A 56031-nucleotide genomic window follows, 5' to 3' on the forward strand; every position below is an offset into this window, starting at 1 on the left:
CAGGTGACTGTAACCGAATGCCACTTTATTTATGCATCAAAGGGGATTTGTCAGGGGAGGAATACCACCTTCTGAATTGCCACTGGAGAAATTGGTGCTGACAACTGTGCTCAGGTTTTTAGTACCTAATTATCAGCATGCTGGAACCCTACCTCCTCTCATTACTCCTGGTTACAGCCTCATGCCTGTTTTGTAAAGAATTAGGGCAATGTTTATAGAACCCTTCCTGCAGATTTTGTTTCTGAGGGAGTTTTTGTGTTGCTGCCAAGCTGTTCACTTCCCCAGGGGTCGAAAAGAGTTGATATTTTGACAAGTAAAAGGGAAGTGGGAGGTGCTGGAAAGCCATCCCAAGGTCTTGAGAGCAACCTCTGCTCAGCAAGCAACTGGAAAAACTCCATCATTCTTCATCAAAGGCCAATGCATTAAACTGGAGCAATATTTGGATGGATGGTCACATCTCACTCTCCATCAGAAGCACGAAAGCACAGCTTTTCAGGGGTCTGTCCTGTATCCTCTCATCACTTGTCAACAGAAACCCAGAAACTCTCAGCGCTGGTCACGCACTCCTCATTAGGCAGAAAGCACTCCTCTAGCAAGCTTGCTTTGTTACCTCAGGAAAGGTGGTACAGCCCTGCTGCTAAACCCAGCAGCAATGAGACAGCTGTACACAGAAAAGCTGTTGGAACACATCATTTGTTTTATGGCAGCTTTCCCTCCTTTCCTTCCTCAGCCAGCATCTGCTGAGCTTGGCTGGTGAATACTGTTTGAACAAGCCATCCTGTCCTGAAGCCCCGGGTCATGGCTGCCTCCCCAGGACACCCCATGCCTCTGGCATTGCTTAGTTACAGCAGCAGGAACCCTCGATGTGCCCACTGTGCAGGACAGAACATTTAAAATGGCAGTGCATGACACAGAGTCAAGAATGAGGAATCCCACAGCAGATGAAAATCCTCACCACTGCCAGAGGAGTGATAAAACAGAACCATTAGAAATAATACTGAGCTAATTTAATCACAAGATAAAAAAAAATGTGTTTTCCTTCACTGACACAGGGAATACAAGTAGAAATCTGAACTCATCCACTAGGTAGTGAATGCCTCCTATTTGAGTGTTTACTATCCTCCACAGATAATGATCGCTATGATTGACCTCCCACAGCATATAGGGCCTGAGCCCCACTGGACTCATGCTGTATAAACAGGTGGCAATAACCTGGCGCCTCCTGCAATTTCAGGACAGCACAGTGACTCACTGGGAGACATCAATGGATGTGAGCAGTGCAAATTTAAAATCAGAGAATGAGGAAAATGATGATATTATTAGCACCAGGCACAGTACATCAGATGACTTTGCAGGTGAGTTTCAAGGGTAATTTTGCTTTCGAAAGAGATGATGAAGTCATCTTGCCAATGCTTTTGGATTACAAACAACTAAGTTTTAAGCAGAGCGTTCATGTTATGCGTAAATGGAGATGAAGGCAAAGGTATTGTGACTTTGTCTGGAGAATAAAACTGACATGGTTGTCCAAGCCAGAGTGTAGACAGAGATGAGGAGACCTCTGACAGGAAGTCTTGGAACCAAAGCATAGGACTTTTGTATAGTACAACAAAAACATTATAGAATCATAGAATCGTTTCAGCTGAAAGAGACCTTTAAGACCATCGAGTCCAGCCTTTATCCTAGCCCTATCAACCACTAGACCATATCCCTAAGTATAACATCTACCTGAACACATTGCACAAGGGAGACTGTTTCCAGGCTGAAAACAAAGCAGTGGTCAAGTCACCTCTGGCAGACAGTGCTGCTCGGGCTCTGGTGAAGGGTAACCTCATGTTACGGGGACTGCCCTGAGCCTGCAAATCTGCAGATTTCAAAGGTGGAACTTGGGGATTAGATTTGAATCTGCAGCAGAAGCATCCTGAGAGGCTGAGCACTTCTTGTCTGAATGCGAAGAGAACCAGTCTCAGATGGAGAGCAAAATCACATTGGGGCAGGCCTCGCAGGTAGAGTTTGGAAGAGGGGAACAGGTCATGGAAAATGACATTCACACAGAGAAACTGGGACCCGCCTGAGTCAGGGAGAGCGAGGTGAAGGCCAGCACACAGAGCAGACACTACTCAGATGGGAGGAGAGGAAATTGATGGCTTGGACTAACCCTATATGAGGGAACATGGGAAGTGTGAAGGCAGTAGGAGAGCAGGGTACTGAGTTCCTGGAAGGAGTTGGAAAGGCCAGTAAGAGACACCTTAAATGAAGAGTCATGTATCACTTAGAGGTGTCCCACAGGAGCAGCTGGATGGAATTTATAGCTCTGTGATACACAAGAGGTCATATAAAGTAATAATGGTTCTTTGGTTTTCAACCACGGAAAACACAAGCCAGGCTACTCTCTGTGGTACACAGTGGGAGGATGAGAGATAATTGTCATAAATTGAAGAGAGAGAAGTTCAGACATACAAGGGAGAACTTCCACGGCAAGGGCACTCACACAGCGGCACTCTTTGCCCAGAGAGGTTGTACAGAGTCTCTGCCTTGAGTGTTTTCAAGACTCAAATGGAAAAAGTCCTGAGCAATCTGGCCTACTATACTGTCTGAAACAGCTCTGGGAATGGAATAGTTCCTGCTTTTACACTAACCAGCTGTTTAAATCCCTAGAGTTAAAAGCAAACAAGAGGTGTCATGAAAAAACAACTAAAAAAACTTGCCATGGGCAGGCATGAGACAACAAAGGGTTAAACGGGGAACAATCTTCTCCAGTCTGGGGAAGTCAGCAGCTCTCTCCAAGGTCACCTATTACCTTCAAAAATTCTCTGTGAAGCCCACTTGCTACCTCATATGATTCTTTTTGTGCCAAGCTGTTCAGAAGATGACCATCCTATCTCTTGTTCTGTTAGCTCAAGTACCGGTATTCCTGGGCAAATCCAAAATCTCCAGTCCTAGATACCAATAAATTACCAGCACAAACACACATCTCTGCTTCACCTTGTTGCGTTTCATCAAAATCCAGAAAGCTACAGACAAACCTCAGCAAATATTAGTAAGTTTGTAAAGCTGACCATGCAAAGGGTAGAAATGAGGAGGCAATGTTAACCCAGTCTCCTAGTGCATATACAGTAACACCCAGATGTTAAGCCACTCTAGCTTGTGGAGACCCTAAACAATCACAGCAGCCTCAAGATACTTAAGTTGTCTTAAACTCTCACGACTACTCCTTAGCCTGGTGGGCTACGGGCTCCACCAGACAGGATCTCCTACCATTGGAGAGTCCACATAGCAAAGTTAAGCTCAAGTTCTAAAACCTGGGCTCCTTCTAAACCTGGCTGATGAGCTGGCAGGCAAGCAAATGGATTAGTCTTTGCTGTGCATCTGTTTCAACACAAACTGGTGAATAATATAGAATCATAGAATCACAGAACAGTAGGGGTTGGAAGGGACCTTTAGAGATCAGCTAGTCCAACCCCCCTGCAGAAGCAGAGTCACCTACATCAGGTCGCATAGGAACGTGTCCAGGTGGGTCTTGAAGACCTCCAAGGAAGGAGACTCCACAACTCCTCTGGGCAGCCTGTGCCAGGGCTCCCTCACCTGAACAGTGAAATAGTTTTTTCTTATGTTCCCACAAAACACCCAGAGTTTTCACAAATCATCGATTTCTAACCAAATCACCTTTGGTCTACCCAGTTGTAGCTCTGAAGACACAAATACACAAGTACAATAGGAGCTGACACTCCAGAAAGTGCTGTACCCCCCCCGGTGGGTTTTACCCCAGCCCTCAATGGTTTGGTGATCCCCATTCTATCAAATCTAATCAGAGAAAAGGCAGGACTTGAGAAAGCTGAGGTGCATTTCACTGGTGCTCTGACAACCATGAGTAGCATAATGGATCTGAGCCAGTATCTTACTGGAAGCTAGCAGAGGGCTCCGGGCACTGGGGTGTTATGTTTACTGTGATGAGTGCTGCTTGGTAGGTGGCCCAGTGCAAGCTCAACAAGCTGGATCTCCTTCAAAGCTCTCTCCTGCAACCCCATTGTTTGCCCAAGCAAATTGCTGGATTTCATTTTTGACATGGAAAGAGAAACATGTTTCAACAGAACTCGATTCCCTTTTCTCACAAAGCTGCTCTTGCAGGCCTGCTTTTAAAAGTGTGTATCTCTGACATGAATGCAATTACTTTTCCTCACAACAGCACTCTAAACCAGAAATTCCCCAATATACCATTAGTCATCAGTGAAATCCCCGATGACAATCAAACACTTAGCACACACCGCATGTGGCCTTGCCTTGGGAGGACTGCTCTAATGAGAGTGTTTGAATTCTGTGATGAGTGTCATGTTTGTCCTCCCACAAGACAGCCAGAGCTGGAGCTGAAGCCCAGGGGACAGGGCATCCCAGCGGGACCACCTCCTCTCTCCAGTCAGTATCGCTTGGGAGCCACTCAACGTTGGTCCCAGGGTGAACCTTCAGTTGCCTTTGCATGCAATCACAAATGTGGATAAATCTGTTCTGTAATCACAGTGGTTTGCCTCTGAGTAATTCGAAGCAACACTGAGCACAGTTTGCATGAAACTGGGTATGCAAGTTGCGTGCAGTGGCTAGGATTCCTCTTTGCTTACCAGTTCTAATCCAGCATCAGGAACACCAGACTTGGCTTTGATTCTCAGGGCTCTTCGAAAAGAGCGCAAGAGAGGCGTGAGGGGAAGGCCAATATTTACATCCATCAACCAAAGCATGATTTGCAAAACAAAACATCCAAACCCTCCTGTCAGCCAGCCATTCTGTAGCTCAGCATTGCACTTTATTAATCAACATAATCAATGCTTGTCTCAGTATTTTATGAAAGATATACACAGTTTCACAGAATGACGTATATGTATTTATATAACTTGGCAATTTAGTTTATTAAATGTCACAGAGGGGGCTTTTCTTCTCAAACAGGATGTGTGTTCATCAAAACAACAACAACAACAAAATACCCAAGTTAAGGTCAAGGGGGTAAGAAAACAGAGTAAGCGCAGTTCCCCAGGTATTATTAATTCCATTTTGAAGACTTCAAACTCTGTATGTAATAAGATAGCTATTAGTGAACTGTGAATGAACTAATTAAAACTGTATTTGGCTGCATTCCTCAACTCATTTTCAGTTTGAAACTCACTCATTTAAATGTCTAAAGGCACCCAAATTTATTGTGTTTTCTGCAATCCCCAAACGGTATCTGAAGGCGACCAGATTAAACTGTGGTGAAAGGTTTGTGCGATTAGCTGAGCGCAGTGAAGCTATGAGCAAAGACTGTTTTCAAAAGACTATTTAAGGAAGATAGAACTTCTCTCCCACACTCGGTATGTGAAAGCTCTTGCTGTTGATGTTAGTATTTTTGTATGAATAGCATTAATCATCCATAAACACAAATCTGTAGGTTTGAATATGCTATTATGCCACACTTAGAACACTCTTACAGCTTTGACCATTGCTATTACCAGCTCTAGTGATTTGAAGAAAATTAGGATTTAATAATGCAACAATTTCTTTTCAGTTATGTGGAACCACAGATTTTCATCACCATCCATGAGATTGATTCTTTACCTTATATGAAGCTACTGAAAACTTCTATTTAGGTCAGGCCATAATGGTCAACTCTGTGAAAAAAGATAGGCTTCCAACTCTGTATTAGGCATCTACATTATCATAGAATCATAGAATGGTAGGGGTTGGAAGGGACCTTTAGAGATTATCTGGTCCAACTCCCTTGCAGAAGCAGGTTCACCTAGATCAGGTCGCATAGGAACATGTCCAGGCAGGTCTTGAAGACCTCCAAGGAAGGAGACTCCACAACCCCTCTGGGCAGCCTGTGCCAGGGCTCCCTCACCTGAACAGTGAAATAGTTTTTTCTTATATTTAAGTGGAACTTTTTGTGTTCCAGCCTCATCCCATTACCCCTTGTCCTGTTGCTAGCTACTATAGAAAAAAGGGATGTCCCAACCTCCCGACACCCACCTTTTAGATATTTGTAAATATTAATAAGATCTCCCCTTAGTCTCCTCTTCTCCAGACTAAACAGCCCCAGTTCCTGCAGCCTTTTCTCGTGTGAAAGATGTTCCAGTCCCCTGATCATCTTGGTGGCTCTGCGCTGGACTCTCTCCAGCAGTTCCCTGTCCCTCTTGAGCTGAGGAGCCCAGAACTGGACACAGGACTCCAGATGAGGCCTCACCAGGGCAGAGTAGAGGGGGAGCAGAACCTCCTTTGACCTGCTGGCCACACTCTTCTTGATGCATCCCAGGATACCATTGGCCTTCTTGGCCACGAGGGCCATTATACTGACCTTTCTAAAGACATTGAGACTACTTAGCTCCTTTTCATTTCAGGGGACTTTTACTGTTAATATAGAAATATATTGAGAAGACAAGTAGAATTTTAAATCCCGTTGAGACGATTAGCTGCAGGCACTTGCATTGCAAAAGGTTTTGGTTTTTATACAAAAAGCCTGTTTCCCAGTATGAAAGTAGCAGTCTGAAAACATCCATATTGAGCGAGTGCAGCTCCAGCATTTGCATGTCTACATTCAGCTTACATTTGCACAAGTATGTCAAAATGTTTTTTAATTCCTGCTCATGCCCTAGGAGAAACATTCAAGAACTGACAGATTTGTGGAAAAACCCCCTCAAGCTGGCCATTAGCAAGAGTCAGTGATTTACATCTCATTATCTAGACATCCACAACAGACCAATCTGCCAAAGAAATGGAATGCTAATGTGACAGCTGACTTCTAGTCTCCACAACTTCTTTACTACAATTAAAACAGTATCAGCAACAAGGGGAAACCAGCATTGATACAAGGAGACTTTAATTCACCAAATATCATCTTTAGCAAGTGTTTTGGTAAATGATTAATCACAAACCATCAAACTAGTTTTCAATGAAAACCACCTCCAGTCTCACAATTCAATATTATGGAACCGGAAAAATGTCTCCTTACTTTTCATTTCACCAGAAAAGGGGTGTGATTTGTGTTGAATATGCAATCCCAAGACAGTGCTCAGGGAGAAATGCTGCTTTTGGAAGGTCCCTATGACCACTGGAAAAGTTTGATCTCTCAGATATTCAAGACCAGAAGCTTTCAGCACTCCTTGCTTCTGCAGGAATTTGCACTACACTATCTGTGGTCCTTACTGGCATAGGTATTTAAAACACATAACTCCTATCAAATTTCATGATTAATTGGATTTTTGCAGTCTCCCTGAATGCTGACCCCTACAATCTTAGCTAGCCCTCCAAGGAGCTAAAAAGAAAACACAGCTCTGCTCCTAGTACTTAGGTAAATAGCCACATAACATCAGGAAACGCCTTCCATCCATGCCATGCCCACACTGGAAACTAGAGGTCGACCAGGGTTTATTGAGACACTCTTCATGAGCAGATGCTAAGTGTCCCTCCATTAGAAACCACCAAACACAGCAAGTCAGAACAAGGATGACTTGAATGTAAAAACCACCAAGGATACACATAAATAAGTTCTAGAAGCTGTTGTACCTGTTGCACACAAGTACAGCAGAAGAGCAGGCAACCAGCTTCTGTAGCCTTCTACCAAGTCTTACCTCTAGCTTTGCACAGAATGTTTTAGAAGAGAAATTTTACGTGCATTACATGTAGGTGGCTGCAATGTTAAGACTACAGCTGAGTAAGTGGCAGACAGGCCAGAGTCCTCTAAAGGAGATTTGTGGCAGCTCTTTGAAAAACACACATTTTCTTGAAGGGAAATACCAGAGTTGGACAGGATTGTTCAGGACTCTGTAGAATGACACACAGCATCCCCCAAACCCAAGATCTTTTAATTTGGGGGACACACGGCAACTGTGTTTTCACAGTATTTTCTCAATTTCTGAAACTGAAGTTGGTACTTGTGCACTTAAAGACAAACATTCCTGCACTGTAAAGTCTGCTGAACAAACAGCAGTGTCTTCTGATGTATGTGGATGTGTCTGGCATGCAGCATAACCATCAGAAAGGGGCTCAGAACGTGTACAATACCAACTGCCCCATCAGCCTGCACAAACAGCTTTTTCTTTCTTTATTTTCTTCCAGTCTGGTCACTGTTTTTAGAAGATTTCAAAGCTCTGGGAATTTTTTTCATCTTGCTCCAATCCCTATCAATAAGCTTTCAGGAAGTCATTATTTTTATAAATGACCAAATTTGGCCAAAAGCAGACTTTCACCACTTTATATTCTTTAGCTATTACTATCACTCACTGAAGCACAAAATTATGATGCCTTGTATTTTTCTTTTTTAAATCATAGAATCATAGGATGATAGGGGTTGGAAGGGACCTTTAGAGATCATCTAGTCCAACCCCCCTGCAGAAGCAGGTTCACCTAGATCAGGTCGCATAGGAACGTGTCCAGGCGGGTCTTGAAGACCTCCAAGGAAGGAGACTCCACAACCCCTCTGGGCAGCCTGTGCCAGGGCTCCCTCACCTGAACAGTGAAATAGTTTTTTTTTATGTTTAAGTGGAACTTTTTGTGTTCCAGCTTCATCCCATTACCCCTTGTCCTGTTGCTAGATACAATAGAAAACAGGGATGTCCCAACCTCCTGACACCCACCTTTTAGATATTTATAAATGTTAACGAGATACCCCCTCCATCTCCTCTTCTCCAGACTAAACAGCCCCAGTTCCTGCAGCCTTTCCTCGTATGAAAGATGTTCCATTCCCCTGATCATCTTGGTGGCCCTGCGCTGGACTCTCTCCAGCACTTCCCTGTCCCTCTTGAGCTGAGGAGCCCAGAACTGGACACAGGACTCCAGATGAGGCCTCACCAGGGCAGAGTAGAAGGGGGAGAAGAACCTCCCTTGATCTGCTGGCCACACTCTTCTTGATGCATCCCAGGATGCCATTGGCCTGCTTGGCCACCTTTCTTTCTTCGAGTATATATTACCTTGCACACAATGCCACCATGAAGAAAGAGAGAAGTCAGCTTAGGAACTATAGTCACTTTTGTCTCATTTCTCTTCTGATGAGTTATGAATTTTCTATATGCAATGTGTGGAAAATGGAGGCTAACTGGTGTTGCAACATAGGTGTGGAACACAATTCTGGATTTCAACCTGCAGCTCCTCTCTGCCGTAATACTCCGGAGTTCAGAAAACATTACTGGAATTTCATTGCAAAAAACAGTGAACACAGAGCCTGTGCATATCAAAACTCTGTCTTCAAAATAGTCTCACTTTCATCTAAGCAAAGGTGAAAAGGAGCAGTGGCCAGCCTCAGAGCCTTGCATCTGATTAGGATGTACAGTTCTCCTGAATGCAGTCTTTCTCTAGATATTCACTGAAGGTTCATGGTGGCTCCTCTGTAAAATCTAGGTCCTGCTAGAGCACATTTGGATTAGCAAATACAGTGCTGCCTCCTTGGTATCTAGCTCCTAAGGGGTCTTAACAGAATCTGCTGCTCATTCTGATAGATCTCTCTGTAATATCACTGTGCCTCCACACTGAGCTCAAAGCAAATTCAAGAATCGTCCTGCAGGGGCTTGAATTCTATAAAACAAATGTTTTCTCTTTTACTAATGTACTTCTGGTTCTGTAACAATCTCAGGGAGAAACGTTGTCTTTCAGATTCTCTTTTAAAAGAGGAAGAGAGGGGTATACAAATGCTGTCTTTATTCAATCTCATAACTCCAACAAACATTCTTGATATTCAACAGTACTTTCAGCAGAGAGGCACGAGGATTAGAAGACAAAGAGTTCCAGATATTTTCAGCACTAAAACCTTAAAACATCGACCTCATCTCTGAAATAAAGCTCAGAAATTCAGTAAACGCTGCCTGTAGCATCAGCCATCTTCCTTGACACGAAAAATGCAGGGAAGACTGACATGACATAACATCAGGATAATCAGCTTCCAGAAACACAAATGTACACACACGAACGCATGTAACTCGAGCTGAACGTCGTTAGCACATCTCATGAGAGCTGATGAAAGCAGTCATTACAATAAAGCAACACTTAGTGAAACAGAGTTGAAATAACGCAAGCATCACAGCTCAAAGCAGTTCACGTACATCAACTTGTGTTACGATGTGATGACAGCAGTTGATGCTCAAGCCAGATGCAGAGATTTTGAGGCATTCTTTAATAATACAGTATGTCAATAAAGTATTTGGAGATCTTCAATTTATTTTTGTTTCTAACTTAAAATCAGTAACAGAAAATGCAACAATGACTCTTAGTGAATAGCTGAAGATGCTTTGTAGATCAGGCCATTAAAAGATTGCATTTGTTTCATATGTATGTTTCTGGAGGAGCACTCATTAATACAATCATATCAACCTAAAAAACATCAGTGTACAGGCGGGAATTTCAAATATAGGCTCAAATAGCAAACTGAACACAGACAAAGGCAGGGCTCTTAAATAAACAACAAAAGCCTAGATTGGCAGAACGTGTTGAGCACTCCTTAAATTCTCCAAACACCAGAAAACTGCATTAAGTTTCATATTTTGTCTTTGGAGGAAACACTGCTTTTGTCTCTAGCGTGTCAGCAAATAATTGTAAAGCTCCTTCTCCCTATTCTGTGTCAGATCCTGCTGTTTTCTCTCCTGGATTGCATAACCTGCGGAACGCAGCTCAAGGACACAACTGATGATCCTTCTGTAATTAAAGCTCCCTAACGCTGTACAAAGAGCGAGCTAGAAAGTATCTTGCCCTTTTGTGAGCCCTTACCATCTCTTACGCAGGCAGCAATCACAAGCCATTAGAGAGAAAGAAAGAATATAATTTATTTGCAGTTTTGGGAAGAAGCTGGAAGATATTACTCAGCTCATTTCAAAACTGGTGATGTCTGCAAAGAATTCTCCTTATGTATCCAACATGTTCTTACACAAGCTCCCCCAAAGGGATTCATCAACTCTAACAGTAGATTCTTAGGCTTAGCCTAAAAATTGACTCACTTAAAGCTAAAATGGTAAGAGGCAGACAGTTTTGCAGACATTTTTAATATAGACCAAAGAAAGTTTATTTCTGCCTCACTACACTCTGGTTAAAACTGGAAGTAACAGCTTTCAGAGATCTCTGTATTTAAAAGACAAAGCTTGTGCTCATTTGCATGGTAGTTGACTTGCATAGTTCATTTATAACAATCAATCAGCAGCAAAGCTGCTGCAAACCGAGCAACCCTTGAATACAGATTATGTAGAATATTAATTTCAGTAATAACTGAGTACTGGAAGAGTGCATGTGAAGAGACTAATGTATTCTACACTCACACTGTGCTGTGAGAGGTTAGAGGACTTGGAAGCCTTGAAGACAGGAACGATAACATGTGCATATTGCATTATCAAGGGAGAAAAATAAAGACTGAGTTTCTAAGACACACAAACTTAAGATCAATCCATCTCTTCACTGGAAGAGGGAAAGTGGACAACTTACACTACAAAACCATGCTTTGAAAGCAAACAAACTCCAAGTGAAGAATGACTTGATACCAAACCATATGTGGGTACTGTAACCAGATGGATCTTTTTCTTCTAATGCTGGACTCTTGTTCTTTGGTCAGTCTCTCTCATGTGTCAGTGCTGTAAATACTCCCATTTTTCCTTCTGCGTTCCCTCCCACAAACCACCAATGCAAGAAATCCCCTTGGGAACTTGGATGTGTATTTTACAACAAGCTACATGGTATTTTTTTGAGTAAATGCAAGTCAAGAAAGAAATAATTCAAAACATTCCCTTCTTCTATACCTCAGAAACCAACTACTTACATGAAAACTAATTCTAGAGAAGTACACCACCAAAAACATGTCTGTGCCCGACCTATTTTCATAACAACACATCTAGAAAGACACTCAATGCAGCCTGGTTAAACACCCTTCTCCCTCCACGGCTCAGGGCACTTCCCTCAATACAGGAAATTCCAGATAGTTTTATGTTTGGAAACTCTGGAAAGCACAAAAGGCAGGTGGCTGACCATTCAGGTTCCACAAAGGATACAGTACTTACCTTTAGAGAACATACTTTATTTAATAGAAGGTTTTGTTTTTGCTCCAATATACAAAATAAGGGACTGTAGTCCCAATTAACATTTACATAGTTACACAGCAAATAATTTCCACCATTTACAACAACAGACGACTTCCCCACACTCCCCACTGTATCACAGCCAAGCAAAAAATCCTATAATGTTTTACATACCAGTCACTTATACTTTGTACTTCCCTGCCTCTTTTTGTTTTTTAAGTTGCAGTTTCTGATATCAGTTTAATTAAGAACTACAATTACCTCAGCCGCACTAAAAGAAAAAATAAATAGATAATTTGGAATACTATCTCCAAAACCCTATACAAAATAAAAGTCACTATCTTATAAAAATACAGAGCAGGAATAAAATCAGTGAGACAACCAAAATGTTTTAAGTTTTGTTAGGCTATAAAATATTTAGCAACTAGCCCCAGCTTTTAACTACATCAGAAGGAAAAAAACCAAACCACCAGAAAAAAAAAGAGTCCAAATATTTTCAATTAGCAAAAAGTAATGTGACAGCTCTTTTACAATACTGTACCTTTAGTATGCAAAGGACTTCATCCTTCTAACATGCACCATTATCCCAACTGATTCGCCCCCCAGTCCTTTTCCGACTGAAAGCTGAGAAAAGGTTTTCAAATGATTTGAATCCCTTAAGAAAAATCCAATCCGATTTTCTGCATCCCCAACAATATTTAAGCTTTACTTTACAATGCTGGTAGTTTCATCATGATGCATAATTTTCTATAAAAGAATTCTAGCCAAACCAAGGCTTTAGAAACTCTGCATTTTACAAAAGCAATTTGTTACAGTATGACAGTTGCTAAATAGCCCAATTAATTTAGTGACCCTGGTAAAGGTTTGTTTAACTGAGTGAATAGGTGAAGTCATTTCCTGAGCTAAAAGATACAGGTAAGTTAATAGTCAGTTATAGCAGCAGACAGGACACATTCTTTTTTAAAGTTGTAACAGTATCAATAAAATAACCTAAGAAAATTACAATAATGTAAAAATCACTAGCTGAAGAGGGACTGACAAAGACATCCAAGACCTGATTGCCATCATCTGGAACACACATCCCCTGACTTTCCAGAAATTACATTCAGCTACTGTCAGACAACGTACAGGTAAGTGGAAGAATGTCAAATCACAATTGTTCACATTTCTTACATACCAGGTGTTTTGTCAAGATTTAATTCCTTATGCTGTTTCATAAACCCAAAGCAAAGGTTTGCTTAGTTTCAGGCATTTTCACCCTATAGGACCTAAGTATTGTTACTTTCAAACCAATGTGGTATCTTCAGTCTCACGAAATTCCAAGCTTTTTTCCCTCTTATTACTCAAACTTTAATTTACATTTGAGACCTTCAGCGTTTTTTGAGATAGTCACCCACGCCATTCAGAACAGAAGTGGATCCATTTACAGGAGAGGGAATAATATTCTTACAATGGTTTGCTTTGATCCTAATCATTCTGATTTACTTAGAGTTTGAAATATTAACAAATTATTAAGGAACTGTAAAGATCACCACTGCACCATCGCTTTCTTAAAATAATGTATTCTTCAAGGCTTCTGTGTAATAGTTGGATCACTTTTTTCACCCAAAGAAAGAGAGGCTATTCTAATTTAATGAAATATAGTACCTCATTTAGATACCAGTTCCTCCAGGAGGAAATCTCTCCTCTGTGTTATCCATTTTTTCACAGATACTGTAGGCATTGTTTTTAGAATCTATGTTGGCTCCTCTTTACCATTTAAATGTTAAAAAAGAAAGGTTTTAGTTCAAATCAATATATAAAATCTCCAATACTTGTTAGAATAAAGGACAATACACAAGATCCTAAGTCACAATAAGTTATAAATAAAAATATACTATTACAAACCAAATCTTTCCCCATAAGGGGATTAAAAGCCATAATCTTGACTGATTGTTCCCGAGCATACTTTATAAATAACGTAAGCTTCTTCAGAGAAGCAAAACATACTTGCCTCCCCGACACCAGTTTACACCTTCAGTTAAACTACTACCATCAAGAAGGCAATTGTGTTGGGCCCAGATATATCTTCTTGCTTACACGTTAACCCTCCCAACCTCATTCTTTTAAACTTTAGCACAGGAAACTAAGTCCACAAAGAGTCATTTACCTTTCATACACAAAGTCTGTATAAGATACAGATTTCTAACGCTCCTATTGCACGAGTCTGGCAGTGCAGTTAGAACCTCATTCAAATTCCACTGAAGTCCATGAAAAGCTCTTCAGTGACCTTAACAGGCTTTGAATTAGGACCACAGAGATGGTACTACCTAACAAAAGCTCCTGCAAGAGTGGCTGGTATCTCTCTTTTTGCTTATGGGATGCAGTGGAGATGTGTAGTCAGCATGATACCTGAGCAAATAAAACGAAAATGATACAAAGGTTCTAAGAATCCCAAACTCTTTGCTTAGTTGTGTGCAAACTGTGCTCCTACCCCGGGAGATCCTTGCTTTCCTTTTTTTGTTCAGTGCTTGCTCCATTCCAAGATAGAGAAGGCGCGAGATGCAAGAATCTCCCTTCGCTACCGTTCCCCCTCAATCCCGGGACTGATAGAAGAGGATGTAACCAGACTCAGAGTTCTTTGAGATGTCTGATGTCAACCCGTAGAATTCTTCAATAGCTTGTGCATCGATTTTCTGTATGTGAAAACCAAAATATCTAAAGTCAGAATATGTTGCATAACAAGTACTTGACGTCAAGTTTCACCCCAAAAAAATCGATAAACAATGAAAACTACTTTCACATAACTACATAAAGTAATAAAATCCAAATAATTCTTAAACTTGGTATGTTTTGGTTTCCAGTCAGCACAGAGGGTTAGTGGTTATATGTATTTGGTAAGTAAATTTGTAAGTGCTAAAGAAACCCACTGTGAGTGAAATCTTTTGTGCACTGCTTGCATAAACTTCACACAGAAAAGCTTTTAAGATGACGATACCCCATTGAGACTTCGTATCAATAAAAAGAATCTAAGCACTAACTGTAATTTCTAACTGTAAGCAATGTATGCCAGTCAAGTACAGAGGAGAATAAGGAGAAGGCAGGGAATGAAGGCTAACTTTTTCTACGTTTTCCACACAGAATGTTTGCCTGTGATCCTGTTAGCCCCCATTAACCATGATTTTGGGGGGAAGATGCAAAACTTCTGTTGAGAGTTGTCTGGTCTTGTCCGGTTTTGCTTGCTATTCCTTGTCATCATTTTTAGCTACAAAAGAAATGGAAAGCAAGCTCTCTTGCCACATTTTAAATCAAAGGCAATTAGGCTAACAAACAACATAAAGGTGGAAGGATAAAATTTCCTTCACTTAGGCAGATTTTATTTAATCTCACTCATGATTTGGAATAAAATGTCTCTGAGGAAGGAGTGAGCCAGTCCAACTTGATGAACCATGAACCTAAATGTTAATGAGACACTTTAGACTTAAGAACAAAAAGATTCTTTCCTTCCTTTTTCCAAGGACTAAAAGGAAAAAAAGCCATTACTCCCAGGTGTTACTGCTTTGGAACTGGAAAGATTGTCCCTGACATTTGTGATGTGAGCTCTACCACAACACTCTGTTTTCCCTGAAGGAAAGTGAACTTTTGACCTGATCGAGACATTTCAGTTAACTGTGGATCTTGATAAGACACAGAGACAAGCCTTTCACTTTCCCAGCAGCTCTGTGTATTTCCATGTTTGTAATTTCCTGGGTGAAAAATGGTTCACAATGTGACTTGGAGAGAAGAACTCTTCGATTCCTTTGACTCATCCTGATAATTAATAAGCCTAACACCTGTCTCACTCATTTTTCTTCTTTTTAGTTATGCAGGTCTTGTGTATTGCAAGGAAAAATGTAACCTATTCATTTTATAGATTTAATCAATTCAAATAAACTTGGGAAAATGATTTGGATGGCACAATCCTAATCCTGTTCATGCATAAGCATAGACAAGGAGGTGGGAAAAGTAACACAATAAAGCAAAAAAACCAAGATGATATAACATAGGGAACACCAGCAGCTTCTGCTCTTTCGCTCAAGAAAGACTAAAACAGAAAAATGACAAAGTAAAAACTGGTGAAGGGAATTCTGCTGTTCCAAGAAATTTGTTAGAAACCAGAAAAAAATGCAGTAAAACCAATTTTTATGTATCTTTATTAGCCATGTCATCTGGCCACAGGAATAGCTTGTTAAACAAAGGTGAATGTGGCCAGAAACAAAGCTTCTTTAAAGAAGTACAAAAACCAAAATGCAAATCAAAGCATTGTACAGTCAAATTGTAAGTCACAGCTCTGCACCCGCTGTTACTGCTCATTCAGACTGGGGTTGAACCCCCTTTTGATTAGCGTACCAATCCCTTCCCTTGAAGCAATCATATACACAAGGTGGGGTTCATGCGCTCTGGTTGGTAGGAGAAAAAATTTCAGGGCTACACAAAGCTTACCTCAACAATATCATCATCAAAAAGCAACCAAAAATCATGACTCTTCACTATTGCAATATAATGTCCTCTGTTAGGGCCACTGTAAAATAAAATTAGGGAAAAAACACAAGACAATAACACACATGTATGTAGAAATGTATCTCATTAATTTTTGGAGGTTTTGTGGAAAAGCAATACTTAGCAGTAATTAAAATGGCTACCACTACAATTTCTGTTTGGATGGGTTTATTTTTTTTTCTTCTTTCCCCTTCACTTATCTTCATAATAAGGTCTGAGTTATTTCTACACTTAATATTGTGCTAAGAAAAAGGATTTCAATTTTAAATGAGGAATAAGCATCACAGGCATTGACAGTATAAATGATTTTTTTTAAAGTGATAGAAAAGTGAAATCAAGAAAACACTGATGTTTCATAGGAACAGAACAGATCCCAAATTGTTTCTGATCTTCAAGAGAAAAAGCTGTAGAGCTGCTGTTCATCTACAGTCTCAATTAGGCATCTCTTTGTATGGCCCACTGAATTAAACTGACAGTTTAGAAGCCTCAAGAATCCTCATGGCAATGAGAAGGGCTTCCAGTTAGATAAACACTGTTAAAATGCACAGCTCTTCAGCTTATGGCAGACAAAAAATTTCTCCCCAACTGTGACAGAACCACCCTCACCCAGACCCAACTTTAAAAGTGTCCTATTTCTAAACAGATTCCAAGTAAGGAAATAATACACTTTCTGAAACAGCTGAACCTTGCAATTGGAAGTTGACAACTAGTTAAAGCAGCTCGGGAACTGCCTTAATTGGCTAACAGCAGTCCTACTAATCTTATGTCTGGATCAGGGAGGGGAGGTTGTCATCTGGGAGAGCCATGTCTGGCTACCAAACCATAAAACTTGATGAAAACAGGATCTACCTCCTGCCACAGCTCTCTGCAGCTTGAATGAGACAGAAATGGTCAGAACTGGACAGAATGTATTTTCAGTTTGTTTCCCCAAACTGTCCTGGACATAGATCTAGGATTACTCTACCGTAATCCTAGGTTTACATGGGGAGGAATGGGGACCTGGGTGGAACAAAGGGCAGTAACTGGCAACTAGAGGGCAGATCTGCCATTTAGAGAGACACTGAGAAGCTGGAAGAACAGGCTGATAAGAACCTCATGAAATTTAACAAGTATGAACGTAAAGTGTTGTGCCAAACTAACTCCATCCAACTACCAGCTGCAAGCCAGCTGGCTAGGTGGGTCCAGAGGGCAACAAGATGAGCTGTTAGCCAGTGGCACATCATTTTGGTGGCAAGGCTGAGAGTACGTGGAGCTGTAGTGTAAAAGTAGAGCCAGCAGTGAAGTGATAATCCCTGCCACACTGTATTCTGGGACCCAGAACAGGACATGGGATTCCAGACATGACCTTGTCAGTTTAAGGGGGGGACTGATAAACTGGAGGAAGTCCAATAGCAGGCCACAACATTTCTCTGAGGTCTACAGCACCAAATGGATGAAGAGAAGCTGGGAGAGCTGATTTCATTCAGCCTGGAGAACACTAAATGAGGAACACAACTGCTACCTTCCACTACTCAAACTGCCAGAGTTGCAAAGAAATCAGAGCCAGGTTCTTCTCAGAGATGCACGAAGGACGGACAACAGACAGTGGCTGCAAAATGCAGCAAGAGAAATTCTTACCAGATATAAAAGAAAACAACAAAATCACTGTGAGAACAACAATGGACTGAAACAAACTGCCCAAAGAGGCAGTGAAATTGGCATTCCTAGCCATGAAACTGAGCCCAGTGCAACCTAATCTAATGTCAAAGCTTGTTCTGCTTGGAGCTCTAAGTAGTTGACCTCAGAATGTAAATGATTTTGTGATTCTAGATGTCTAATCATCACTTACAACTTTCAAGGCTTTTATCTACTCAATAAGCAGTTTGTAGAGCAAGCCCTGATTTTAAGACTTGAGGCCATGACAATATTCGTTGAACACACAGCAAATTCAAGTACAAATCTAACAGTCATACTTTGATTACTTTGTTAGCTTGCTTTCAACAAAACTCATAATGTGGATTTATCTCAGAAAATGTTGCTCAAGCCCTAAAAAACCCCCACCCTAAAGCAAATGAAAGGAATCTGTTCTGTCATACTTTCCTGCCTAAGAAACTTGCTTTTAAAAAAAAATCTTTAAATGTTATATGATATTGTGTGCTTTGATGTTTGGGCTGTTTTTTAAATACAGTGCAGTTCACACAGAAATCCATGATGTGTAATATACTGTTACCACTTTTCACAATGAATTACCACAGTCACAAATACACATGTTCTGTCAGGACTGGTGGCATCTCCCCACAATGCTTTCTCTCCTAAGAGACTTTGCTTTAAGAAGTCTTTAAATGCTATTAGGTTATGTGTTACTGGACACTTCGTTCTTTTAAACACACAAAAATCCCTTGTGTAAAATAGACTTATTACCTTCCACAATGAACTACCACAGCAACAAGGTCATACATTCTGTCAGGATTGGTGGCATCTCCTGAGGTGTTAAATAGACGAAGCTCTAAAGGAAAAACTACTCTATAAGAGAGTTTTGTATATCGATGCAGCTGATCCATGTATTTAAATCTCTTCAAATGGAGAGCTAGAATCATAGGCAGCTTTTTTACTTTCATCCTGGAAAAAAAAAACAAACCAAACAAAACAAAGTCAATAGTATTTCCAATATCCATCCAAAACATTCAGTTGATATCAACAAACAGGAAACTTGACTTACTGAAGTCTTTAAAACATTTTTCAAGCATTAAAAGAAGCTCAAATAATCAATTGTTTAACAAATGTGTCCTGTGTTGCTAAAGGTACGTTTTAACAATTGAGAGAATTGCAAATATATTTAAAATCATAAACTATAATATATAATAAGAACAGCCACGATGAACCCACATAATAATTCAGACATAACGATTGCAGAGGACAGAAACTGACACCTACCCCTGGCTTTCCTGAGTTTCCAAAAGCAAACCCCAGATACCACTTAGTATACAGTGAAGGTATTGAAACAAAGTTGTTCCAGGCATCCTGTTCCAGGGGAATTTCTCAGTAAATCAGCCAAAACAAACAAGCTTTCAAAAATAAGCTTTGTTACAGCACTTCATTACATATGTATTACTTCAAGTTCTCACATCAAACCACTCATTAACATTGCTAAGGGATACAAATAGCCCACTGTTACTCACCTCATGCAACCCAAACAAGATAATGCAGTGCTCTAGCACAACAATTTTGTACAAATGTTGCAACATTCTTTTATGGCAGTCAAAACCAGAAAGTGATAATCTCGTTTTACTGAGGGCTCACTGGCCCCTTTCCGTAGTTTAAGGTAATGAGATCTTGCATCAGTGCCCACAAATCCTGATCAGCCAACCACAGCCAGCCTGGCAGCAAACACAGACTTCCAATCTCGGGGCAATAAACTTGCCTATATTAACAGAGAACCAAGCTAAAGTGCTCTGTTTCTTAGCACAGCTAAGTGCCTTGCACCAGCACTACACAGAGCTTTTCAAACTGCCTTAAGCCCCAAAAACAAGCTCAGAAGTCTCAATGATACAGCCCAGGATTCAGACAGGTCTACTAAGACCATATTTTCAGAATGTCAGGAAAAGTGTTTGCATGAGACAAAATTCTGGAAAACTCCCCTTCCTTCCCTTTTTCTCATTAAGCCTAGACAGACAGTAATCTGTAAGAAATCCTGCTAGACCCAAAGTTTCTCCATGGCCCACAAGGGAACTAGGAAATAAAAGAAGCTAGAAAAGGGCAGAAAGGTGAGACACACAACTGTTTTTCAGGAGAGATACCTTTTTATTATATTACTAAGGTATGGGTAGAATTCTGCTCTATTATTTTTTCCAAATGAAAGTCATCTTCTTGTAATGCACTCGTGTTTGATAATAGGAGCTCTTTCACTGGAGGAGAAATTCAGTACACCACCTGTGCTAGCTGAGTAGACACTATCATAGATTACAGAGATGGAAGTAAATTATGACTGTAGTAAACCTGAACTTAAGCTCTGCATGAAAAGCAAAATATAAACAATAAAAGCTGTGTTTTGCCAACATGGCAGCACCTACAGTACAGGTTTATGTCAACACAGCTTATATTGGCCAGGAATCAGGTTACATCCCACACAGAAAAAGAGCTAAGGCAACAGCAAACAACAGGACAGACCTGGCTTTCCAATCCTCTGATACACACCAATTAGCAAGCTTTGGCAACTGAATCTATGGTAAACCAAACAACCACAGTCAGTGGTATAACCAGTAGAGCATGTCAGTGCTCCCATCCCTTCGGCTCATCTGTAAGCAGCCAAATGCTTTTTCAGGTAATAAATATTACAGTACACAAAAGCATAGTATTTTCAAAGGTGTAAACAAGATGAGAAGAATTATTAGGCAGATAAGAATTGGTTTTAAGCATAATGACTTTCAGGCTCCCACGGAGCTTTTGATGCTTTTCAGGAGCACTGCTGAGCAGAAACTCAGTTAACAAAAACCATTACAAGCTTCATTCTGACTGCACCAGGGAAGGGCTACCAAACTGATTCTTGCAGAAACTGGAAAAGGAATTTCATTATCAAGACAAAACAAAGTTTTAAAAGTCACATAAAAATCACCGACGTTTCCTCATTATCCATATTCTTTGATTAGTCGGGAGCAGTTTGTTTTAACTTGTGTTTGTAACTTATTTTTGGTCTTAAGACCATTCCTTTTTTCATTCATAAAATAAACAAGGATCAAGAGACTCCCAAAATGACTTACAAGGATTCTCATCACTCATGGAAATGGGCTCACCGATTTTAAGCAAGAGGAATGCAGCAAGCTTACTGTTATGCAGAAGAAAAGTAAGCAAAATTAAGGGATAAAAGGTTCTCTCCCTGCTTCCTACACACACACCCCCACATAAGGAAATACAGGAGTAATTTCACAAAGTGCATGGGCTATTTCTCCCACCCTGCGCCTGATGTACCTTTTATGTGCTTCTTGCTTACTGCGACATTCTTCACAGTAATATTTGTATTCACTGCACAGAGTTTCTGTATTGCTGAAACCCCTGAATAAAAAAGAAGAGGGAAAAAAAAGCTATAGGTATTAGTTTCTTATCTGAAATTTAGTATAAACATAATTTTATACTCCTAAGCCCACATAACCTGAAATTTGCTGACCTCGTGAGCTTTTAGTTTTGCTTCCTGCTTTCTACATAACCAGTACAAGACAAATTACGAAAATTCAGATTTTTGCACCTACCTTAAACAATGAGTGATTGAAGTATTCTGCTCCACATCAACTGAAAGGTCTAAGAAGTCTTCATCTTTGCTGCTTATCTGAAAAAAAAGACAAGAAACAACAGGTTATAGTTAAAAGCAGTTGCACTAATTTCCTTCTCATTTTCAGAACCATTTTCAATTGGCAATGCATATTTTGCCTTACAACAGCCTTTTAAGAATCATCATTACAAGGCTTCTTTCTATTTCAGAGATTTGCTAGATCTCTTTTTTTGATTTTGTTCAGAAAGAAGAAGAGGGAAGTGTGTACGTGTCTGTGGGGATATGTGCCAGTTGTCACTATGGCATGATTTCAGCTCAACAATATTAATGCCAAGTTCTTTTAACACCTCACTCTTCAAAAGAATACAGCCACTGGGATTCGTCTATTTAGTCCTCTCACTTCTGTCCTTCCTCTACGATTCCCTCTGACTGACAGTTACATATCTGCATATCAAGGAGCACAAATATTTTGAGTCCTCTCTCTGGCTAGATTATCACTCTTCAGTTAGCTGCAGATGGTAAATTTGTTAGTGAATGAGAGCTTGGGATTTGGTCTGATAGAGGCAGAAAAGTGCACAGCCATTTTCTTAGAAAAATGCAAGAATAACGATTAAAGTAAAAAAAGAGAATCCTAGAAGCAGAGAATAAATGCCATCACAAATCCTGAAACGTGGGGATGGACAAAATCCACTGCTGCCCTGAAAATCATCCATGTTATTAAAAGGTTTAGGAAATAGCAATCTGCAACCTTAACTTTTGTCTGCTAATGTTTCCTGTCTGTTGAGATACTCAATGCCACTGATGAGAATGTTCCTGTGCCTTGGATGACTCCCAGGTAAATGCTTTTAGGAAAGATGCCTGTCTTCAGTTTCTTGACTGAGAGCAGGATAAATTAAACAGGTACAGGAGAACTAACCTAACTTGATATTTAAAACATATGAGATTTATGTTCCCTTTTCAACTCAGAATAAAAACAAGTTTGGAAAGTTTTTCTCTGATTATCAAGAGACGACAAAACCACAGTTCCTAAGAGCAGCATGCATGGAGAATAGAAAGAAAAATATAGGTGGTCAAGACAACTATTTCTGAGCATTAATATCTGCGGTGGTTTAATCCTGGCAAATCCAAAAACTTAGGAAATAAAGAGTGCTGCACATTTCCTGTCTTCAGGCATCTACTATGGCTTATTCTTATGGATAATTCTTCATCTTCTGGGTAATAATATCCTATTGCAAACCACTTTTGGAATCACCAAACTTGAGTTACCATGCTGAGAACCCTGGTGGAAATCATTTCAGATTAGGGATTATAAACAGCTCAGATTAAAAAAAAAAATCAAGTTCTAGAAATCCACTATTGCACTCTTCAGCTAGGACAGCTGGAATTAAGGAGACATGTGAGCCCTGTTATTTAGACACGCAGTTAGGTAATTCTTCCTCTCCTGGTCTAATCAAAGAAAATCCTACGAAAGATTTCACACGCAGCTTTATCCCACGTGGGAGCCGTAAGGGTGGGGAGAAGATGGAGCAGATGAAAGGGATGTGTTGTACTTGGTTAAAAAGGAGACTGGTACTGAACCCAGAAGTCTGCAAAAGGAATGATTCTGTTCTTAGAGATAATACTGATAATACTGCTCTAAAGAGCTTCTCTCAGGTTAGCAGTTAGGATCATGAAGAATCACTCAAGGCTTCACTGAAACAACAGCCAAGTAGATTTTTTTGCCATTTATGTTGACAATTTGGAAATTGCTAAATTAGAATTGTTAAAGATTTGAACATGAGTTTTTGAACAGTACCTTTTTTCCCCAACTCACACATTTTCAATTAAAAATAAAAGAAAAATTACTAAAAAGTCACCCTCCACTGTAACCAGGCTTCTCGTCTTCTCTACAGGTTCTGTTCCAAATAACCAGCCCTAAGCTCCTTAGACTGAAGTCACCAATGCTATACATCTCAATTATCTACAGAATCAAAAGACTGACACAGTCAGAAAACCTCATCACCTGCAGAATCAAGCCCTGATGTGTTCAAAAAACCATCTGAGTGTTCCTAATACAAGTATCTGAATACTTGTGAAGAATCTGGGTGTTGCAGTATCCTGGCTAAGGAGGATGGCATGCTGCTCTCACCTCAAGGTTGGAATCCACACACAGACAGCACAGCTGTACCCTGATGACCAGTGCCACACAGAACAGAAAACTCAGAAGGTTAACACTCATGGAATCTGTATTTCCTTCAGTTTGGAATTTCACTAGCAATGTGAACTGGCTCACTGACAAAAGAGCTTTTGCAGCTGTAGGCTCCCATGTGTGTTAAGACAGAAACTATTTTTAAATGAAATTGAAACAAAGGCTGTGATTTAACTTGGTTTTAAAACAACACTGGGGAAAAAATAAAACAAAAGAAGTAGGGCATCATTAAGGCTTCTATAGTACTTCTGTTAGACCACTGAGATTTTCCTTATTGTCTTCTCTCAGTCTAAAGCAGAATTGAGCCAAAGAATTGTATATCTGTTAGTCATTTGAATACAAGAGCAAGACTATCAGCTAGAGAAAAACTTTACGGATATGTTTGGTGCTTTTGACCCAAGATAATTTCCCAGTAGGTTTGTCCAGTTTGATCATTCTCAGTTAGAGCAAAGTTATATTATCCTTTATATCTAAGTATGCATTGAATCACAAATGTATTATCATTAGGAGGCATTGTTTCATCCTCTATTGCTGTATAATCTTCCACATGAGCTATATCCAAGTACTCCTGACATTTTACGTTATATTTCTAAACACAGAAAGACTCTAAATGCCAACAACCTCCAATAAACATTAAAACAATCATATATGCTCACTGTATTTTAAAATAAGACACCATTCACATTAATATTACTTATTTAATATGTCTAAAGGAGTTTTCTAAGTGCTTTATTTTCAGGACCCTGTGTTTTAATTAGACACAAGCTGACATATTGAACAGACAGAAGCAGATACATTAGTTTCCATATTATTAAGGTTTGGAAAACAAAAGCCCTGATATATTAAAAGGAAGCACAGTGACAAACAGAGATGGCGCATCCTGTTCAGCAACAGCTAACAGAAAACCAGAACTGAGCAGTATTATTAGAACTCTCAAAATTGTGATAGGCCTGAAAATTAATAAAATATGCTGGGAAAGAGCATGTTGGCATTTTAGAATTCTATTAAGGACTGTATCCACATTAAAATCCTGACAGTGGTAACCCACTGTGCTGTGGTGAGGAAAGGTAATGATGTCAGTCACGTTAAAGAGACTAATCTAAACTCGTGTTTCAAGAAGAAGAAGAAAAAAAGAATCAGATACAGAATTAAAAGAGAAGCAATTGACAGTTGCTATGAAATAATTATTAGGGAGGGATGATCTACCAGGAAAAAAGTATGGTAGCTAGAAATCTGCACCTAAATTACTCAGAAAGTACTATGATCTACTGAAGTCTGCAGTTAGGTTGCATACGACATTAGCAAGCTATTTTCTTTGAAATGAGAGAGGTGGGTATTTCCAGAAGACGGAGAAAATCGCATGTAAAATATATAGATTTAATCTGAGTAATTCATCCTTGTCATGCTGAAATATGTGTGTTACCTAATTAAGGAAAATACCTATGAATACTCATTAAAAACACAGTCATTTCATTTTTTTACAATAACTAAGACACGCATCATGACAGAATTACTGTAATTTTCAAAATGTGCTGCTTTCTCTCTTTTCCAAGCAGGTAAAAATGAGTAAGTTTTTCTGAAAAACATGCTTTCTCTTATTATAGAACGATAGATGGGTTGGTCCATTCCAACCCCTACCATTCTATGATTCTATGGTTCTCAAAGAAAACTAATAGAGTTTACTCAAAAAAGAGTCTTACTTCTCAGGGTCTGGCATTAGAAGAATTCCTGCAGACAGATATTTAGGGAAGGATTACTTCTCCTGCACATTAAGTTCTGTTCTTTGAGAATCACAGTCTACTGTCTCAATGCCAAAAACCAGACATAGTATCTCAATTTAAATTTAAAAACTAGAAACTGGTGGAAAATGATTCAGAATACTTATTTATGGAGTGTATCACTAAGCATGACATTAGGTTATGAAAGCATTACATTTGAGAGGAACTCCACATCCCCAAGCAGCAGACTTCATTGCTCTTACGAATACACCAATCTGGAATTTTCCAATCTAAATTCTGATGTTGATTGGGATCTCACTGACAAACATTCAACTGGGCATTTTCTTAATATTGATCAAGAGCCTTCTCCTACAATTCATGCATCAGCTGCTGAAATTTTTTTTCACCAACAAAGAAAACAATGCAAAAGTTCATATAAATGTAAGATTTCTAAAGAAAGAAACTAATTGTCTGTTGAATCGAATGAATTATGAGACATGAAATTCTGCAACTTGGAAGGAATTCATTTTATGAAGTATATTCAAGACTTACAGTTTCACATGTAAGACATCTGGTTTCATTAGTTAATGTTCCCTGAAAGATTTCATGAACCCAGGTTGGGTCTGGCGGGCTGTTGTTTTCATTGTCGATGTTGCCATTAGGGAGGCGACCATTTTGCTTCTCTTGTTTTCTTTCTTCTTGCAAGATATCCGCAATTGTATTTAATAGATAGTTTAAGAACTCATGTGCATCCTGTTGCATGTAGTTATCGAAAAGCTCTACAAGATAAAATGACAAACTTTTTTACAAAATCAGGAGTTTTTACAAGTGGAGCTTCACAACCAGCCTTTATTTCACCTCTTGAATCTTTCATGACAATACACCACCAACACAAAATGCATACTTCATAAGCTAAGCCAAAAATCTAGGGACTGGGAAGAGAGGAGGACAAGTCAGCTTACATCCACAGAAATCTCTCAGCTGATCGCATTTAACATGAGTGAAAAATTCTGCAAGAAAACCAGGGCATGATTCAACCACCTAAACACAGGTGCACATACAGAGACACCTGAAATGTTACAGCTCATTTTGTCCACCCTCCAGATGCCAGCCCATGATGACTTGAAACTCCTGCCAGGAGTGTGCTGTCTCTGCCAAGCTTAGGTCAATGTCTTGGATAACACAGGACATCTCAAATGGCATTACATTTTGACATTTTCCAGAAATGAACTGAGAACTTACGACAAGAAATGTTTCACTGTCTGTATGTTCTATCACAAGAAGAACATGAACAATAAATGCACAAAACATTGCTTTATTTATTTTCACTTTCAGGGTTTCAAGTCCACTGCTGCTCTGCCATAAATACTAAGTCATCAATACTAGTCATGAAATTAAGACTAAAAACTTCAAAATACTGATATTTTTAGACAACTGTTTTCTTTCTCAAAGCTTTTTCAGTAAGGTCCTGTTTGCAGAGGCCACGTCAAATTAGCCTGAAGTTCTAGCCACAACAAGAGCAAACATTTCAAATTAAGACTTCAAATAATCAATAAATCTGTCTTTCAAGATCTGAATTGCTTCTGGACATTGGTGTATGTGGCACCCTTACTATCAGTGGACTTGTTTGATAGATAATAATAGATTCGCTATGCTTTCTGCATCAGGTCCTCAGTTTGTCAACAGTTCTGAGCAAAAGTCTTACAATTGATTCTGTGGAAAGGAGTAGCTTCAATGCCACAATACTTGCGATGACACAGATTAAAGCGTAAAACTGAACTCTCTTACAAATCTACTCCCTTGTTTATGTTCAAACAGTATTACCCTGAAAACATCGTTTATTGCAGTCGCCTGGGATGACAACTTGAGAAATCCTCTGCTGATATAAATCCTCGTATTAAGGATGGGACTAGGAAAACCATAGAGGCATTTAATCAGACTTAACACTAGCTACTTTTCTCTCACGTGTAACAAATTGCAAGGTGTTCTGCTACGTTGACATCAAAATCAAACCATAATTGCTATGATTATCACATGGAAAAAAAAAAAGTTACCATTTTCTTTTCGTAATCTTGTTATAAATTTCTTGGGAGGTATTACTCCAACTTTTTTCTTCTGGGTGGCTATACTGTGGAAGAGATCAGCTAAGCATGTAAGGAGATTCTCTTTTTTTCTTGGTTGACTCTTGTACGCTAAGACTTTGTCTCGAAATGGTCGACAAAAATAAAGTGCCTGAAGAACAGAATTGCAGTAGCATGTATTCCCGAACTACAAAATAAGAGAGAGATCTATTAGATTGCACCATATTACTGTAGAGAGGTACAATTAAATCCAAAGTATAAGAGAATGCATAAGCAGCTTCAGATTTTCTGCAAGTGACTCCTTGACTTTAAGATGGTAAAGCTTATTTCTGTTTTGCAAAGGATTAACAAGCACACTGTATGCAAATGCAAGAATGACCTAGGTGAGTTTGAACAATACTATATTGTTTTTTTCTCACTTGTAAATTTAATTTATTACTAATATTTTGCATTTGCTTGGGTCAAAATGTTCAACAAACACCACTAATTTCACAGCTCCCAAAATACGTGCTGGTAAAAATATCTATCCACCTACCACAAGTCAACTACAACAGTAAAGAACAGCAATAGCATGACCTTGCACTGTAAAGAGATTCAGCTGTAAATTGAGAGCTTCTCAGATGCTTCAGAAATTGGATTCCCCGAATCTTATTAGTTGTGATCAAAGTCACAAATAACAGCTTTAACCTGTTTCTACATTATCAGGTCTCATTTTAGAGTGACAGGATTGGCATTTGGGAGTTTTCTTAGAACAACGTAACCTGGCTTGTTTAGGATTCAAAGCTCTGGCACAGTTGGTAGTTTCAAATTGAGACTGAAAGGAAAAGAATGCACAATTTGGACAACCATGCTTTGAAGGAGGTAAGTCGCTGAATTGAAAGGGGGTGAGCAGAGTCTGCAAGAAAAGCATCTGTAACTTGCCTTTTACCAGAACACTCTGGACGTCTCTCTCTCCCAGACTCCCAGCTTTTAGGCACTGGAGTCATAGAATCACAGAATGGTAGGAGTTGGAAGGGACCTTTAGATCATCTAGTCCAACTCCCCTGCAGAAGCAGGTCCACCTAGATCAGATCACGCAGGAATGCATCCAAGCAGGTCTTGAAGACCTCCAAGGAAGGAGACTCCACACTCTCCCTGATCAGCCTGTGCCAGGGCTCCCTCACCTGAACAGTGAAATAGTTTTTCATATGTTTAAATGTAACATTTTGTGTTCCAGCTTCATCCCATTACCCCTTGTCCTTTTGCTATCTACTACAGAAAAGAGGGATGTCCCAGTCTCCTGACACCCACCCTTTGGATATTTCTAAATATTAATAAGATCTCCCCTCAGTCTCCTCCAGACTAAACAGCCCCAGTTCCTGCAGCCTTTCCTCATAAGGAAGATGTTCCAGTCCCCTGATCATCTTGATGGTCCTGCACTGGACTCCCTCCAGCACTTCCCTGTCCCTCTTGAGCTGGGGAGCCCAGAACTGGATACAGGACTCCACATGAGGCCTCATGAGGGCAGAGTAGAAGGGGGAGAAGAACCTCCCTTGACCTGCTGGCCACACTCTTCTTGATGCATCCCAGGATGCCACTGGCCTTCTTGGCCACAAGGGCACATTGCTGGCTCATGTTCAGTTTATTATCAACCAGCACTCCCAGGTGTCTCTCTGCAGAGCTGCTCTTCAGCAGGTCAATCCCCAGCCTGTACTGATGCATGGGGTTGTTCCTTCCCAGATGCAGGACTTTGCAGTTGTCCTTGTTGAACCTCATGAGGTTCCTCTCTGCCCAACTCTCAAGCCAGTCGAGATCCTGCTGAATGGCAGCACGGCCTTCTGGGGAATCAGCCAGTCCTCCCAGTTTGGTGTCATCAGCAAACTTGCTGAGGGTTACAGTCTGTCCCCTCATTCAGAGTCCTGTGATCACTGACATAGTCTCCAGCTCACCGCAACAGCACAACCCTCCTCATCCCCTCTGTGAAGGCATTACCAGCTGTCAGTGAATAGAGCCACTCTCATTTTATCCTGCCCTCTTCCAGTGAAACCTATTATCAAGCACTGAAAATGTGAGAAAAATCTTCATAGGGCCCTCAGCAAGTAATCTAACCTCTCAGCTGCAGTCACTCAACCTGCAAATTGAAGCACATACCTACTACACACATTCTGTAAAATGTGAAAATAATGTTCGTATTTATGTTTTCTATAAGGGTAGTAGCATATACAGGTAGCAAATTCTAAGACTATATTGTGATGGAAAGACTGTTACAAAGCAAAACAAGCACATTTAGAGATATTTTAAGAGCAGGTTCTTTCAATGAAGAAAAAGAACTAAAAGCTTTTACACCTTAGGAATAACAGGGAAGTGACTGGCTTTAGGTCTCTTCTGATTGAGACAACAACAAACAAGAGCACTGTGCAATTTAGTCACAAAACCGGAAAGCAATTTGTTTTCCTTTATTTTAAATTAATGAAATTTGAAGAACTACTTTCTAAATACCCAAGACACACTCAAACATTAAGAAGTGTATTTTAAATAAAAGATATTAAGAAGTCTTAAGATCTCAATATTAAAAACTGAGGAAATTAACATCCATTGTTTTTATTTATTTAAAACATTTATTTATTTAAAACATTTAAAAAATTATTTATTTATTTATTTATTTATTTATTTTTATTTTATTTATTTATTTATTTATTTAAGCTAGAGAAAACACATATATTAGCTTCTTATAGTCCAAATCTGCATTCAAGTAGGTCAATGAACTTCAGAGGAAAACCAGGCTTTTTCTCCTTAAAGGAAGCAGATGAAATCACTCTGTAGTTTATGTCAAAGCATTTAATATTGTAAGTTATTTCTGAGTTTATAACTACAAATAGCCATAAAAAGAGAACTACATTAAAATGTTAAGGAAGTTCTTAAAAAGAAATGAAACGGGAAAAGTGTTAAAATTTCTACAGCAAGTGTCAAAAGATGAAAAGGCAGCAAATTAGAAAGTTCGTAACATTCCAATTTTAAAAAGGAATGGTCTGATGATAAATTAATTAGAGTGGCAAGTATGCAGTGAGAGGTGACCAAAATACAAAGCAACAGAGAACACTGAACAAAATTCAGGAGATTAATTTCATAGGAATGTACCTACAGGACAGGGAAAAAAAAGGCAAAGAAATTAAGTTCATAAAAGGTTTTCTTCAATCAAATTCAGAGAGTAGTCACTAGAAGAGTTTGAAAACAAACTCCCAAAGAAAATTGAATTAGTTCAATGTTTGGTTTAGATCTAAATCATCAGTCTCCATCATTTCAAAATCTAAAATCTTTTGAAAATTAAAGTTTCTCATAATAAAAAAAATTATAACTGCACCTGTACTCAAGGACAAGAGGGAAAAGGTGGGGAGGTTTCTTGGCTAAGCAAACAGTGAATTTGTTACACGAATAAATGCTGGTCTTACCACCGTTATTACTTTATTTCCCATCTTTGACTCCAATACAAAAGTACAACTCTCATTTAGAAAACACCTGAGGCCTTGCTCCAATCTCCTCATTCTCCTATGAACCTACTGAATACCTTCACTTCGCTTTCTAATTCTGCTTCCTCAACACTCAGCTCTGCTGCTGACCTGGCCAACAGAACCTTTTCTTCTCCCCTCTCTTGGCAGTTGGCACTGCCTCAGAAGCCTAACACTTGTAAGATGTGTTGTATTGTTCTTCTGATCCAAATTCCTAGAAAGCAGATTATTTCCTTTCACAAAAATACTGCACTCTTGGTGTTTCCCATATAAACCTCTTAAAAAAACCATTACAACACAGACTTGTGTGGAAATAAAAAAGAGACAACCACAAAAGTTGCAACAAACCCACCACACACTAAGGCTTATTATAGCCTTGCAGTTTACTCCACCAATGCAATGTGCAAAGGCAGAAACCTGGTTGTTGAACCCCACAGATCCATAAAAGCAAACAAGAGATTTACAACATCTTAGATCGCCTTAGAACACTGTCTTTGTGCAGCATGAGTATTCCCCCACACTCTGATGCACTGTTAGCTCTACAACTTCTATTTGTTGCAATGGGCAATGTCAGTAAATAGGATTTCTCCAAAACACACAGATCCACTGCAAGAGACTGAATAACCAAACTTTCTGCTATAGAAAACTGTTAAACTGCTGAAGAGCTACCAGTGTAATTCTTACTAGATTAGAAATTGTCATTATTTCATACTTTTTGGATACAATCATTGATTTAGTTTGTGAAGCACATAGATTTAAATAGTATGCATTACTACTCTGTAAAGAAGAACACTATTCAGACTTGATGTTTCTGATTGTCCGTGTGCAAGGGACATACTAACATTTTCATCTTACCACTTATCTTAAATGTTTTCTACTGATTTAATCAATGGTATTGTCCTTTCAAGCCTAAGCTGGATTTTCCATTTAGAGCTTTCATTGACAGAATCAAACACCCCATCAACCATCTGGCTTTCCATATGCTTCTCATAATTGCCCTTTCTTAATTCCTCTTTTACCTCTCAAATTGTTCTTTCAGCACATCCTCCAAATAATCCCCAGATTCTGCTACAAAGCTGAAGAGGAGATAAGATAGTGATCCTAACTTCTCTTCTTTTACTCTGCCTCTAGAGAAATGCTACATTTACCTCTAACAGATCCCTACTTCAGCATTGTCATCTTTATTTAAAATCCTGTCCTGCATTCCAGACATCTTCTATGGCTTGCTATCACACTGTTAGAAGACAGCTATTGATTTCCACATTATCTCAATGTTTTCCATTACCCTGGACAAAGTTAAGACAAATAAAATCGATAAGCAAATTAGAAAAAATTACCACTAAATATTAATGAACCTCCAAGAGCTTCACTTCTTGTAACTGCTATAGAACGATTAGATAAATCAATAAAGGCAAAAATTGTGATTACTATTGCTTCTCAGTCTAATCAATTTATTATCTAATTACCCAATATTACTTTCAATTATCATTAGCTCTGTCATTCTTTCCAAATGGTCATTGAATATAGCTTGCTAATGAAGAGCTAATTCACCTTTTCTTGGTGAATTTAAATTCTTCAAGCCTACTACACATTTAGGGCATATATATACTGTGTTGGTAAACCCAATCTGTAGGACAGATCTGAAAACCACCCAAGTAACAGTATGTCAGAATTTCCTTAGCCAACCACCATACCTGAAAAACAGCACCAATATGCCATAGGTGTACTGGAATCCCATTTTGTTATCTGTTACAATTCACAGAATTTTGGGCCATAGAATTTTACTGTTTGAAGCTAAATTAAGCAAAATTATTGTACTATGCAAAAAGTTAAGAGCACTTTGAGGTATCTCAGCTGTTGAGGTATCCTCATGTGTATGGTTGAAAGCAATGACTTAAACACAGATCTCCTCTCAAACCTACTCCATCTGGACTACAGAAAGGCAGAATTTGTTGATATTCATTATATATTAGGAAGCTTGTCCTTTATGAGAACTTTTAAGGGTATAAAATGTGTAAAAATTGAAGATTAGGCATACAATACACATTTACTATTGGGAAGGAACAACCCCACACACCAGTACAGGCTGGTGGTCGGACTGCTGAAGAGCAGCTCTGCAGAGAGACCTGGGAGTCCTGATTGACAATAAGCTAAATATGAGCCAGCAATGTGCCCTCGTGGCCAAGAAGGCCAATGGCATCTTGAGATGCATCAAGAAAAGTGTGGCCAGCAGGTCAAGGAAGATCAGCTTCCCCTCTATTCTGCCCTGGTGAGGCCTCATGTGGAGTCCTGTGTCCAGTTCTGGGCTCCCCAGCTCAAGAGGGACAGGGAAGCGCTGGAGGGAGTCCAGTGCAGGGCCATCAAGATGATCAGGAGACTGGAGCATCTTTCATACGAGGAAAGGCTGTGGAAACTGGGGCTGTTTAGTCTGGAGAAGAGGAGATTGAGGGGTCATATTATTAATATTTAGAAATATCTAAATGGTGGGTATCAGGAGGTTGGGACATCCCTTTTTTCTATAGTAGATAGTAACAGGAAAAGGGGTAATGGGATGAAGCTGGAACATAAAAAGTTCCACTAAACATATGAAAAACTATTTCACTGTTCAGGTGAGGGAGCCCTGGCACAGGCTGCCCAGAGGGGCTGTGGAGTCTCCTTCCTTGGAGGTCTTAAGACCCACCTGGACATGTTCCTATGCGACCTGATCTAGGTGACCCTGCTTCTGCAGGGAGGTTGGACTAGATGATCTCTAAAGGTCCCTTCCAACCCCTACCATTCTATGCTATTCTATGCTATTCTATGCTATTTCTATTCTACTATTAAGTCTTAAATCCTCTCTCGACTTGGACAAGAAGTTACGGAAACAGATTATTTGTCAACAAAATAACACACCCAAGAAAAGAAAAGAAGAGCTTTGATGGAAAGCCTGAGCTCTGTTACAGAACTCACAACAAGCATTAACAGTTAAACTACTGTATTTCCCCTTTACAGAGAAACAACACATCATTTTGGAGGGGTTTCAGCTTTCATGAGAAAGGAAAAAACCCACTAATTTAAGTCACGGTGTTTGAGATGCGCTCAAGTCAGATTATCAGCAAGAGTGCTTACTGACTGCACAATCTATGCCCAGACTGCAGACTCTTGAACCATACCAGTGCTAAGAACCTAGAGCTAGAGACATATGTTATAGTAGCAGAACAGCATTAGAAAGAATTAGTTTCATTAAGAAAAGCAAGATGATTGGTCTTGTTAAATCAACTTGGTTTAAATATGTACTTCCTGAAGCCCCAATAGAGAAAATAATTTAATCTTTTGTTTCAGAACAATGCCATTTCTAACAAGACACACTTTTAATGGGTAATACCAGAGATTAAAATTCAAATTATTCCTTAAAACTAATGATGAATTGAGTAATTTAGTATGTTTTTTCCACCATTGCTTTCCCCTTTGGGCTCAGTACTCTTTTTTCCAAAATAATTTAATACCAATAGCAGATGTGAACATATCATCAACAGTCTTCCACAGATTTTTTTCTTTAACTGTATTTATTCATATTATGAACTACAAGCTACATATTTTAAACAGTTCTTAAGACTTATACATTTTAATAGCAAGAAAGCAATTATAAAAATACCCTCTAATTAGTAAAATGATATAAAAAGTTGTTAAATACACAGTCCAATTTTAACAATTATTTCAGTAGCATATTTCAACAAACACACTGAATTCTGAAACATGTTCCAATAAGTATGTGTATTCAAAAACTATATCTTTTTTTTCTTGTTTTAATTATTTCCTCAGTTGCAGTCTTGTAATTTAACAAATCCACTGGTGGCATTTCAAAGCAATCAAGTTATGGACTGAAACTTACATTAACCAAACCAAAATAGTGCTCATTGACTGGAAATTGTTCCGGACCAATCTCTTTCTCCAAAGCTGAGGCATTGGCGCCCTAGAAAAAACACAAAACCAGTAAAATATTAGTGTTGTAACTATATACGCAGTGAATTTAACTAGTTAAGAAAAGAAAGGTAAAGTTTTTTGGTAAATGACCAAAACTAACCAACCAAAGTACAGCCCCCTCACTGACAACTCTCTCACCGAAAAAAATTCTTCCTCATCTCCAATCTAACCCTCCTCTGGTGCAACTTGAGGCCATTTCCTCTTGTCCTATGAGTCACTACTTGGGAGAAGAGACTGACCCCCATCTTGCTACAATGTCCTTTCAACTAGTTGCAGAGAGTGGCCACCTCTCCTCTCAGCCTCCTCTTCTCCAGACTAAACAACCCCAACTCCCTCAGCCACTCCCCATCAGACGTGTGCTCCAGACCCTCTACCAGCTTCACTGCCCATCTCTGTACACACTCTGTACACACTCCAGCATCTCCAGATTATCTTCAGAATCTCTTTCTTCTAGTGAGGAGCCCAAAACTGACCACAGCATTCAAGGTGTGGCCTCACCAGAACAGAGTACAAGGAAATAATCACTCCCCTGATCCTGCTGACCACATTGTTTCTAATACAAGCCAGGATGCCATTGGCCTTCTTTGGCCACCTGGGCACACTGCTGGCTCATGTTCAGCCACCTCTCAACCAACACCCTCAGGACTAAGGAGGCTCAGTTCTGTTCCCTGCCGGTCTTCCAGCTCAGTAAGACGGTTACCCAGAGAAAAACTGGGTTTATCGTTGAAGATTGAGATGAAGAAAGCATTGAAGTACCTCAGCCTTTTCCTCATCCTCAGTTGCTATGCTTTCCGCTGCATCCACGAAAGGGTAAGGATTCCCTTTCGTCCTCATTCTGTTACTAATATATTTATAGAAACTTTTCCTGTTGTCTTACAGCAGTGGCCAGCTAAGTTATAATTGTGCCTTGAGTCTTCTAATTTTCTCCCTGTATAACCTCAGAACGCCCTTGTAGTCTTCCTGAGCCACCTGACCCTTCATAAACTCTCTTTTTCCTCCTGAGCTCCAGCAGAAACTCCATGTTGAGCCAGGATGGTTTTCTGTCTGCCAGTTCACCTTCTAGCACATGGCAACAGCCTGATCCTGTGCCTTTAAGATTTCCTTCCTGAAGAATGTCCAGCCTTCCTGGATTTACTTGCTCTTCAGAACTGTCTCCCAAAGGACTCTGACAACCAGCTTCATAAACAGGTCAAAGTGTGCCCTTCAGAAATCAAAGGCAGCAGTTCTGTTGGCCCTCCTCCTTGCTTCTCTGAGGATCAGGAACTCCACTATTTCATTACTGCTCTGCTGAAGACAGCCTCCAACCATCACATTCCTCACAAGACCTCTCTGTTCACAAACACCAGGTCCAGAAAGGCACCTTCCCTTGCTGGCTTTCTCACTAGCTGTATGAGGAACTTGTCTTCCATACACTCCAGGAACTTTCTGGACTGTTTCCTCTCCGCTGTGTTGTATTTCCAGCAGACATCCAAAAAGACATTAAACGGCAATGCAATACATGTGGTGTTGGAGTGCGTTCCAAAAACTGTGGCCTTTGCCCAACAAATCTGTTTAGTCTGATCCTCAAAAAGCAGGCAGAGACTTAAACTTTGGTTACCCTGGGGTTCCAACCAATGACTGATGACTGAACTAGTGCAATAAGCACTGGATTTCTAAGGAAAGAGAGTGGTTTTATTTAGAGGCTGAAAAAAACCTACTCTGGAAAATTCAGAGAACAAAAAAGCCTAGCTTTCTATGAGCTCTTACACCGATTACTTTTGAGGAAAGCAAATACATTCAACTCTTAATCCCTTTTGTTGCACACAATAATACTTGAGATATACAGAGATAGATAGAGGTATGTATATCTCCTCTATCAAACAAATACATGAGCATGAATATTCCAGTCTAGAGACAGGTCAAAATGAAGCTAAAATAGCACCTAGTATACAGCAAAGAATGTTAAAAGCAGATGCAATTCCTTCCCAACAAGTTCCTTCTTTATATCACAGATGTAGCAAATAGCCCTGGACATTACAAGAATAAAATTAAATCAAAATCCCAAACTGCATTAAAAACAGCACACGGGATTTCACAGGTTAATTACAGATAGGCAGGAGGGGGACAGAAATAAAACTTGGGACTGTATCGACACATATAAAATTAAAATAAAAGTCTATCACATGCTATCTGCCGTGACATAACTGTGGCACTGTGAAACTGAAGAGTGGTTACACAATTGTAGCTTAGTAGTTCTGAAACAGGAAACGCATGGTCAAAGGCCCATTAGGAGGAAAACAGCTTTATCTAGAATAGAGCAAGAGACAGTTTAACTCCACACTCAAGACAGCAGAGCTCTGCTCTATTCACAACATGGCCCCAGACGCTTTCTCATTAGTCACACCCCCCACAATTACTCAGTATAAAGCCTCTTCTTTACAAGGACTTGGCTGCATGGCTTACTACTTTAGAAGTTGTTCTCAAATGGTGATGATGGTGCTAAGGAAAAGGGGTATAAACTTTCATTCAGGATTAAAGCACTCCACAACTTCTGAACATTTAGTTTTACAGCCTTATTGAAATATATGCACAAGCTCTGGAAAGGTGAATATTATTTACAAATAAACTAGAAAAAAATACCAAACAAAACAAAACTGCAGAAGCTCTTTTACCCTGCTTTTAAAATCTCTACTTCTTCAAAAATAACTAAGTTCACAAGTCAGCTTTTAGGTAATTCTTTCTCTTTTCAAATCTAGGGTGGAGTAGTTGCATTATTCTATCTTTGGAAGGAAGAATGTTATGGTATAAACTTTGATGTTTCTGTTTTTTACAGACCTGAACATTGTGTTTACTTTTCTAGCACAATAAAGATCCTAACTTGGCAGTCAGATAGACATGCTAAGATACTCCATTATTGTTATGTTTTTCTGATTATTCAAGGCTGTTTCATTCAAGGCCTAGATTTTCACGATTCCAAAGCACAGCATTACTTATGTTTGAATGCAGTTGTTTATGAATGTTTTATTACTACAAATCAGCATAAAAACCCTTCAGCTACTTAGATTTCCCTTTACAGCTCTCTTTTTCTGTCATAAGGGTATTTCTCCCCCCCAAAAGTCATCATTTATGTTGTGCACAGTGTTCTGGTTGCAGAGAGAAAGAACGTGGCATGCAGCAAGGGTGTGAAAGAGCACACTCAAATGCATGTTCACATCTGACCCATAAAAGCTATTTTAAAACCTAACCATCCCTGCAAAATGTTTCCTATTCATTATGGCAGCACACATTGGCAGTCTGGGTTGACTCTTCCATTATGCAAATACAGATGCAGAGGAGAAGCACTGTGACACCACTAACTCTTATGGTACCACATCATCTTTTGGACAAGAGGACAGCAGAGGTTAAGGCAGAAGTGAGGTCTATCTCTTTTCATCAGTCAAGAAGGACTTGGGAAGATTTTAGTCTGTGAGGTGTGCCGCAGAATATAGAATTTCTTCCTCTGCCACTGAACTGGGACGTGGGAAGACCCCAAAATTAACCTCTCTTTTTAGGGAGGACTAACTGAACAACCTGTGCAATAGGTGTTCAGTCCCCACATAGCAACTTAGTTTTGACATTGTGCAAACACAGAAAAGAGCATCATCAGCTTTGGTTAGTACACCCACCTCCAGTTTCCCCTACCCTTCCAAGTGAAAGCGCACAGGGTCATTACCCAGAAGTGGGAAAGAACAGAGGCACAACATAAATAAAAAAATGTTAATCTTGCAATAGTCCTGGCACATACCAGGTTCTGCATCATATTAGTATGAACCTGTATGTCATCAAACACTGCCTTGCATCACCCTGCTTCCAGCACAGAGATAATTACACAGGCATACAGACACACGTTTGCCACAGTTAACGTGCTGCAGCCTTGCAAAGTGGAAAGTTCAGCAGCTAAGGTGTGTATACAAGAACACAATATGAAATCAAGATTTGTTTAACTTCTACTTGATACTGAAAACAATCCTGTAAACAATGTTGACATACCAAGGGTTAGAAAAGAGTGTTCTTACACAAAATGGAAGTTAGGTAGAAAGCTGAACTGCTGTAATGCATCATCCTGTGTTTAACCTCAAACTGATATGTCACAAGTAATCTTATTTAATCATGTTCAAATCAGATGAACATTTATTGCTTATATTCCCCATCAAATTAAAGAAAAAAGACTATATTATTACATTTTACAAAGATCCTCTTAGATGCTGACTTCTTAATAAAAGGGATAAGAATCCATGTTTACCATGGAAGGCCCTTAATTAAGTTTCTCAGCTTCTACTTTCAAAAGAGATTGATGCTTCTGTAAATCAATACATTTAACAGTAACCAAATGAGTGCTTTGTTTCAGTTTAGTGGAATCCCAATCCAGAAAACACCGTGGGAGAGGAAGGTGTAGTGTCTTTCAATTAAGTACAGTTGAATTTTCCAGTTTTTAGGAATTTTCAAGTTTTCCATCTCTACATTTACCCCAAGTTCTAAAGTAAACTAGAAAAATCCAACCCTGATACTGTTCATTTCAGTGGAAAAGGGAAAAACCATAAAGTGCAGACAAATTATGTGGGTTTATTTGTTTAGTGTTTGACTTGCTAAAGCACTAATACTGGTCAATGCCACTTCTGCTTTTATTATTGCCTTTTCTCACCACCTCAGAGGTCAAACCATTGTGGTTCCGCATGTCAAACTAATACTCCCTGAGACACACTAATACCTACCATATGGGTAAGCTAACTGGAGCCAACCTGTACAGCAAATCAGCTAGTGCTTATGATCTGAAATACACACTTTGGGATTCAGAGGATTTGGCCAGACTAGTTCTAAGCCGGCTCTGTGACTGGACACCCAACTGCAGGTGAACTGTGTTGCTTGATTCAGTTTCCTCCAAAAGGAATCTAATTTGTGCACTATGTCTAAGATAGATGTATGATTAACAAAGTAGGGTCAGTTGGGATGCCTGGGAGAACAACTTCAGAATTGCACACATCTTACCTGAACTAAAACACTAACAAAACTATACTAAGCATTTGTCTACAGAAAAAAAAAAAGCCACTCTATATTAAAAATACCATCTAAAAACAGATCAGTGAGTAGGTAAACAACTCCAGTTTTAAATCCTACCTTGTTGTTACCATCCAACCTATTCAGCAACATTTCTCTTACAAAGACTTCATTCCTAACCAGTTTAAAACTCTTTGAAGATTGAATTGGTGTTAGTCTTACTGGGGTGGGAAGGGAGGGGGTTTATCTATCCCTTTCTAGAATAAATATCAGTTGATGGTGGGTCATCTTTTCAGTAGTTTGCTGTTAACAGCTTTATCCTCTAGCTTTACTGTGTTGTAAATTTCCTGAATAAAACCAAACATTTCACCTTTAAAATAAATTTCTTGTCTCAAAACTTATGTTTGCTGTCAAAATTCTAAAGATCTATGTCTCCCTTCACACATGTGCCGTGCTAGATCCTTCCCTGTAATGCTCTCCACCTCCCCTCAAGATGCAAGGAACAATAAACATAAAAGGTGACTCACGTAATTAAACCATGTTGCACAGGGATATGCAAGCCAAATTTTTTTTGGCAATAGGTAAGTGAACAACAACAACAAACCCCTCACAAAACAGAACTTTTCTTCTTCCTAATGACACAAAGGTATTACAAGTAAAAGAGAAACTCAGGAACAGTGAATAATTCCTTGAACAAAAAGGAAAGACTACAAGTGTAAAATTTATTTTATTATAATTCACAAAAATAAATCTCAGTATAGAATTACTCATTTACCAGTGCTTTCACTTTTTTTCTGCCACATATTAGAAGACTCTTCCTTGTCTGTGCCACTAGAGAAGGCATATATAATTTCATAGCACTGTGACTGATGGAATCTTCTGTTAAAGAAGAAATACATAACTCTACCCTTCCAGTTGTATTTTACCAGGATATGTGAATTCATGGCTTTCCATGGATTTATATGAATCAAGATTAAGAGCAAACAGAATGGCTATATTAAATCAGTTTATAGCTGTGGTTTCGACTGCGGCCAAAATGGAAATGCATTTCTTTTGATCGCTTTTCTAGCCCAGGAAGCAGAAGTGAAATATGCTGAGTGGGATTCAATAGCCCTTGTTGTTCATTTATTTGCAAAAGAATATGCATTAGTAATACACAACTTGATCATCTAAATCTGAAATATTTTGATAAGTTTCAGTTCATATTTTTTAAGTACTTACAAACACTGTTATTTTCTTAACTCATTAGTTTAAGACATAGTCCTGTATATTCTAATCACGTGCAGCTAAGACAAAAGCTTTTTATTGAGTACAAAGTAAAGACATCTCTGTCTGGACAAGGAAAAGGACTGCAGAGCACAAAATGACCTTCTCTTCACATTTGGTATATCTACCAAACCCATCTTTTTAAGCTTCACTGAGCACACATAACATATTTTCCTTCACATAAACTAGATATACTTCCTTTAGTTTTGAATATTCAAGTCAAAGATTAGTTACTGAGACTTGGAAAATTAGGGCTTTGAGCTTGGCTGTTTTGTGGAATGAATCTCCAAAACATGAAAAGATGTAATTAAGCTTCTACAATTCTTCCCCAGTTGCTGCCAGACTTGAAATGGACTTCATCTACTATCCCCAACACACAACGAAATTAAACTGCTAAAAACTCAAATACTGACAAGATAAGTTGTATTTATACTGCATCCTTCCAGAAAATTCCTGGGGTAACGCTGCTTATGGGATCACATGCCTTTGCTTCAGTTTGCCCTGATCAGATGGATTTTCAGGAGCATTGGTGCAACACCTCTCATAATGACACTTCAGCAGGGTCCCAAAAGATCAAAACTATTACCTTCAAAGACTTTTAGTTAAAGGTTAAATTACACTAGCAGACGAGATAGGAAGTCTGTGAGATGTATTTAAAAGAGGATGTGATGGTGACCTTAGAAATCTTTCACTGCCAAAACAGCGAGACAGTTACAAACATTGTATTCATCTTTTAGAAAAATCAGACTTACCTAATTACACAAAATGGAGAAGGAGGGGGATGGGAACACATTGGCTCAACCGCTTTTGTTGATAAACTGCACACTGTGGTGTGTTTCACATGCTTTTCTAAAACACATAATTCCTGTTTCATAAACACAAGTATGTTGCTTTTGTAACTTCTCATTTTCATGGAATTATAAAAAAATAACCTCAGTTTATGAAAAATGGCTATTTTTTTCTCCAGTTCTGGTCTGTTTATGTTAATACACCATTCTGGTTCTATGATACAAAAAGCTCTATGTTTTTTTTTCCTCAACTGATGGATCAGATAGACCTGATGGTAATAAATTGTTAAAAGCATTTAACTTTAGCAAACTTCCTAAGCTAGGAAAACAAGTTATCCCTTAAACAGGGCTTTTGTGCACCTCTTTCCTTCAACAAATTTGAAAGAGAAAAGGACATACTATTTACTAATAGTACAATGACAAACATCTTTTCACATTTTTACAGAATCATTCCTAGAAGCTTTAATGCAGATTATTTGCTTCAATAGTTTAAAAAATAAAAGCAAAGACTATATAAATGACCAATCTACATATTTAAGCTTTGTCTAGTAACAGGATCAGTTATTCCCTCTGACACACGTAAAAATTCTATCAGCAAGACTAGAATCCACGTTTTCGCTTAATTTTTTCTTCATGCTTAAAACTTACAAGTTGGAAATATGTATACACCAGCTAAAAAGGAACATTTATATAACAGAAATTATCCAACTGGTAATATGCCAACTAAATAATTCTTTGTGCTGGTATAAATATTGCTTTACAGCTACTCCAGAGATTTTTTTCTTCATGTCTTGCATTTGACATTTGGTTTATACTAGAGTAAAATTCATATTTGATGTAAATTTAAAATGAATTTCTCTAAATTAATTAGTATTCCAAGCAGTGTCAAAAATCCAGTATTTTAAAGAGCAAATGTATACACTCAGTCTTTTATTACCATATTGTAGCAGGTTACAACTACAAAAATTATGATGACAAATGTCACAATCATGCTGGAATCTTAGTGTCATCCTTATCATGAAATATTCTCCTGACAAGAACTCCAACAGACTAGTGAAGCTTCCTGCTGTGGTTTAAGCTCTTACCCCAACTGTCTAACAAAGCTTCTCCAAAATTTCACGTCCCTGCGACAGAATCCCCACAAGAGAACATGCCCCTGAACACTCCAATCCACTGATCAAGGCGGATTCAGGCCATAATGCCAGGGTGAGATGAAGTGGCTGAGACACAGCACATGTTCCTTCTTGCCAACCCTGCTACATCAGCATGTCAGACAGCTGGACAAGACAACATCGTAACACTGCTATTATCTCTGTGTGACTGTAGCCCTGTCTTCCTCTGCTTTCTGTCCTATCACCTCCTCACTTTGAAGCTGTGTTTTTTCATAACGTTTCTTTCCTTGCTGTAGCTCTCAATTCTCACTTCTTCTGTCTTCTGTACACCTTCCTGTGGAATCTGTTAACCTGATCATCAGTTAATGTTTAGGTATTACAACTCGTGCTTCGGGGGAGACAGTGCAATTAGAAGGAACAGGAGTGAGTACATCATAGCCCCTTCTGGCAGACTGTGAGCTCTGGCAAACATCAATTTACATTAAGTGAAGATTTCACAATCAGGTTTGAAAGCCCTATTGTAAACAAATGATTCCTTAAGCAGTAGTGAAGGCCATACATATATACAGCTACCTAGCAGTTACTTATAAAATTTGCCTGCAATGAATGTTTTTATAAAGCCTCTCTGCTGTGACATCTGAGGTAGGTGCACTACAATCTTCCCTTGGCTGGGCACTTCCAGGGTTTGTTTCCTCTGAGCTGCCTGTTTTTCCTCATATGCTTGTTAAAACGTAAGTACCTTTGATATCTCTTCACCCTTGTCAAAATGTGACTGAAACACGCAAAAGGGTACAGGTAACAGTACTCTTAGACAGGAGACAGGCAGGAAAAGGCCAATAGCCAGCCATTCAGTGTGACTCCACAAGTCTTACTCCTTTAAAAAACAAAACAAGAATTTGGATTGTAAGACGGGCACAGACTTCTCAGGCAGAACACACCATTACACCACACACCTAGCTACATCTGGTCGACATCTAGCTGTAAACTCTGTATCTGATGTCAGTGCTGCGGGGCTGACCTGACCACTGAAGGCATTCAGTGACACTGACCCTAAGATGCTAAACTGGTAGATAGAAGAGGCAACATGTTGACAAATACCTGAAACATGAAGAAAGTATTTTCATGTCTAATGCTACAGCTTCTAGATTAGCATAGTTTTAAAATTTCATTAAACTTTTTCAGGTTGTGCTGACATATTCAACCAGTTTCTAGAAGAAATACTGAGAAACAAGTACTACTACCATTGCAAGTTCCTCTGTATGTCTGAGACTGACACCTTTGTGGCTTTTTGTAGCTTTTAAACTTTTTATCTTCTCTTTGCTTCAGCTACTGTAAGACTTGATCCCTTTCAACTGCTGGCATGTGTTTCCTGGATTGTAGACAACAGAAGCAGAAGTATAGATTCAATCTCTGTTTTATGGTATCGCTTGGGGCACATCTTCATTGCAGTTAGCATGAGTTACTTCAACTTCTCAGTCATGCATAAAACTCCCATATAATTCAGTCAGGTAAGACTGACTGCAGTTTAATGCATGGACTGCAAACACATTTAAAAAAGAGGAAAAATAAGAAAGACCTTTGCAACAAGAACAGTGGCTAAATCACTCAAGGGCAAAGGTATTTTCCAGGTCTCCAGTGCTTTTCCACAATTTCCACCCTTGTAACTGACTTACTACAGCACAAGGAACCAAAGGAGTGCTGATGCAGAGTGATGAAGACCAAGGAGGCTCAAAGCGGATACACCACCAGAAGCCAATAGTACAGGAAGAGCTCCACCATCACTAGTATAAACACTGGAGTGGATCTATTAACTAATGAAGCACAAAAAAGGACTAACTCTTTGTAGGCATAATATGCTCTTGTAAGATCATTTCAAAAGGCACTGTAGCTAACAAACTAAAAATACTGTATATTACTGTACCTACACAACCTGCCAGTACTGTAAAATGTAATATAATGCTTTCTAATATTCAGAGCTTGAGCAACAAGGATAAAATGCATAAAACACAGGTGAGTCAGCAGAAGCAAAGCTTGAATTTGGATACAAAAAAGGAAGTCATGAAATGCAGGACTGCAATGGAAGAGTTGCTTCAACATAGTTCCAGACTGCTCTCTTACAGATTGTAGTGTAAGCACGTGTTAGGTTTATGCATGCGTAGTCTCTTGACAAAAATTGCCTGCTACTGGCTTTTGCACTAATCAAGCAGAAGAAGAGAAGCAACAGCCTGAGAGTTCTCATAAGAGGCATGGAGAAAGGCACAAAAAACTTGTAAGAACTTTTAGGAAGTTGTCTGGCAGTTTATCAAACAATGGGTTGACACAAAGAAGAATTGCCAGGGGGAAAAACAACAACAACGACAAAAAAGTATTACTCAGCTATTCCACTTTGGGTCTGCAAAATATACACTTAAAATGGAGGTCCTGCTCTGGCAGAGGGGTTGGGCTAGATCATCTTTTGAGATCCCTTCCGACCCTCAAGATTCTGTGACCCTGTGATATGTCTCTTGCAGTTATGGTCAGGCAGATCTTTTTAATATTAACATCATTCTAAACAACTCAGAAGAAAATATCAATTCCTTCTTCATGCTAACTTTACTGAAATGTTTTTAATCAGAATCTTATATAATTTATTAAGTGCCGAAGAAACCTTTTACAGCAGGTATCCTGTGCTAGCCATGCCATTGGGCTGTACTAGCTGCTTGGCCAGTCTAGACCTACAACTCCTCTGCTGTCCAGAAGTCAGAAAAGTGAGGTCTCATACTGGACCTAAACCAAAGGGAGCCAGCACTGAATTCATATTGATGCAAAGGCCTACTGTGGGTGAAGAGACATTAGCTATAATTGCAATGAAAGGATATCATCCTAGCTCAAGGATCAATCACACTGACTCCTTAACAGTCTAACCTAAAATCTATCTACTTCAGAGAAGAAAAACCTCCTACCACATTTGCCCATTCAAAGATCTTGGTATACAGCACATGAATTCAAGAAGTCAGACTCTCCAAGTCCAAAGGAAAAGAGCATATCACTCAAATATCACCATATCACAAAAAAAACATTACTCCAGCTGATCAACAGCCACCTGAGCAATCTCACTCCACAGGCTCACACACACTCATTCAAAGCTCTCATAGGCCACCTATGAAATGTCTGTTTGAGATGTTAAAGCTTCTTTGCAGCAAGATTTACGAAAACTACAAATCAGTTTCCAGTAATATCAAACGTAAGCATTTCCCACTCTTTGACATTATGAGACAATGCAATCCAAATTCAGCAAATTAACAAATCAGATGAGTTTTTTTAAGGCACTAGAGTGCATTTTCCCCCTTAACCATCTCTTCCCTTCCCCTGTGAAAACAGATTTGGGAAAAAGAACTTTCATTTGGCTGTGGAATAGGTAAGAAAGAACACAAATGCAAGATCTTTCTTCTGCTATGAACCATCAACGCATCTCTTCCATGACAAGCACTGACTTCTACTGACTAAGGGATATTTCCTTCCTTAAATTCAGCATTCCTCCATCAGTGGATCTGCTGGGCTCCCCACCTCGCTTTGAAAAAACCCCAAGAGAGCCTTATCACATCCGTGTATCTGCTTATGGCTCCAATTTATCAAGAGAGAGTAATGAAAAAGCAATCACTGGAAGAAACCTTCCTATCGGGACCTGGATCGATGCAAACAAAGTCAAATTTTACACGGCACGGCGTGGAGCGCGCGCGGCTGAACAGCCCCGGCGGACACGAACGCCCAGAGGAGGGCCCGTCAGCCACCGGCCGGGCACTCGGGGCGCTGGGGATGGCGAGGAGGAAGGCGCTTCTAGAAACGCTGCCCTAAACCCAACACCCCTGCAAGAAGCAACCCCGAACCGGAGGCACTGCCCCAACACTCTCCCTCCCTGCGTTCCGCACACTTCGAGCAAAAGCTGTGCTCAGTAACCGGCTGCTTCCCTCCCGCTCACAGCCCGGATCCTTCCCTCGCCCCCAGCCTAACCCAGCGTCTGCATCAAGGTTGAGTCTCCCAAAGCCGATTAACCCCGCTCGGCTCCGCTGCCCGCCCACGGCAGCGCTCCCGCTCCGCCGCCGCGGCCGCCTCCCCGTCCCCACGCGGCCGCGCCGCCCACCGCCGGGCGACGCGCAGCCCCGGCCTCCCCCGCAGCGCGCCCCGCGTCCCCACTCCCTGCGAGCCGCTGGGGCAGGAGGGGGCCGGCCCCGGCCCCTCACTCACCATGGTACAGATGGAGGCGATTTTGGAGACTGTCATTAGGATTTCCATCCGCCCAGCGCCATCTTCCGCCCAATCACAGCGCCGAGCCGAGCGGAGCCGGGCTGGGCCGGGCGGGCGGGCGGGTGGGTGGAGGAGGGGATGGGAAGGGGCGGTGGGCGACGGGGGCGGCGGGCGACGGGGGCGGCCCCCTCCGCCCCCGCCCGCCGCGGGCACACGCGGCCCCGACGGCCGGGCGCGCAGCTCTTACCCACCACCACAAGCTTCGCTCGCCCTCAGCCCCGCACGCAGCCGGTAGCCCGCGACCTGCCCCGCCTCCCGCCGCGCCCCAGCGCCGCCGGGTCACCCGCCGGCTGCCCTCCCCTCCAGCCCGTCGGCCTCGGCACCGCCCCCCTCCCGCCCTTCCCTCCCGCCCCCCGGGCCGGCCCCGCGTCCTGTCCGCTCCGCCCCGTCTCCGGCTCTCGCGGCGCCATCACGCCTGCGCGGCTCGAGGGGCGGGGAGCGGTGGGGTGATGATGTGCCGCGGCGGCTTCGCGCGGGTCGCTGTGCCGGGTGACCGCTGTCAGGGGCTCTTCTGCCCGTGCTCCGTGTGGCTCGCCGTGGAGGGTGTGTGAGGCTCTTCTGTCCACGCTCCGCGCGGTACTTTTTCTCTGTTCGGTGTCGTTGCAGTTGAGGTCGGAGGCGCGGTGTCACGCTGGGTGGGCGCTGGCAGCGGAAGAGTCGCGGGGCAGGGATGGAAGTTGGTGGCTGCTGGCTTAATGCACGTGCTGAGCCGTTTCCAGGGAAGTAGTTGCCTTGTGTCCCAGACTTGTGGAGGGTGAGGAGAGAGAGTAGGCGTAACTCAGTGCCAAACGGTAAAATCAGGATAAAAACAGAACTAAATAAACTTTTGCCTCCTATCAGCTTAATCACTCTTAATGCCAAGCTGTCTTCAGAGTGGCTTCTTAACATTAGAACAGCATTTGCCTTCTCAAAGCTGTTCCTCAAGAGTCCCTCACAGGAAGAGGGGGATGTGGAGAGACACACAGTTGGGAATGTCACTCTCCTTTTTCTCCCTTCTTCTCTAGGTGACCAGTCCTTTGGTTTCTGTGAGTCTGGGGTTTGCATGCCCCAGCCTCAGACAACTTAGAAGATAAAGTGGATAGGTAATAATTTCTATCCACTGCTTGACATGTGTACCTTGAAACGAGATCATTTATCTAGCTGTGCCCATTTATCTGCAGACTATAACAGAAATCTGGGTGGTTTGTTCAAGATGTTGGTATCTATGAAGGAAGCCTAAAGCTAGCTAAGATAGGTTCTGCACTCTCTTTTTTTTTTCCATCTATAGGAAACATCTATTGGAGTGAGATCCATTATCATTAAGAATAATGTCTATGTACGTAGGGCCCAGATCACAAATGCATCCTTTGTAAGAAACAAGTTTTCTTGTGAAAGACTCCTAAAATTCCTATGAGCTATTTTAGATTTCTCACGCCCCTCCTGGATTTATTAGTTCCTTCCTATAATAAGATTTTCAATAGTACATCCTGATCATTGGCACATGATACATCTTCTTAGTAATGTTAAGGCCTATTTGTCCTAATCCTTGTCACATCTGTTCTATACACTAAACAGCTATATTTTATGCGAACAATGTATATCTACATCTTCCAAACACAGCCAAATCTCATACACACAGCCATACACTGACAGCTCTATCTTGCTCCACAAACACAGCGACATTCTACAGACACACCTTTATCCTATGAACACATACAGCTATGCCATATACTGACAGCTGTATCTGGCTCCACAAACCCAGCTACATTCTGCAAAAACACCATTGGCATCTTCTATGCCTTTCACTTTCAAAAATAAAGCATGATACTTTCTGTGATCTTCAGAAGTAAATATACTTTAGCAATTAAACTAGTGGGAAGAAGTTTTCCTTCAGCTAAGATGTAAAGAATATTACTTTAAAGTCATATTCTAAAGTTATTTTCCAAAGTCTTTATTGCAACCTGAAATATCCTCAGACAATTCTTTTATATAATATCTGTGGTCTAGGTCTAGAAATGTGTATTTCAAAAGTATAGTATTTGAGAAAATGAGTGCCTCTTGGATGACTACATTCAGAAACTGTTGCCACAGAAACCATGGGGGAGGACAGCATCATGGGAATGAGAAAGATTAGAAACAAAAGAAGTGGATTGGCCATTTATGTGCAAAAAAAAAAAAAAAAAAAGAGCAGTATTTGTCCAGCTACAAGTGTCAAAAATTCAGATACCCAGCAGTTCATCTACTGAAATACAATGCTGCAAGATATATCTGCAATGTTTCCTTATGCATTAACCAGACATGCCCCAAGAGATGCTCCGGTGTAATCCAGAGTGGACAAAGTCTCCAAAAAATGACATGAGGACAATGCGACAACATGCTGTCTCTACAAAGCACACCCACAAAAGCAATTGCACTATTGCAGAAGCTCATTAGATTATCTGGTAGATGATTCTGTATGGAACAAATTATGTGGTGTCAAGTGGAACCATACAGGCTATAGAAAACTGCAGGAATCTTGCACTCAAGTGGAAAGTCAGAGATTGCCTTGAAGTTCTTCCTGCACATACGTAAGGGAAAGAAGGTAAAATACACTTGAAATGTTCTTTCTGGCTGCAGATCCAAGGGAAAACTTAAATATTGTGGAGTAGTGGACCACATTTCAAGAAGAATGAGGAGTGTATGGCTGTGCTGGCCTGCTTCTGACAGGTGCATGCTAATTGTGGCCGGACACTAAGCAGAGGAGCTGGGAAGGTGATAAATTAGTAACATACCCAGACTGATTTTTATTTTAATTTTTTTTTATGCTGTGTAAACCAAGATGGTGTGTCACAAGCAAACTGAGCTCATGCTGCATAGAATGAGGGGAAATACAGAAACACTTTCTATACCATCAACCATTAAAATTAGGTAAAATATGAGGAAGCGAGTAAGAGTAATAGAAATTATTGTTTAATTATCATCATTAACCCCCCTGCAGTGATTGGAATTATTCAGAAATTAAGTATGCCAGGTGTTTGACCAGCTAAAGGAAAACAGTGCAGGTAGACAAGGACTGTGTGGGTGTTTGTGTACATTTGACAAGATGGAGCTTTGAAAGCAGTTACGGAGTAACTGTAGTGCATATAGATCAGTACAGTAACTGACCCTGTCTGAGACAAGGTATCGACAGTATCTCTTATCACTGGAGAGAGACAAAATGCATCAAGAGCATGTTTGCCAACTGTCCAGACAACCCCTGCTGAGGAGAACTTTACCTAGGAAGAAGGAAGTCTCTTGGTCACAGACCTTGAGTTTTGGACTTTCAGCCTGCCTTATGTCTGCTGAAAGCACAACACTTCAGAGTGCAGGCAGTCTCAGAGGTTTCTGAAAAGCATCAAGGATAACTTCTTGATACTGGCTGGGCCAACCAGGGCTGATTGGCAGCTGGATCGGGGGATGTAGTAATCAATGGCTTGCTTATCAAAGCCTGTAGTGGCAGAGAAGTGGAGTACACGATCCCGTGGGAGCTGAGAAAGGACAGCAGCAGGTTACAGACTCTGGCTTTAGGGGAACAGACCAGTTTATTCAGGAAACTGGTAGATGGGATGCACTGAATAACATCTCCAAAGGGTAAATAAAGGTGCTCAGAAAAGCTGGCAGGAGGACACAAGGATCTTAATAAAGAGAAAAACAAATAGATGTATTAGTATTTTCAGCAATGAGAACGCAAAACATATGTGCTGTGAAGAGAAAAAGATTGGCTAAATGGGAAATTCATTTCAGGCCGGGGTTATAAGATCTGTTTGGTAAGTTCATCCTATTCAGATATGATGCGTTTTAATATAGGCATGAGCAGAGTGACTTAAAAATAGAGAGGGTCATATCTGAAGAGATGAGGGCTGTGTTGTGGGGAGCAGTGACTGAAAAGAAATTAAGAGTTGATAGTGACCAGGACAGCAAGAATTAATTTCCAATCTCATGCTATGGTACAAGCAAATAATGGAATCCTTGCCTGTGTAACCAGGGATGTGAGAAGTAGGAAGAGACATTATTTTCCTTGTACCAATGGCATTGTGAAGATTTTTGGGGTAACACTGCACTAGCCTCTGGTGTCCTTATCAAAGGAAGGCTGACAAATTATTTGAGGTTGGAGAAAAATCTTTGCGTGGAGAGACTTTAAAAGCACAATCTGGCTTATCAAAAAGAAGACTGGAAGGTGCCTACAGAGATCTTTAGTCTTGCACAGTGAGAGGCGTAACAGGAAAAATACCTATAAACTGAAATCAAACAAATTTGAATTAGAAATTACACACGTTTCTTAACAGTGGAAGACATTAATGGTTGGAATATGCTGCCAAGAGAAATGGCACATCCAGTATCTCCTGAGGGCTTCAGTTAAAGAGCAGATACTTTTCTCACAGAATTACATTAGTTGAACAGATAGAATTAATTCCCTGTCCTGAGTTTCCCAGAGGGTGTAGTTGTTACTACATAGTATTTGAATTACTGTAACGCCCAGAAACAGAAGTCTGAGGCCAGAGTGCTTCACTTAATGTTTTATTGTGTAAGACTTTAAGAGAAAACCCCGTTCTATCTCCTGAAGAACTAGTACTCCAAATGTGCAGAGGCACCAATAGACATGGAGGAGCAAAGAGAAAATCTAACAAGTGTAAACTGCTGCTGCTCACCCTGTGCCTCTCCCTGTTTCATAACCTTGAGGTTTGGCAGGCACCCTGCTTACCTGGGGTGTGGGGGTGGGGGGGGTTGGCTTTAGAAATTGAAGAGTAGGCATGGTACAGGTATGTTTGTGCCTGTATCATCTACCTGTGACTATAGAGGGCTTTGCTGTGTCTGGGGCATGTCAGATTTTTATTAATGTTCCTTGACAATAGGATTGGTCCCATGAATCTTTTTACCCCGCTGCTAACCAGTCAAACCACCAACTGGCTGGACTATTCCTGCACTATCTGAATGCGGATGTACCACATCTGTTGTTGGACCAGTATGCAGTATGATTGACAGATCATAGCATAATAGGACCACAGGATAATTCAGGTTGGGTGGGACCTCTGGAGGTCTCTAGTCCAACCTTCTTCTCATAGCAGTCAGATCTGAGGTCAGACTGGGTTGCTTTATGTATATATATATCTCTTTACATGTTCTGGCAACTCTTAAACTTGGATCCAGACGTAAAAAGTATTGGGGTTTGGTCCTTGCAAGAAAACCATCTGAATTCACCATCTGTATTTTTATTAACAGATCATAGAATCATAGAATGGTAGGGTTGGAAGGGACCTTTAGAGATCATCTAGTCTACCTCCCCTGCAGAAGCAGGTTCACAGATCAGGTCACGTAGGAACATGTCCAAGCGGGTCTTGAAGACCTGCAAGGAAGGAGACTCCACAACCCCTCTGGGCAGCCTGATAGCCCACTGAAAGTTATCCACCATTCTCATGATAGGTTAACCAGCTCTGTGATGGAAATGCACCATATTTTGTGGGCAACGGATGTTGCAGGATTTGTGCTATGAGGTAGTGAAGAATAAGACACAAAAGACATTTTCCCCAACTTATATTTCATAATTCCAAGAAAACCTGAAGCTGCATCAAGTTATACAGAACTTAAGTCTTAATGCATGATGTGATTGAAATTGGACTCTTCTGGGCACCAGAAGAGGCAAGCAGGAAATACATTTGGAAAGTCATTTTGTATCAAACCATCTTGTACTGACTGACAGGTAGTTAAACATCTATATTAGTAGATTTATCTTTGTACATCACGTTGGAGGCTTATTTTCAGAAAACAGAACTCTTATTTTAAAAAGAGTTGCATGTGCTCTCTGTGAGGCATGAAATGGGGTGACAGTAGACTAACTGGAGGATCTGAGCAAGTCCTTAAACAAGTGATACATTTTATTCATAGGTTCAAAAGGATTAATTCAGCCTCAGTCATAATCATAAGCAAAATTGATAAATTATCACAGAAAACTATACAGACTATAAAAATTATGATACTGTAATTATACCATAGATAAATACTAGTTTATTCCTTAGCTTTTTTTTTATCAGTAGATCTCAGCATATTTTACAAAGAGGTATTGAGAAATAATCATTATTAGACCAAATCTGTAAACAGAATAAATTAGGTGAGAGTTCTCTGACAGGGTAAAATTTGCTCATTATTATGTTTTTCTCACACTCATTTCATAGGACCAAAGCTTTCATCAAGTAAGGGTCTTGGGTTTGGTTTGGGTTTGGGTTTTATTTTTTTAACCAGGGAGTAATATTTGTTTCTTGCAGAGTTCACATATTTGGGATATTTTGATACTTTCATTTTCACAGCTTAGCTGATACTGGGAGTCTTGCCATGGATATAGCTGTCAAACAATTAACCTTTTATTACACAAAGGGTTACCAGCATCTGAAAAGTTAAAAGATAATTTGTTTTTTAAAAACCTACTAAACTGAATACAAATTTTTACCAACAACACTAAAAATGTACATCGGTTAAGACAGATGCCCAAGAAGACTGTAAGAGATAACAATTTAGTTGTGTTGAAAATAATAGTACGTTTCTAAACTGTTATCACCATTTGAGTATTTAGACTCTCAAATGCAGATGGAATTCTAACTGAAAATAATGTTACAGTTCTTAAAAAAAGAGCCCATTTGCAAAATGGGAACTTTTGAAGGATGTATTCTGCGAGAGGAAAGTTACAGTCTGGGTCTCAGTGAACTCGGTACAAAAGGATGTGAGCTAGGCACAAAACCAGTAACTATGTGCTTTTTGACATGGTTCTGAACAGAATCTTTGAAAAATGGGGCCACAAATATATTTAGAAATAAGTTTTTCTTTTTAATATTGTAATGAAATACCTTCAATAATAAAAACTCTTCTTAAAAAAGTAATGGTTTTGATCCTTGATGCAGGCCCTAGGGAAACCAGTGCCCCAGTAATGCTGGTTTCTCCTTAGTATGAAAACCTTGGGAGTCAGTGCCAGTGCTCCAACACTGACTTGGAAACCCCATTACTTGAAGTGAGAAGTGCAAGACGCTTCTTCAGTCTCTGTGTTCCCTACCAGAATACCCAGCAAAGCTTCCCACTGCAGTCAGCAAGACACTATTTTTGTGATCTTTGCTGCAGTTCTCTAAAAGCAAGATTAGCTGTCATGTACTAACAACAGCAACATACAATATGACAACAAGCAGCCTCCAGGTGAAAAGTCTGTGGTGTTACAGTCTCCCCCACTAATCTGTTCTCTGCAGTACCAAGATATAAAGGAAGCTGAGGAGGAATATGTAAAACAGCATGGAGATAGCTATGCAGGGGGAAAAAAAATATCAATAAGAGGTAGAAAAATTACTAGAAACAGCTTTGGGAGATACTAAAATTCCAAAAAAGAGCATTTACTGTTAATAGCCTATGTGTTTCATGACACTAATGGGTGGTTAATTATTTTTGGTTTAATTGAACCATATGTCACAGTTAGCAATATTTTGTGCTTCTGCTGATCTAAAGCTATTGTTCAAAGGCATGTTGCAATCAGTTCTCAAACAATGCTGTCTTTGTCAGCAATACAGGAGTTGAATGATTTTGACTTCTTATTTTGGAAGATTTATACTTTAGAAAATCCACAGTTCCCCTCTGTACTTGCAGATGGTCAGTTAAATGCTCCCATCTGGGTATACTTGTTTGTCTCTGGCTTACTTAGTTTTCTCTCAAAAAAAAACCCCAAAAAACCCAAACATAACAACTCAAACCAAACAACCAACCACAGATTAATGCACGAGCAGCAAAACTAATACAGCTCAATTTCACACAGATTTGTGCCCTGAGTCTGTATACTGTAGTAACCCAGGCAGCACCTTTTTGTCCTGTATGGCCTCATTTCCTCCTGCCATTTCCCCTCCGTTTCATTTCCTCTTCTCCCCCTGCTGCACCTCTTCTTGCCATTTGCGTCGTGTTTGTTTTTCCCTGTTTTGCTTCTTCACCTGCACTGTTCTCCCTTGGATAAGCTGTGGCTGCCTCGAAGCAGCACATTTGCTAATTAGCTCATATTACTATTTTGCACATTGCACGAAGGACTCCGCAGCATTTCACAGATATTAATGAACAAATACTTAACAATAACTCTGCTCCATAAATGTGCACCATTATTCCTATTATATGTATTGAAAAAGCTTGTCTAGTTTATCCTTGGTTCATCATAGCTTGGTCAAGTTTGTCCTTTGTTAATTCTCTGTGTCAGTTCTCCTTGATTGACCTTTAATTTGTTCCTTTCTGGCTGTGGTGTTTGTTCAGAGCAGTTGTTGTCCCATTGACAGGGCTTGTCAGAGGGTAGCCAACTCTCAGTATTCTAACATGAGCCTTGTGATATTTGATAGTTCCCTTGCAACCACAGTTCCTGGGTTCA

General features: G+C 40.1%; 1 protein-coding gene across 1 annotated transcript; it reads right to left on the reverse strand.

The window, feature by feature from the left end:
* Nucleotides 1-9631: 9631 nt before the first annotated feature.
* On the reverse strand, nucleotides 9632-47905 carry USP12 (ubiquitin specific peptidase 12). Its single transcript, XM_061993099.1, has 9 exons — nucleotides 47601-47905; nucleotides 35106-35186; nucleotides 27723-27936; nucleotides 26221-26447; nucleotides 21743-21819; nucleotides 21465-21548; nucleotides 18921-19118; nucleotides 16464-16542; nucleotides 9632-14677 (listed from the first exon to the last, which is right to left on the reverse strand). The coding sequence occupies exons 1-9, from the start codon at nucleotides 47646-47648 to the stop codon at nucleotides 14576-14578; spliced, it is 1110 nt and encodes a 369-aa protein (XP_061849083.1). The 5' UTR covers nucleotides 47649-47905; the 3' UTR covers nucleotides 9632-14575.
* Nucleotides 47906-56031: the final 8126 nt, after the last annotated feature.

The sequence above is a fragment of the Colius striatus genome, chromosome 1, assembly GCF_028858725.1.
Source record: "Colius striatus isolate bColStr4 chromosome 1, bColStr4.1.hap1, whole genome shotgun sequence".
Taxonomy (NCBI): domain Eukaryota; kingdom Metazoa; phylum Chordata; class Aves; order Coliiformes; family Coliidae; genus Colius; species Colius striatus.

Bases quoted from the DNA above. Each gene is read 5' to 3' on its own strand.
- USP12 (XM_061993099.1), bottom strand. From the start codon at position 47,648: ATGGAAATCCTAATGACAGTCTCCAAAATCGCCTCCATCTGTACCATG. The intron at 27,937-35,105 runs GTAAGTTTCAGT...CTTATTTTGTAG, and splicing joins ACTATTTTGGTTTGGTTAAT to TTCGGGAATACATGCTACTG. The intron at 21,820-26,220 runs GTAAGTCTTGAA...CTTTTTTTTCAG, and splicing joins GATGTCTTACATGTGAAACT to ATAAGCAGCAAAGATGAAGA.